This window comes from Apodemus sylvaticus, chromosome 13 (genome assembly GCF_947179515.1).
Source record: "Apodemus sylvaticus chromosome 13, mApoSyl1.1, whole genome shotgun sequence".
Classification (NCBI taxonomy): Eukaryota; Metazoa; Chordata; class Mammalia; order Rodentia; family Muridae; genus Apodemus; species Apodemus sylvaticus.
In genome coordinates this window covers 58090007-58162095 of record NC_067484.1, presented here as the reverse complement: position 1 = coordinate 58162095, position 72089 = coordinate 58090007, and the positions used below count along the sequence as shown (strand labels likewise).

The 72089-nt window shown below is 39.9% G+C and overlaps 1 protein-coding gene across 1 annotated transcript; it reads left to right on the top strand.

Moving 5' to 3' along the window:
• Positions 1-24846: 24846 nt before the first annotated feature.
• Positions 24847-49595, top strand: LOC127664022 (zinc finger protein 431-like). The gene is made up of 5 exons (XM_052155906.1): positions 24847-24987; positions 25484-25642; positions 45547-45673; positions 45884-45944; positions 47003-49595. Exons 2-5 carry the CDS (start codon positions 25640-25642, stop codon positions 48213-48215), a joined length of 1404 nt encoding a protein of 467 aa, XP_052011866.1. The 5' UTR covers positions 24847-24987; positions 25484-25639; the 3' UTR covers positions 48216-49595.
• The last annotated feature ends 22494 nt before the right edge of the window (positions 49596-72089 follow it).

Here is a 72089-nt window from a genome sequence, read left to right as displayed (position 1 = left end):
TGAGGAGGAATAGGTGGCTGAGCATTGGGTGCTAGGGTGGAGGGTCCTATCAGGGGTTGGATGGAAAACATCAGGTAGATATGACTATGTATGAGGTTTCTAGTGGTTTTTATTACTTGCTAAATCAGTCAGTGGCCTCTGAATATCTTCCATATCAAGACTGAATCTTCCCAAATCATTTGATTTGGACCATTGGTTTGCTTGTAGAAATATCATGGCTGCTTTTTTTTTTTTATTCTGCAGCACATTACCAAAACATTTTGCGTTTTACACTACACACTGATAGGGCTTATATGTATCTAATAGGTCTATTTTAACATGTGACTGGTGTTTGTCTTGTTTTATTTTGCTTTACACTATTCCTGTTTCTTTACATGTATAGTGTTTGAATAGTGTGTGGCAAGGGGACATTTTTTGTTCCAATCTGTTTGATATTTTGGATGCATAGTGTACCTTAATAGGAATCTTTGTCTTTAGTTTAGAAATTATTCATTTATGATTTCATTAAAACTATTTTCTTAACCTTTGATCTGATATTCTTCTATTATTGTCAATTGTAGTATTTGCTTTTGATTTTTTGCAGTGTTCCTGGTTATTTAATGCCAGGAAACTTCTAGACTCCAAATAATTTTTGACCAATAAGTACAGTTATTCTATTTATCTTACTTTCCTGTTTGGTGTGTGAACCTTGCCTCTGTAGTTGTCCATGTGCTAGCAATTTCAATGGCCTGCACTCAGGGACTTAGCACCTGCTTAAATCATTACCTGCCTCCATTAACTGCTGCAGTTTTCAGGTGTGCTTTATATACATGGAGCACTAGCTTCAGCTGCTCTCTATATTCCCTGTTTCTGTTCTGTACACAAGCCCCCTCTCTAGTCTTTCTCTACTCTCATCCCACTCTCCTTGCTCCCTATATGTGTTCCAGTCTACATGTCCTCTTGTGTACCTCTATCCCTTTCTCAGGTTTTCACTCCTGTCCTTTCCACAAAACAACTTCTATTGTATCAGATCTCTGGCATGTTTTGATTTTTGAAGACCTGCTGTGACCAGAAAAATTGGATTTCTTGGTGACATAATTCCCTGACTTATCTTTGTCATATTCCCATGCTGATATGTAGGCATCTGTATTGTGGTGATAATAGGTCGAGATACTGTTCTCTGTGTTTTTTTCTTGTTAGGATGGTAATTTTATTCCTGAATTACTGTTTGCTGTCTGAATTTTTAATGAATATTTGCTGAGTGTGGCCCCTTTTACTGACCTGTTTGGTGGGTATGTTCAAGAGGGAATACTTGCGAATGTTGAAAGCTGGAAGAAGTGGCAGGCCAGAAGATATCATCTTAGTAGTCTACAAGGAGACATAGCCAGGAGAGAGGTTAAACTGTCTCTTGTGTTTGTACAGTGTTAGGGACAGCTGTGTAAATTGCATGTGGGATAACAAATAATGTGGTAAATCTTATGGAAAGCCTACATTGTCTCCTTGAAGGCATGGCATGTGGTTGAAAAGGGAGTAAACATTCCTGTCTGCTGGAAGAGGAAGGGATGCTCTGTACCAGCATATGTTGGAAAGATATTCCTTGCCTTATGATTTTAAAAGATTTGACTTTCAAGATATTACCTTGAGTGTCAGAACACACTTTAGAGATTTGAACCGTGTTGGAGCTCTAGCAGACTATTAGGATCACTGTAGACTGAATGCATTTTCATCACAGGCTAAACATGAGCCTATAGCATCCAGGGTCAGAATGGAGTTGATTGGGTCCCCTGGGTATCCACAAACCATGTAACTTCAAGTTTCTGCTGGGTTTAGTGCATCCTCTCCCACTGAGGCCAGATATTGGAGTATAGTTAAAGGAGAGGCAGCAGCTTTAGGGACAGAACCTGTTTCAGTTGTTGGAGGACCCTCATGGAGACTAACCTGAACTTCTGCTGCTTATATGCCAGGGGCCTTAGTCTAGCCTATGTCTGCTATTTGGTTGGTGGCTCACTCTCTCCGTCTCCCCAAGCTTAAAGGTTCCTTGACTTTGTTAGTGTTCCTCTGCTACATGTGGAGTTCCTACCATCTTAAGGGCCTTCAGTCTTTCCCCAACTCTTCCTTAAGCGTCTCCAAGGTCCAGCCCATGTTCCACTGTGGTTCTTTGCATCTATTTCAGCCAGCTGCTGGGTGAAGCCTCTCATTGGACACTTATGAAATACTCCTGCCTGGGAGCATAACATTGTATCCATAATAATGTTAAGGATTGGAGATTGTCCATAAGGAGGGTCTCCAGCTGGGCAAGTTTTCATTGGGCATTTCCTCATTATGTGCTCCAGGTGTGCCCCTGCTTTTCTTTTAGATGGGACAAGTTTTGTTCTGTGTGTCTACTGTGCTGTAGTTGAAACTGATCCTTCAGGTTTCTTCTCATGCTCCCATACAGTCAATATTTGGACTCTCTCCCTAAATTACATAAGATTCTTTAAACCAATTTGCATTTAATGCTAAGTTATTTTGCAAGCCCAGTAGCTTAATTTTTTAAATTTTATTCCTATGTTTTTGTTTTTCAAGACAAAATCTCTCTGTGAAATCCTTCCTGTCCTGATAGTCGATATGGGAACCATATAAGCCACCTGACGTGGTTTTGCACAATAAGGATATGCTTTTGTGAAATTTTTAATCCTCATGTTTCACTTTGAAATTTGGCTAAATATATAGGTTATATTCTATTTCTCAAGTTGATATATGTTCATTACATCAATACTACCTGAGACTTCACAGTCCTTTGATTCCAGGTGTATGATGTATTTCCTCACACTTGTGATTATTCTTAAATGTTTGAATAAATAGTATTTTGCCTATGTGTATGAATATGAATATCATATGTCTCTTCTTTACTGTTATCATAAGATGGCCTCAGAACTCTTGATCTTGAAGTAATTAGGAGTTGTTGGTCCCCATGTGTATGTGAGAAATTGACAACCACAATGTGGAAGACCAGCTAGAGCTTTCCACTGCTGAGCTTTCTCTCCTGCCCTACATTGCTTATTTATGATCAACATTTATATTACTGTATTTTCATCTGTTCATTTGTAACTGGTTAAGCAGTAAAAGTTTATTAATGTTATAGTTTAAACTGTTGCACTTCATGCTTCTACAAGATGAATATGGATCTGAAGTGAATGTATAATTCATTGTGGGAAGTTTTACTAAAGAACTCTGAGTTCTCTATATTTTTATTCCCTTGGTTGATTTTTGTAGGGATTGAGGGTCTTAATATATAACCTTTGATCTCCTAGAACATGATACATATGACATGCTGCCATCCAACTTACTGACATACACCTGTTTGTACGTCTGTGATTGAAGTCATGGGCAAATACATCCAGACTGCCCATCACTCTTGTAGTTAGTAAATGTTCATACAATTTTTCAGATGTGTGCTCAATGTTGTGGAAATGTTTCCCCTGCATCTCCCTCTTAATTGGCATTTCTCTGGCAAGGCTGTATCCTATACAAAGTGTTCATAGCAACACAGGTAAATCTTATAATTAACACTTCTTCTAAAATGACACAGTGATTGTAAATTCTGAGTCAGAATATAAGTGGAGCAAGTGCCAAAATTATATGAATATGTTTTTGAAAAAGCATGTATTTCCTTTACATTGATGTTAGTATCATGCTTTGTGTTGTACACATGTATGGGAAATTTAGGATGCAGTGACATTTGATTATGTGCATGTGAACTTCACTGAGGAAGAGTGGAATTTGCTGGATCCTTCCCAGAAGAATCTCTACAAAGATGTGATGTTGGAAACCTACCAGAACCTCAAAGCTATTGGTAAGACTTATTTTTTTCTTAAGGAAACAAATGTTTATTGTTTATTGATGGTCTTTTACTATTTTAATTGTGAATAATGAAGATTGAGCTGAAAAATTTAGTTTCACAAATTTTCACTGTAACATTCATGGTACAGTGAAAATTCACAGTACCTTGAATTTTTCCTAATTTCCAATAGAATATCATTTAATTTTTTTTTATATTGTGTTTTAGGCTATAATGGGGAAGACCATCACCTTGAAGAACATTTTCAAAGTAGTACAAGACATGAAAGGTAATTTTCATGTGGAAGATGATACAAATTTGCCTCTGAGGAATTTTTCATATCTTTTGGAATCTCCAACGAAAAGCAAGAGTGTGAAATAACAGTCCTTTAAGTGTAGCTATGATTATAAGATCCAATATCTGATTTGTATATCCCTTTGATAAGTAGCTATGGTAGAGCTGTGCAGTGGACCTGGCAATCTATATAGTCCCATAGTACTTAGATATTGCACATTGAATATTGATAAATTTATATCCCAAACATTCTAGTAAGCAAATAGTTAATAGTAAAATTGGTGATGCTCATATTCTTTTTTTTTTTTTTTTTTTTTTGTGGGGAGGAAAGGGTTTATTCAACTTACAGTTCCAAATTGCTTTTGATCACCAAAGGAAGTCAGGACTGGAACTCAAGCAGGTCAGGAAGAGCTGATACAGAAGCCATGGAGGGATGTTTCTTACTGGCTTGCTTCCCCTGGCTTGCTCAGCCTGCTCTCTCTCTCTCTTTTTTTTTTTTTAATTTTTTTATTCGATATAATTTATTTACATTTCAAATGATTTCCCCTTTTCTAGCCCCCCACTCCCCGAAAGTCCCATAAGCCCCCTTCTCTTCCCCTGTCCTCCCACCCACCCCTTCCCACTTCCCCGTTCTGGTTTTGCCGAATACTACTTTACTGAGTCTTTCCAGAACCAGGGGCCACACCTCCTTTCTTCTTGTACCTCAATGATGTGTGGATTATGTTTTGGGTATTCCAGTTTTCTAGGTTAATATGCACTTATTAGTGAGTGCATACCATGATTCATCTTTTGAGTCTGGGTTACCTCACTTAGTATGATGTTCTCTAGCTCCATCCATTTGCCTAAGAATTTCATGAATTCATTGTTTCTAATGGCTGAATAGTACTCCATTGTGTAGATATACCACATTTTTTGCATCCACTCTTCTGTTGAGGGATACCTGGGTTCTTTCCAGCATCTGGCAATTATAAATAGGGCTTCTATGAACATAGTAGAGCATGTATCCTTATTACATGGTGGGGAATCCTCTGGGTATATGCCCAGGAGTGGTATAGCAGGATCTTCTGGAAGTGAGGTGCCCAGTTTTCGGAGGAACTGCCAGAATGATTTCCAGAGTGGTTGTACCAATTTGCAACCCCACCAGCAGTGGAGGAGCGTTCCTCTTTCTCCACACCCTCTCCAACACCTGCTGTCTCCTGAAGTTTTAATCTTAGCCATTCTGACTGGTGTAAGATGAAATCTCAGGGTTGTTTTGATTTGCATTTCCCTAATAACTAATGAAGTTGAGCATTTTTTAAGATGCTTCTCCACCATACAAAGTTCTTCAGGTGAGAAATCTTTGTCTAACTCTGTACCCCATTTTTTAATAGGGTTGTTCGGTTTTCTGGAGTCTAACTTCTTGAGTTCTTTATATATATTGGATATTAGCCCTCTATCTGATGTAGGATTGGTGAAGATCTTTTCCCAATGTGTTGGTTGCCGATTTGTCCTCTTGATGGTGTCCTTTGTCTTACAGAAACTTTGTAATTTTATGAGGTCCCATTTGTCAATTCTTGCTCTTAGAGCATACGCTATTGGTGTTCTGTTCAGAAACTTTCTCCCTGTACCGATGTCCTCAAGGGTCTTCCCCAGTTTCTTTTCTATTAGCTTCAGAGTGTCTGGCTTTATGTGGAGGTCCTTGATCCATTTGGATTTGAGCTTAGTACAAAGAGACAAGTATGGATCAATTCGCATTCTTCTGCATGCTGACCTCCAGTTGAACCAGCACCATTTGTTGAAAAGGCTATCTTTTTTTCCATTGGATGTTTTCAGCCTCTTTGTTGAGGATCAAGTGGCTATAGGTGTGTGGGTTCATTTCTGGATCTTCAATCCTGTTCCATTGATCCTCCTGCCTGTCACTGTACCAACACCATGCAGTTTTTAACACTATTGCTCTGTAGTATTGCTTGAGGTCAGGGATACTGATTCCCCCAAATTTTCTTTTGTTGCTGAGAATAGTTTTAGCTATCCTGGGTTTTTTGTTGTTCCCGATGAATTTGATAATTGCTCTTTCTAACTCTGTGAAGAATTGAGTTGGGATTTTGATGGGTATTGCATTGAATCTGTATATTGCTTTTGGCAAAATGGCCATTTTAACTATATTGATTCTACCGATCCATGAGCATGGGAGATTTTCCTATTTTTTTGAGGTCTTTTTCCATTTCCTTCTTCAGAGTCTTTAAGTTCTTGTCATACAGATCTTTCACATGTTTGGTAAGAGTCACCCCAAGATACTTTATACTGTTTGTGGCTATTGTGAAGGGGGTCATTTCCATAATTTCTTTCTCAGCCTGCTTATCCTTTGAGTATGAGGAATACAAAATCAAACAGTGTAAATGCAATGTGCAAACCTTTCATTTGTCATTTTTTTCAATTAGGTATATCATGTGTCCTGATGGATAGAAACCATGTGAGCATAGGGATATTGTGGGAAGCAACATAAAATTTTTTTCCTAAAACAATGAGAAGATATGTAGTATTATTCTTTTGATAGACATTAGGAATATGATAGATATTTGCAATTAATTGTTTTTCTAGTTTTATGGGGAACATCCCCAAACTCATAGTGTAGAAAAAGTCGATGGGCTCTAGGAATTTGGAAATTCTGTGTGTCCTGCTTCACAGTTAAATGTGTTGTATTTCACAGTACAATTAAAACTATGAATACAGTCAGTGTTATAAAAACCAGATTTGTTCAAAGTTTATTCAAAAAGCTGAAACACATCATATAAAAATCCCATATTAAAATAGGATGTTATAAATATGAGCCATGTAATAACCATCACATGTGTCTTGACTAATTCATGATGAGGGAGAACACCATGAACATACAAAGTGCTAAAACCATAAGATCTAATGCTTCCTTACCATTAGACCAAATTGTAATCATAATTCATATTGATTACATGATTGGTCATAGTAATGAACTGGAGAGAAACCTTATGAATGTAACAAATGTGGTAAAGCCTTTGCACAGCACAGTAATCTCCAATGTACTAAAGATTTCACATTTGTTAATTATCGTTGCTGTGTCATAAGAAGTCATAGTGAAGAGAAACCCTATGAGTGTAATCAATGTGGTAAAGCCTTTGCACAGCGCAGTACTTTGCAATATCAGAAAAGAGCAAGTACTGGAGAGAAACCTTAAAAATGTAATCAATGTGGTAAAGCCTTTTCATATCACAGTAATCTCCGAAGACATAAAAGAACAAATACGGGAGAGAAACCTTCTGAATGTAATCAATGTGGTAAAGCCTTTGCAAGACCGAGTGATCTCCTAAGACATAAACTGACACATACTGGAGAGAAACCTTATGAATGTAACCAATGTGGTAAAGCCTTTGTAAGACCCAGTCATCTCCAAAATCATAAAAGAACACATACTGGAGAGAAACTTATGAGTGTAATCAATGTTTTAAAGCCTTTTCATGTCACAGTACTCTCCAAAGACATAAACTGACACATACTGGAGAGAAACCTTATGAATGTAACCAATGTGGTAAAGCCTTTGCAAGACACAGTCATCTCCAAAATCATAAAAGAACACATACTGGAGAGAAACCTTATGAATCTAATCAATGTTTTAAAGCCTTTTCACGTCACAGTGATCTCCAAAGACATAAACTGATACATACTGGAGAGAAACCTTATGAATGTAACAAATGTGGTAAAGCCTTTGCACAGCACAGTAATCTCCAATATCATAAAAGAACACATAGTGGAGAGAAACCTTATGAATGTAACCAATGCGGTAAAGTCTTTGCAAGACCCAGTGATCTCCAAAATCATAAAAGAACACATACTGGAGAGAAACCTTATGAATGTAATCTATGTGGTAAAGCCTTTTCACGTCACAGTAATCTCCAAAGACATAAGAAAACATACACTCGAGAGAAACCTTACAAATATAATCAATGCAGTAAAACCATTGCAACACCCATTCATTTCCACTATGATCAAAGAACACATACCAGACAGAAACTTCATTAATGTAATTAATGTAGTAAAGTATATTCATAAGGGAGATATCTGCAAATTCTCTGTGCTAGAAGGAAACCTACTGAAAATAATCATGAACTAAGTGGGAGTTAGGAGGCTATCATATTAGGAATATGATAGACATTGTGCTTGGGATTATTTCCGCTCTTGAGATGGTCCTTTTGGTGCCTTGGCAAAGAAGATTGCTGCCTTTTACCCTTGTCTAAAGAGTTTCCTTGAGGTTATTTGAAAGAGATTGCTTTGACAAAGTAAGTCATGAAAATCATCACATACAATTTGACCTTACAGTTTTTAAAAAGTATAGAAAACTAAGAAATAAAAAAATACAAAACGTAAAGTTCAAAATGCAAGGCATCATCAGGACATTGAAGTAAGCTAAATCCTGTGATCTAGGATATTCAATGTTGTTAGAGGAATGGTTCCATTAGGGCAATATTCCATCCAGCTAAACATATGGATTTGCAGTTGTATGAATGTGAACTATATCATGTTAGGAATTATTATTACCTGGTTATTGATTTCATGTGGAGATATGACGATAAAAGTATGTGTCAAACTGAGAAGGGAACTTGATTGCTATTATGGGTTTTCAATTTAATATCTGAAAGGAAAAGCTTAGTTCCAGGTATGGTGTTGCATGATTTTTTATCCCAGAGTTCAGGAGACAGAGCCCTGGAGATCTCTGACTTCAACGTTAATCTACTGAGCAAATTCCAGGTCCAACAAGCTTAGGCAGAGAAGTTTTTGAAAAATAGAAAGTGGGTGATAATGTAAAGGAAATGGCCATGTTTCAGCCAAATCAAGTGGCAGAACTCAGCAGCTTTGTTTATGTTGCCCTGGATTTAGTGGCAAGAATAGAAGGGACTAATGATACAATTAATGGTGGATATCTGTAATTTAAGAATTAGAGGCGATGAAGAAGAAAACAGCATCACTGTGGGAAAATCTTCTGGGTAGTGTTTTCAGAGTGAAAAAGAGGATGTGTTCCAACGATAGTCAATGTTGGACTTGTTCATGTATAAGAATCACCCAAGAGTTACTGGTTTTGAATGCATGAAGTTGTCATGCAGAGCAGCTGAGGCTTGGCATCATTGAGCAATCATAGGGAGGCTAAAGGTTAAGCATATTTGCTACAGAAGAATCCATCATCTTGAAGATACAAATACCATGGGATGAGCAGCAAGAACAGCAGGAGCAGGTGAGTGGAGTCAACCAGAGCTTAGAGTGATAGAGAGGCAGAGCTGGAAAGGTGACCCCATCTCTTTAGAGGAAAAGAGATAATAATGTGTGGATCCCAGACATTGAAACAAGAAGTTGTGATATTGAAATTACCTTGGAGACAGATACAAAGATTTTGAGATGTTAGAACTGTGTGTTACCTGCTCAGGAAAACTGCTTTAAGAGAATAAAAGCACTCAAAGTGAAACAATTGTGCTCCAGTACAAAATGAAGAAAGGAGTTATAGATCAGATGAATGCTTTGACATCAGACCTGGACTTGCAGAAATTAGAGATTTCTCAGCTGGCTTTTAATCTTTTTTAGGTACAGGATTTCCTCACAATGACCTTTAGGAATGGTGAAGTGTATCCTGTTTATATGAAGACATAATATATGGTTTTTGTTTTTGAAAATATATGTGATTACTATTACATGATAGGATTAATCTCAGAATGGTCTTTGAACTTTGGACTCTTAACATTTTTGAGACTGCTATAGAGGAAGGGGACTTTGGAAGTAGGAGCTCATGTATTCTACATGGTTAAGTATGATCCCTATAAACTCATGTGTTTGACTTATCATAGGGGGGCCAGGCAGTGGAGTGTGGTAATTTAAATATGCTAAGCTAAGTGAAGGGCATTATGAGTTGGTACGTCCTTGTTGGAGGAAGTGCATCACTGTGGGGTGGGCTTTGAATTTCCCACAAGTGCTGAAGAGACCCTCCTATTAGTTCCCTAGAAGACAGTCTCTTCCTAGCTGCCTTTGGATAAAGATGCAGAACTCTCAGCTTCTTCTCCAGCATCATGACTGTCTGCATTCCTGCTATGATGAAAATGGAATAAACCTCTGAAAATATAAGCCAGCCCCAATTAAATGGTTGTTTTTATAGGAGTTGCCTTGTTCATTATGACTTTTCATAGCAATGGACATGACAAGACAGAAACACCGTGAGTTCTTTTAATGTGGTCAAGACTTTGAACAATTCTGTAGTCTTCATTTTCATGAAAGAATATGTGTTACAGGGAAAATTCATGAATGTGTTTAGTATAATGAATCCTTTGTACACCTCTATAGTCTTCATCATTATGAAACTATTTATAGTGGAGAGAAATTCTATGAATTTTAGCATTGTGGTAAAGCCTTTATGTTATGAGACTCACTGAGTTCCAACACAATTCAAACACCAGGACAATGGAAATGATAAGAATCTTTTGTAGTCAAATCATTACTGATTAATGCATCCTAGAATAATATACTAAGCAGCTTATCTGAATCACCCCATTCAGTCTCCACCGTGAGCCAGAATCTGATATAGATTTCACACCTGAAAATCACAAACATCCATGCTAAGTTACAGCTATATTTCCCACCAATCAGGATTTTCATCTGTTGTTACTCTATGTGAAATGATACAGAATGTGGTTTTTATGGTTTACCTTATCACAACCACTGGTTCTTTTGTTGTTAGGATCAGGCATTTATTTTGAGGAATAAAACATGAATAACAGAAATTAGGATTAGGAACAGTCATTGTGTTTCAGGAAACAAAACAAATCATGAAAGCTTGCCAGATATTGTTAGGTATGCAGGTCCCCTATGACTTGGGACTTGACCTTAGTTTCAACTTATGATTAAATGTACGTTATCAACAAAAAGGTTGTCCTTAGAACAAGATTCTTTTGCTTGTTCCCAACATTTGTACATCATAGCCATCTTTAAATATATAACAGAACATATACTGAAGAGAAATCTTATAATTAAAATCATGTGATACAATATTTTCACAAAAGTTATCTATGAATGCAAAAGAAAGAAAATACATCCCGGACAGAATGCGATGAATATGCCATTTGGTAAAGATGGCCTTTGCATGCAGCAGTAGTCTTAGAAACCATGAGAAAATGTCGTAATGCAGGGAAACCTCATAAACATAGTCAACGTGTTAAAGTTTTGTTCTTTCTAGTATCTTTATACAAGAGTAAACTCTTTAGCATGTAATTAATCTATTAAAGCCTTTGCATATCATAGTATTTTTTTGAGAACCTTCAAGAATACCCAAAGTAAACTGTGCTTAAAAGGATTTTGGTACACCATGATCAAGTAGGCTTTATCCCGGGAATGCAGGGTTGGTTCAATATACGGAAATCCATCAATACAATCCACTACATAAACAAACTCAAAGAAAAAAACCACATGGTCATTTCATTGGATGCTGAAAAAGCATTTGACAAAATTCAGCATCCTTTCATGCTTAAAGTCTTGGAGAGAACAGGAATTCAAGGCCCATACCTAAACATAGTAAAAGCAATATACAGCAAACCGGTAGCCAGCATCAAACTAAATGGAGAGAAACTTGAAGCAATCCCACTGAAATCAGGGACCAGACAAGGCTGCCCCCTTTCTCTTTCTCTTTTCAATATTGTACTTGAGGTACTAGCTCGGGCAATTCGACAACATAAGGAGGTCAAAGGGATACAAACTGGAAAGGAGGAAGTCAAACTATCATTATTTGCAGACGACATGATAGTCTACCTAAGTGGCCCAAAAAACTCCACTAGAGAGCTCCTACAGCTGATAAACAACTTCAGCAAAGTGGCAGGTTATAAAATCAACTCAAGCAAATCAGTGGCCTTCCTATACTCAAAGGATAAGCAGGCTGAGAAAGAAATTAGGGAAATGACCCCCTTCACAATAGCCACAAACAGTATAAAGTATCTTGGGGTGACTCTTACCAAACATGTGAAAGATCTGTATGACAAGAACTTCAAGATACTGAAGAAGGAAATGGAAGAAGACCTCAAAAAATGGGAAAACCTCCCATGCTCATGGATCGGTAGAATCAATATAGTTAAAATGGCCATTTTGCAAAAAGCAATATACAGATTCAATGCAATGCCCATCAAAATCCCAACTCAATTCTTCACAGAGTTAGAAAGAGCAATTATCAAATTCATCTGGAACAACAAAAAACCCAGGATAGCTAAAACTATTCTCAGCAACAAAAGAAAATCTGGGGGAATCAGTATCCCTGACCTCAAGCAATACTACAGAGCAATAGTGTTAAAAACTGCATGGTATTGGTACAGTGACAGGCAGGAGGATCAATGGAGCAGGATTGAAGATCCAGAAATGAACCCACACACCTATGGCCACTTGATCCTCGACAAAGAGGCTGAAAACATCCAATGGAAAAAAGATAGCCTTTTCAACAAATGGTGCTGGTTCAACTGGAGGTCAGCATGCAGAAGAATGCGAATTGATTCATCCTTGTCTCCTTGTACTAAGCTCAAATCCAAATGGATCAAGGACCTCCACATAAAGCCAGACACTCTGAAGCTAATAGAAAAGAAACTGGGGAAGACCCTTGAGGACATCGGTACAGGGAGAAAGTTTCTGAACAGAACACCAATAGCGTATGCTCTAAGAGCAAGAATTGACAAATGGGACCTCATAAGGTTACAGAGTTTCTATAAGGCAAAGGACACCATCAAGAGGACAGATCGGCAACCAACAAATTGGGAAAAGATCTTCACCAATCCTACATCAGATAGAGGGCTAATATCCAATATATATAAAGAACTCAAGAAGTTAGACTCCAGAAAACCGAACAACCCTATTAAAAAATGGGGTACAGAGTTAAACAAAGTATTCTCACCTGAAGAACTTCGGATGGCGGAGAAACATCTTAAAAAATGCTCAACTTCATTAGTCATTAGGGAAATGCAAATCAAAACAACCCTAAGATTTCATCTTACACCAGTCAGAATGGCTAAGATTAAAACTTCAGGAGACAGCAGGTGTTGGAGAGGGTGTGGAGAAAGAGGAACACTCCTCCACTGCTGGTGGGGTTGCAAATTGGTACAACCACTCTGGAAATCATTTTGGCGGTTCCCCCGAAAACTGGGCACCTCACTTCCAGAAGATCCTGCTATACCACTCCTGGGCATATACCCAGAGGATTCCCCACCATGTAATAAGGATACATGCTCTACTATGTTCATAGCAGCCCTATTTATAATTGCCAGATGCTGGAAAGAACCCAGGTATCCCTCAACAGAAGAGTGGATGCAAAAAATGTGGTATATCTACACAATGGAGTACTATTCAGCCATTAGAAACAATGAATTCATGAAATTCTTAGGCAAATTGATGGACCTAGAGAACATCATACTAAGTGAGGTAACCCAGACTCAAAAGGTGAATCATGGTATGCACTCACTAATAAGTGGTTATTAACCTAGAAAACTGGAATACCCAAAACATAATCCACACATCAAATGAGAAACAAGAAGAAAGGAGGAGTGGTCCCTGGTTCTGGAAAGACTCAGTGAAACAGTATTTGGCAAAACCAGAACAGGGAACTGGGAAGGGGTGGGAGGGAGGACAGGGGAAGAGAAGGGGGCTTATGGGACTTTTGGGGAGTGGCGGGGCAAGAAAAGGGGAAATCATTTGAAATGTAAATAAATTATATCAAATAAAAAATTTAAAAAAAAAAGGATTTTGGTAAGTTCTTAGCCAACACGTCTTTATTTAGTTATTCTGGGTTATTTATTATGTAGAAAAAATGTCAACAATCAATTCAAATTTTCTGATATCTCTCTATTTTATTTGCTCTTGCAAATTAATTTTTACATACAAAGGCCACTAATTTTATTTTCATTTTTAGTTAATCATGAATCTAACAACTTTGCTGACAGTGTTCATCAGCTCTAGGAACTGTCTTTGTGAAGTTTTCATTCACTTACACAAACGATCATATCTTCTGCAAAGACAAGTAATTTTAGTTCCACCTTTGTAATTTGTATTACCTTCCTCTCCCTCAGTTTTATTGCTCTAGCTAAACTTTTACATAATATATTGAATAGATAGATATAGAGAGAATGGACTACCTTGTCTAGTTTTGGAATTAGTGGAATTAATTTGAATTTCACTCCAGTTAATTTAATGTTGGCTATAGCCTTAGTGTAAAGTTACATTTTTTATGTTTAGACATATCCCTTGTATCTTTAGTCACATGAAGAATTTTATCATAATGTATTTATATAAGAATATAATAATCTTTCCATGTGTTTTATATTTTATTTTATTTATTTTGTCTATTAAGTAGTTTTGCATCTGTGGTTTTAGGGATAATTGGTCTGTAATACTCTTTTATTGCTCAGTCTTTCCTGACTGGATATATGAGTAATCATGGGTTCAGAAAATAAATTGACTAATATTTCTTTTGTTTCTATATTGTTGAATACACTGAATTATTGTTAAATCCTCTCTGAATGTCTGGTAGGATTCTACCCTAAAACTCATGGACATGGGCTCATAATGGTGGCATATTTGTAACGAATTCAGTTTTCCTAGGTGTCTATGTCTGTTTAAGTTGGTTTTCTTAGTTTCCTTTAATTTTGGTAAGTGGAATCTATTGAGGAAATTTTCCTTCTCTTTTATAATTTCCAGTTTGGTGGAGTTCACCCTTTTAAAACTGTGTCTTCTACCACTCTCTAGATTTCTTCATTGTGTGTTATTTTGTCCCCATTTCATTTTAAGTTTCATTAATTTGGATATCTTTATATTTTAATAAAGGTTCACAAATCTTGTCTAATAAAAGGCTCAAAAAACCACCTCCATGTTTCATTGATTCTTCTTCTATTTTATTGGTTTCAGCTCCCAAAGCTACAATTTCTTGATTTCTCTTCCTTGTTTTCATTGCTTCCTTACTTCTTTCTGTTGTAGCCTTTAATTCGTGCTGGTAATTTACTAGCACAAAAGCTTGTTTTATTTTCATGTAGGTATTTTGTACTGTGAACTTTCTTCTTAGCTCCACTTTCATGTTCTTTATGTTCCATGAGATTGTGCATGTTGCATATTCATTTCCATTTAACTCTAGAAAGTCTCTAATTTCTTCTTTTATTTCTGTGTATAATCATTTTATCTCATATAATTAGTTAGTAGTCAGTTATCTGTCCTCCCTTATCACTTACAACACTGAGACATCAACAGGTTTTTGGCCAAGATCACGTCTTTTGTCAGATCAGAGAGTGTGGGATCTCCTGGGTCTGTTGCAATCAAGGACGTGAAGAGCCCAATTTCTTGGGGCCACCCACTGGGCTGATTTTTCACTCTCTGGGATGGAGTTTAGTCCTTTATCATAAGAAGGCTCCTCTCCTTATAAATGGCCCCATGGATATGAAAGGTAGCAGTGGCTCACCAGCCATCTGTGTCATGTTTTTTCTCAGTTCTAGTGATGTTTTCATAGCTTCTAGTTCAGCTTTCTGGGCTGACATTCCTGACAGGTGTGATTCTGCCCATGTGATCTTGGTGTTTGACACCACCACTACCCCAGCCTACCTCTGTCCATCCGGAATGAGTCTGTGGCCATTTGTGAATACTGTTACCGTTACCCCTGCATCTATCTGAAGAGTCATACAGAGGCTCATCCAGGGAGGTAAAGGTCTAGTATCAGGTCAGCTGAGAAGTTGTCCTGAGGGCATTCAAGGAGAGAGGCTGACAATGAGCCATTCTGCCATCATCTTTAACTAGGAGGCCATTGCTGCACTGAGGTGTAAACAGGGAAGGGATAAGTTCCTGCCAATTGCTGACACATTGGCCATTGTCTAATGCCAGGAACCCTGGTCTGAGTATGCATTTCCCAAGTCTACAAAGGTCACCAAAGTTGACAGAGTAAGGCTTTTTTGCCCCAGAGGCTTAAATAGTCAGGATTTTTAAAGGCATCTAAGAAATCCTGCATTTCTTTGTTTCTGTTACCGCTGGGAATTAATTTATAAACTGATGGAGACTCTATCTGTAGGTTTTAGCAAGACAGTATATTGCACTTTTTCATCAAAAGCTGATGGGTATCCATTTTACTTTTAGGGTAACCCTGGTATTGTGGTGGGCCACTTTTGATTCTTAGGTCTCCCTTCTCTCATTTATTAAGGCTATACTTTTGAGGCATCATTTATGGTCTTCTGATTTGGCCTTGGCTGACAACAGGATTTTTCCCAGGTCTCCAGTCTGTTGCTTCCGTCCTCTCATCTGTGTCTCCTCTGCAGTCTGTCCTACATTAAATACTCTCTTTGCCACTATCCTTAAATCTCTTAGACAACTCTTTCCTAACTACCCCACCCTCTGGGGCTTTGTCTTCATAGCTGGTGTTCCTTGATTGACAAAAGCTCGAGCCACTGCTGCCTTTGCTTCTAGTGATTCAGGGTCCATGAGCGTGTCAAAAATGTCTCCATGATACTCTCTAAAAAATCTGTAGGGCTTTTATTTTCTCTCTGCCTAATATCATACACTCTGGCCAAATTTGTGAGCCATCTTGGGGCCACCTCCAGACCTGCCAACAGAGATGGATGGTGGACAAAAGGCCTCCTCGTACCTTCAGTATTGTTGCAACCCCAGTCTGGGTGAGTTAGGGTAATGCAAGCACATTGGGGCCAGTAACCAGCTCATATACCAAACCCAGACACCATTGTGGTTGTCAACAAGTGCTTACTGACAGGAGCCTGATATAGTTGTCTTCTGAGAGGCTCTGCCAGTGCCTGACAAACACAAAGGGGACACTCTCAGCCAACCATTGAACTGAGCACAGGGTCCATAAAGGAGGAGACAGAGAAAGGACCCAAGGAGTTGAAGAGGTTTGCAGCCCCATAGGAGAAAATATAAGATCCCCAAAAACTGAGGGTGCCCCAGCGCTCCATGCCTCATAAGGCGACACCCAAATCACTTGCAAGAAATGGTCTCGATGCCATAGCATGAGGATTTCTTTATTCCAGTATTCTGGGTTCCACAGCCGTACACCACGCAGGGGTAGAGGACGGTGGACTCCAAGTGCCACATTGCAGCAGCTTTTATAAGTTTACAATAAAGCCCCTGAATCACGAACCAATCATTCCTTAGCATCGAGAGCCCTCGAAATGTGAGCCAATTGATTTGTACCACTCCATAATTTTAGGCCAATCAGTTTAAATTATTGGAGCCCACACTCAGCGGACCAATTAGTTTCCAATTTTCTTGGATGTCTGTAGCTGCATGAACTCCTAGAGAGGGGTAATGGCGTAAGCAGTTTACAGAAGCAAGATAAGCAAGTAATTAGCTCATTTCCAGTTATCTTACAGGGCCAGAATCACCTATTCAAGGCCTTTTTGCCTAGCTCTTAAAGCCCAGGCTCTGGACTGTGATCTTTTACCTAGTTTCTTAGAAAGAGCACAAAGAGCAGGCTCTGGAATGTGAAGTGTTTGGGTCTCCTTAGAAGGCTGGAGTTAGGCTGTATTTTCTATTCTTTCAAAACAACAATATGAACCAACCAGTAAACCCAGAGCTCCAAGGGACTAAACCACCAACCAAATAGTGCACGTAGAAGGAACCATGGTTCCAGCCACATGGGTAGCAGAGGATGGCCTGGTCGGACATCCATGAGAGGAGAGACCCTTGGACCTGTGAAGACTCATTGCCCCAGGGTAAGGAAATACCAGGTCAGGGAAGCAGGAGTGTGTGGGTGAGCACGTGGAGGGAGATGGGATAAAGGGTTTTCAGAGAGGAAATGAAGAAAGGGGACAACATTTGAAATGTAAATAAGAAAATATCTAATAAAAAATTCTTTAAACAAAACACAACATTACCTCTCATTGTGACCACCTTGAATGGGTAAAGGTCAATTCACAAGTATCTTAATCACTGCTGCTGCTTTGATAAAACACTCTGTCAGGAGAACAGGTTTATTCCAGCTCACAGTTCACAGTAAAGTCCCTCATGGTGGGCAATGCCACTCTGAAGTGTGAAGCAGCTGCTCACTCACATCAGGTGTGTAAATAATCAGGACGCCAAGAGCAATGAACACCTGCTGCTGCTCAGCCCCTTTCCACACACTGCCCGGGATCCTAGCCAGGGAATGGCCATCCCTTACAGCCACGCCCCGAGGCACCTCCCCCTTGTTAGGATTCTATCTAAGCTCCACCCCACAGTTACCTGGCAACACCCAGTTATGACCCTCCCCACCGTTACCTGGCAACAGCCAGGTAGGTTTGATGCACTATAAAAGGGGCTGCTTGCCCCTCCCCACTCTCTTATTCCCTCACTCTCAGCTTCTCTCTTGTCCCTTCTTGGGCTCCCCTCCCTTCCTCTCCCCTCCCCCCTATCTCCACATGGTCATGGCCACCTCTGCTTCTCTACTCTCTCCCTCTCTCTGCCTTTCTCTGCCTCTACTACCCTCTTCACTCCCCTCTCCATGCCCCAAATAAACTCTATTCTGTACTATACAGTCTTGTGTCTGGTAACCTCAGGAGGAAGGGATGCCTTGGCATGGGCCCACTGAGGCACTCCCTTCCACCACACTGACCTTAGAACATAGTCTGTCTCTCGCCTCTTTCTCTTTTTATGATCACAGCACCCCTGGCCACTCTAGATCTTATCAAGTAGACAATTGAGGTTGACCATCATGGTGGCTTTGAAGCTCGGTCTATTTATCTAGACACTGGGGTCCTCTGTCTTGCCTTGCAAGAGTATATGAAATCCTTTTCTCAGAAAGTAATAGATTTTTATATTTAATAAAATATTTAATATTTTATATTTCTAAAATCTATTTATTGGAATTTGTGCATGCACTAACTTTCCCACCAGATCTTAAATGTATTGGAGGACTGTGCCTGACAAAATAGACATTCAAAAGTTAAGGGGCTGGGTGGGTACAAACCAGGGCTAGAGACTCCTACATATTCTGCCCCTTGCTCCCCTCTCATTTCCCTCCTTACCAGGGGTAGTGTTTTCCTTTGTTACTGTAATTAATATGGCTGACCAGTGGCTTTGTTCCACATAGATCAAAGCTCTTCATAAGCTTTACCTCAGTTTCTCCCCTTGGTCTGGGAGGGGCAAATTGCTAGTTAGCCTAGGATGGCTGCTCCCACCCCACAGATGAGAACAAGGGCAAGGACTCAAGAACTGACTCGTGGGTGGAGGGAGCGCCTGGTGGCAGCCCTGCCAGGGAAACATGGCTCCCTAAGGACTATGTGGGTGACTTGGATTTCCCAGATGGCATTTCCACTGTGAGCAAAAATGGTCTCAACCTCTACACTGTCCCCCAAAGTGACTCCCACTGTTTACTTCTTCACATCTCTGTGTAGAGTTGTCACTCTTTTGATGACATGCTGATCATCATGTTTGGGGAAATTTAATTTGCAGTTATGATGGGAATTAAGTCTCTGAGTGGCTAAGATAATGTTCATCTACCTGTAGAAAGGAATGTGAGTTGACATCACTTAATAATGGCTTTCCCTGTTGTGCTACCACAGATAGAAGACACAGCAGCTCCCCCAGCATTGCTGATGGAGACCGTGCTGAGAGCAACATGGGCTGAGCTGGCTAACACATGTGTGTTAGGCATTAGGGGTTCCACACAGCACCATTATCCGGTACAGAAATCACTTTGGTAACTTTCATGGATGCTGCTTATGCCTGGCATGGCAGAGATGATGAGAGTTTATTTTTTAAACAAATGAGACAGTGGAGTCGATGTGTTAAGCAGGGAGCCTGACATCTAATCAGTTATCGAGTGCCCAGGGAATGGTTATATGGAAAGCTTAGGCTGAGCCTTATTCAAGTATGCATGCATATATTTTAAAAATAACAGCAGTGCATTTAAAATGTAGACAGACCCCAAAATTAAATTTCTTACAGGAATTAGGCTAGCCTCTCCTCTCAACATTGAGAACTAACATAAAATAATAATAATAATGAGCGAATGTCTCAGATGTCTAGAAAAGACAAAGATGTATAAGTTTTGACTTTTTCCCCCTTAAAGCCCTCCGCAATAGACAAGCAATAAATAGGCTTTGATTTGCAAATTAAACCTTAATTTTTATTAAAAAAACATATTTGGAAGTGGGATTTACCTTGCAATCAAATGCAGAAGTGTGACTCCTGAAGCTCAGTCTTAAGGCATCAGGAAGTGAGCTTGCTGGGAATTAAAGTGCTGTTGACTTGTCAGGGTGAGATGAGACTGTGAGGGAAGATGATATGGATGAGTCCTCCATGGATGGGTAAGGGGATGAACTTGGAGCATGTTTGAGACAGATGGGACATTTTGCATGCTTTCCAAGGGTTTGGGTTGTTTGCTTGGGTTTTTTTTTTTTTTTTTTTTTTTTTTTTTTTTTTTTTTTGAGACAGGGTTTCATCAATAGCCCTAGATGTCCCTAGATATAGTGTTGTAGACCAGTCTGGCCTCGAACTCACAAGATATCTGCTTGTTTCTGCCCCCCCCCAAGTGCTTGGATTAAAGGTGTATTCCACCACTGCTTGGTTGTCCATGTTCTTTTTAAACATGGTAGAATGTAGACCAACAGTGAGAGCCACCTGATACCTGAGAACACATGGCAACTGCTAAGTCCAAAACCTGTTCTTGCTGTCCTACTGTTTTGTTGAAAAGGAAGGGATTCGAGAGGGGTTTAGAAGGGTTGTAACTTCAGCAGCCAAGCCATTAGCTCAGTGGCTAAACTTTTTGCCCATATTTTTTATTGACTGTGTTTGCAGTTATCACTGTAAAGCAGTAATGTCGCCCAGTGTTATTTATTATTCCCTCTGATAAAGGTGTCCAAACCCAGGATCCAGAGGTTGCTGCATTGAAGTAACTTGCTGTAATTTCTAAATGTTGCCTGCAATCTTTGGTCTCAAACTGGAGTCGTTTGAGTAGCATACATGTAGTGTGTGATGTTTATTAACTTGCATGTTTTGAGACAGGATCTTGCTCTGTAGTCTAGGGCTGCCCTAGAACCCACTACGTCTTCTAGGTTGGCTGGAGCTCACTGCAGTCTCCTGGTTTACAAGTGCTCAGTGATGTGTGTGTGGTGGTGGCAGTGTATGTGTGCCTCACCTGGTTAGGCTTATGCTTTTAAAGAAACTCTTCAGAGACTGGGGAGGGATGAGCTGTGTCCTGACCTCAGAGTAGGTAATGAATTGATCAGCAACGACTAACTAATATCAAGGACATTTACTGCCATTCTTTAAAAAAACATAATATTTTTTTAGGTGCAGTGTGTCTGTGAGCTTGGGAAGGCTGATGTTGGGAGTCATATGTACTCTTCTGTTGTATGTGAACTGGGACCCATGATGATGTAATGATATTTCCCATATGAGAATTCAGCCTATGCAGATAACTCACTTTCTACTTTCATTGGGTGCTGGAAAGAAGATTTTCATATTATGAAAAAGAGGACTAGGAAGGCAAATGAGTGAAAAGATAGAACCTGATTTCGCATAGCACAACAAACAATTCCTTTGACACAATCCTGAGACTAACCCTAACTCTGACATTTCTTCTTTGTAAAATAGGGAAACTTTTGATTCAGTGAAACCATGAAGAATATTTTCCATGTCAATCATCGAGTTTATCAGAAAATGTTTACAATTCCAATGTAGTATTCACAATGAGACAGACCTATGCTTTTCACAATCAGAAAAAGGGGACTTCAGGCCCAGCAGACCTTGATGTTGGTGGTGACTCAATACTGACACTTTGAGCAGCTTGTACAAACCTCTTTTTTTTTTTTTTTTTTTTTTTTTGTTATGAGCATGTACCAAGTAGCTGGTTGTACATCACATTTGTCTCTTTTGCTATAGTTTGGAGACAGGTTTCTAAACAAACCTGATGAAGGAACATGGGAATCCTAACATCCTAGTCTCTAACTGGCTTGCTTAGCATCCTATCTGTGGGGTGTTTTTAAGGCTGTCCTCCTTCAGCTAAATGCTACTTACTGTCACTATTTCCTAAGCTTGGTAAGACCTTTCCTTCACCAAATCCCACCTTCTACACTTCAGTTTAATATTGCAGTGCTACCCAACACATGAGAGGCCTTTTAAATATTCTGCAAAATTAACTGCAGGTGGATCTTACACCTTGTTGTTAACTGCTAAGGGCAGAACTTGTAGAAGATTCCAGAGAAACCAGCGCTGTCCAATTTTGGCATCCTGCCCATGACATTACTTCAAGCAAGCCCCTGGTCCAAGTATTTTGAGCAGATTCAGCACTGAGAGCGAAGTCATTCACAGGTCACGGCCTGATCTAGCAAGGTAGGAGCACCACAAGGGACCTCACAGGTGCAAACATCTGGCTACACCTGGCCGACGCTTCCCATGCAGCTCTAAGGAGGACCAACTACCACTGCTCCCACTGCTCATATGTCTGCTCCTTCTTACTATGGGCAGTGACACTGTGGTCAACATACCTCAAAAATGGAGCTTACTTGAGGTTCCCTTACAGCACCTCAATTTTATTAGGATTATTTTCCATGTAAATCTCCAATTTTATCAAAATTTTCTAATTCTCTCATTATTTAATTTTGAAATATTTTTATTTCTATCATTTTAGAAGTATCCCTTTCCTTGTAAATCTTCAACTTTCACACTTTTTTCTATGTACTTCTCCAATTTTATCAGGAATATATTCCATAAAAATCTTCCCTTTCATCCCAAATTTTTCTATGTCCTTGGTCATTCAGTAAAAATAAAATTATCTACATTTTTTCCAACAAATTCTTCAATTTTAACACATTTTTCTATATATTACTTCAATTTTCTCGGAAATGTTTTACATGTAAACCCTCAATTTTATCAGAAAATGTTTCTAGTTTATTTTTCAACCATTTTAGGAATTTTTTATGTCTACTGTTTATTTGTATTATTTTTCAATTAAAACCTTCAGTATTTCAAGTTCTACTTCATTTTTTTCACAAATATTTTCAGTGAATGTTGCTACTACTTTTTCAATTAGTTTACAAATAGTTTATATGTCTAATATTTTATCTGTATTATCTTTTCTCATATCTTCAATTATAGTACATTTCCTGTATATTACTTCAATTGTATTAGAAATATTTTCCACCAAAATCTTCAATTTTATCAAAAATTTTTTCTAGGTTATTGGACAATGTTCTAGGTATATTTTCTATGTATACTATTTTACTATTATTATTTTCCAACTAATTCTTCAATTTGAACACACACATATATCTTCAATATCACTACAGATATTAGTTAAGATAAACTTTAATTTTATCAGAAAATATTTCTATTTAATTTTTCAATTATTTAGAGATGTTTTTATGTACACAAAATTATCTGAATAATTTCCAGTGAAAATCTTCAATTTAACACTACTTTTCCATATATTGTTTCAATTATATCAGAAACAATTTCCTTGAAAATCCTGAATTTTATGAGAAAATGTTTCTAGGTGCTTGATTTAGTAAAGATAATTTATCTTTTTATCATTATTATTTTCCAACATATTTTTCAATTTTAACACATTATTTTTCAATTTATTCCTAAAATTGAATTTGCCTACACATTTAGTTCTCTTTGTCAACTTTTTATGTGTATTTATTTTCAATGCCAAATCTCAATTCAAAATAAATTTTCTGTATATTTCTTCAATTTTATAAGAAGTATTTTCCATGAAAGCCATCAATTTGATTAGAATTTTTTTGCATGGTTTGTCAGTCAGTTTTGATGTATTATCTATGTTTACACTTTCATGTGTATATTGTACATCAAATTCTTCAATTTTAATACACATATTTATATATTTCTTCAAATTCAGTGAAAATGTCACATTGGCTTCACTGTCAGTCACTCAAAGACTGCTGGCCCTGCCCCTGATGTCACGCCAACCCTGCCCCTCGCCCTTCTATCTCAGCCCCCATGTTGGATTCCCTGACTGTCACCCAGCAACCGCTGGCCGCGCCCCCTGATGTCCCCAGCCCTGCCTCCGCCCCATGACGGTGCACCTCAGCCCCTGGCAGGCGCCATGTTGGCGTCCCTGTCCGTCACCCGGCAACCGCTGGCACCACCCCTGATGTCACTGCAGCGCCCGCCCTTGCAGCCAGCCTCCTGGAATGTCGCCATTTCCTGTCTTTAATTTTTCTAAATGAAAGTGTGCTGGGAGTTTGAATGTGCGTGTTGGTCCGAGATCTAGCAGAGGCAGAAGGAGGTGAGTGCGTGCATTTAGCGACTGCTGGGATTGCTGAGCTTCCCTGGCTCTGAGCAGCCTGGCCTGGAATTGTGGAACAGGACCGCATTTGAATGCGCATTCAGATGAAAATGGGGCTCCATGCTGCCGGTGTCTATGAGCTCTGGAGTAACTCCCGCGCTATCCTCCTGTTGTCTCCGCAGATGTGGTCTGTGAGTTTGGAGAGGCCAGGCCAGAAGCGGGCTTCCCGCTCTGGAAAGTTTGCAGCAGGGTGGAGTGCAAAATCTCTCTGTGCTCTGGGCCTGGACAGTGGACGGGCAAGGTGCGGGCTTCCCGCAATGGAAAGTTTGCAGTGGGGGCCGCGTGCAAACCCTCTCTGTGCTCCTCTGGGTGGGGACAATGGCCAGGCAAGGCGCGGGCTTCCGGCTCTGCTCTGGAAAGTTTGCAGGGGGACAGAGTGCAAACTCTCTCTGTGCTCCAGGCTGGGACAGTGGCCGGGAAAGGCGCAGGCTTTCTGCTCTAGAAAGTTTGCAGCGGGGCAGAGTGCAAACCCTCTCTGTGCTCCTCCAGGCGGGCACAGTGGCCTCCTAGCACGACCCTCCTGTGGGAACAGAAGCCAAGCCTGGCTGCCCTGGATCGCTGGGCTGTGTGCCCGGCCCTGGCTTCTGGCTGTGAGCTGCTGAGACAGGTAGGGAATTCACAGTCCAATAAACTGCATCCTGTTCCTTAATGACACAGGCTGGGCTGAGAAAAGACAAAGACCTGGTAGAGTTTACAGAGGTCTGGGCTGATGCTTTCCCAAGGAACATTAATGATCAAGTTGGAGCTGCTGGCTGGGGTCAAGGGCTGTAGGTTGGGCGGGGCTAGGTCCCAGGGTAACTTGGTTTTGGTTTTTTTGGTTTTTGTTTTTTTTTTTTAGTTTTGTTAATTATTACTGTAGTAGTTTTTTTTTTTTTTTTTTTTTTTTTTTTTTTTTTTTTTTTTTTTTTTTATCGCTTTACTTTAGATGCTTAGTGTTTCAATTATTGTGCAGTAAAGGGACTTTTCCCCAATCTGTTTGGTATTTTGCATGCTTTTACATTAACTCTGGCTATATATTTATAATAACTCTGGCTATTCTTACACAGGCACCTTCTTTAGTTTAGGAAATTTTAATTTAGGATTTTATTGGAAATGTTTTCCAGACATTTATGCTGATTGATCTTCTTCACTCTCTCCCTCACCTTCTCCTTCTGAGGTGTTCCCTGTGGGTGTGCAGCGCGAATGCTTCTCTGTGTCCTGCTCTGAGCTCTGCTGTTGTGTGCTGTGAGGGGACCTCACGGAAATGCTGAAATCAAGACATGGTGAGTACAGGATATCTGCCCACAATGGGAAGGAACATGCAGCTGAGCAGTGGGTGCTGGGGTTGTGGATCCTCTATGGGGTTGGATTGGAAGCATCATTAAGATGTGACTTCTTGTGAGGTTTCTATTGCTGCTTCTTACCTGCTAATTCAGGCCATGAAATCTAAATACCTTAAGTTTCGTGGTTGATTGTAATTCTGTCCAGAACATCTGGACTAGTTGCTTTCCTGTAGCAGCATGGGTGGTTTCTGTGACTATGCAGCACCTCGGTCCAAACCTTTTTGTCTTTTATAATATACATTAAGAAGGCAGGGTTAGGCCTGGAGAGATGGCTCAAAGGTTAAGAGCTCTGGCTATTCTTACACAGGCCATGAGTTCAATTCTTACGAACCACATGGTGGCTCATAACTATACGTAATGGGGTCTGGTGGCCTCTTCTGGCCTGCAGGAATACCTGTACTGAGAACTTTGTATAAATAATGAATTCAATCCTTAAAAAAAGAAGATGGATATGAATCTAATAGTTCTGATTTCTTACATTAATAATTTTTGTTTTGTTTAGTTTGTTATTTTTTCCTGTAGTTTTTATATATATATATATATATATATATATATATATATATATATATATATATTTCTTTAAATTATGTTTAGTGTTTTGATTGTTATGTGGCAAAGAGACACTTTCCCAATCTGTTTGGTATTTTCGATGCTTCTTGTACATTAACAGTCATCTTCTTTAGTTTAGGGAAGTTTTCATTTATGATTTCTGTGGAAATATTTTCTAGACCTTTATGTTTATTGATCTTCTTCTTCTTCTTCTTCTTCTTCTTCTTCTTCTTCTTCTTCTTCTTCTTCTTCTTCTTCTTCTTCTTCTTCTTCTTCTCTTCCTCCTTCTCCTCCTCCTCATCTCCTTTCTCCTTCTCTTTCTCCTCCTCCTTCCCTAATATTTCTTGAGAAACTAAACTAAACTAACTGATGCAAAAGAGGTTGTATGAAGAGAGGCAGAGTATTAAAAATCAGAGGATGTTGAATTATTTTCCTGGCTGGAATACCTAATCTTTCTGTGCTGGTGTCTAGGCATCAGCATGTGTGGTTATTTTAGGTTAGGTTAGGTTTCTCAGTTTGTCTAGTTTGGATGGGAAGTTATTTCTGGAAGTTATAGTTTGCTGTCTAGATTATCAGATAGTGTTGACTGAGTGTTGCCCCTTTTACTGCTCTGTTTGTTGGGTATGTTCAAGAGGGAATGCTGGCTAATGTTGAAAGCTAGGATAGGAGGTTGGCAGGAAGACATATTCTTAGCAATACACATGGAGAGGTAATCAAGAGAGAGGTGAAGCTGCCAACATTTCAATATTCCAGAGCTACAGTCATCTGAACAGGCCTCAGTTGAAGGTGTGCCTTTGTCATAATTGCTGGTTGCTCTATCTATGTGAGATAGTGTTGATGATTAATGTGGGAAGACTCTTCCACTGAGGGTGACAATATTCATAAACAAGTGGGTCTGGGATGCATGAGAGAGCTACCTGCGCATGGGACACTGACAAAGCAGGACAGCAAGCCAGGAGACAATGTTTGTCCATGCTTTTACCTTCAGTTTGTACCTTCAGTTTCTACTCTAAACTCCCAAAGTGGTAAACTGTGGTCTGACAGAAGCATTCACAACAACCATTTATTACCTGAGATCCTTTTGCCCAGAGGATTCCAGCATTGAAGCAGAATAGCAAGTTAGAACAGCAACAACAAATGGTATCAATATATGATTTTGCTGTTGGACAGAATCTATGTTCTCTTTTGAAGGAATATGGAATATATCAGAAATTGAGATGGTGAAATTCATAGAAATCTGTAGATGGTATTTATTCATTTTTTCTCATAGGACCTGGAAGATGGAAGTCTTGACAGTATGCAGCCAGAGAAAATTGAGAACATAGCATATTAGAGGAATACAGAAACTGTAAATTTTAGTGAGAGGTCATTTGTGTGATATTTTGCCAAAAATCCTTTTTCCTTGTCTTATACCTGAATATAGAGTGGGGTAAATTTTAAAAATAATGGGCTGATTTCTAAATTTTCATTCTATTTATATGTATTTGTTTGTCACTTCCCCACTTATTTATTTATTTATTTATTTATTATTTATTTATTTATTTGATTTAAATTCCACTTTCTCCCATCTCTCTTTTCCACCTTTCACAATCTGTCATCCCTAACTCCTTTATCTCTTCAAGAAGCATGGGCACCACTGGTGTGTCAAACACCTATGGAATTTCAACTCTCTGCATGGTTAGGCATAGCTCTCTTACTGAATTTAGACAAGGCAGCCAAGTGAGTGAAAGAGTGTGCTGGCTGGTTTTGTGTGTCAACTTGACTCAGATTGGAGTTATTATAGAGAAAGGTGCTTCAGTTGGGGAAGTGCCTCCATGAGATCCAACTGTGGGGCATTTTCTTAAGTAGTGATCATGGGGAGAGGGCCCCTTTTAGGTGGTGCCATCCCTGGACTGGTACTCTTAAGTTACATAAGAGAGCAGACTGAGCAAGCCAGGGGAAGCAAGCCAGTAAGAAGCATCCCTCCATGACCTCTGCATCAGCTCCTGCTTCTTGACCTGCTTGAGTTCCAATCCTGACCTCCCTTAGTAATGAACAGCTGTATGGAAGTATAAGCTCAATAAACCCTTTCCTCCCCAACTTGCTTCTTGGTCATGATGTTTGTGTAGGAATAGAAACCCTGACTAAGAGAAATTTGTACCAGCATAGTGGGGTATCCCTGTGACAACCTGGCCATTGTTTTGGGGAGGACTGTGCAAAGAATTTGGAACTTTGGGTTAGAAGAACCATTGGTTGTTAAGAGCTCTGTGGAATTTTCTGTAGGAGCTTGTATGATAATGTTGAGAACAGTTCAGAAAATGATGACCTGGCTCATGAAATTTCAGAAGGAAAATTTAAGATTCAATTCAGGGCTGGTGCTGTTTTGATTGTGAAGATTCTGTGATTTTGGTTAGCTGGGGCTGAAGAATCAGCTGAGATTAACAAGATACTAGAACTATTAAAGCAAAACCTTTTGCATTACTGGGACTATTGGTGGCTCCTTCGCTGGAGCTAAGAAATTAGCTGTGATTAAGAAGAGTCCAGCACCACTGAGCTGAAATATTCTGGGAAGTGTTTCCTGAGAGTACAGAGGCTGTGTTCCAGAGATAATTACAGTTGTACTTTGTGCTGTGGTTGGAATTGATAATGTGCATATGTGTAATACAGACGGTACTCGTTTTGAAGGTGTGAAGGTGTCAAGAAGAACAGCTGAAGCTCAGCACTGTGAGTGGCCAGCCATGTAAGGCCTTTGATGAAGGTGCAATCTCAGTTGCAATTGATGGCCCAGGACTTAAGGGGGTCATGCATAGGAGCTGAGGCTTGGCACCATGAAAATTGTCTATGAGAGGCTATAAGTGAAGCCTAGTTATGGCAGAAAACAGCAGTGTTTTGGAGATGCCAGTGCCATGAGATGACCACCAAGAACAGCAGCAGCAGTGGAGTACAGGCAGCTGGACCCTAGAAGAAAAGTTGTGTGCTACAAAGGGCAGAGTGGGAGAAATGACCACAGCCCTCAAAGGAGCCTGGAAGTTCTTGAGTTGGATTCCAGACATTGAAGCATTTAAATTTGAGTTTTGCTTTTGATTGTGACTGTGCCCTGAAATTTTTCCCTCTTGAAGGAAGAAAGTATTTTAGTGGAGCCCACAGTTAAGAGAATTTGAATTTTTAAAGTACTTTGAATTTTAAAAGACATTGGACCTTTTAAAGGAATTGAATTTTTAAAATGTAAAGAGTATGGGACTTGTAAAGTTATTTAGATCTTAGGGATGAATAAGAAAGTAAGGGTATAGGATTAATAGTGATATGCTGGTGTGTCACGTGACAAGGGGTCAAATGTACTGGCTGGATTTTTTTTTATAATTTTATTTATTTATTTTTTTTAGTTAGGTATAAAGTTCTTTATTTATGAAATGTAGTTGCATTTTCTTTTTTTTTAATTTTTTTCGGTATATTTTTTATTTACATTTCAAATGATTTCCCCTTTCCTAGCCCCCCCACTCCCAAAAAGTCCCTTAAGCCTGCTTCTCTCCCCCTGTCCTCCCACCCACCCCTTCCCACTTCCCCGTTCTGGTTTTGCTGAATACTGCTTCATTGAGTCTTTCCAGAACAAGGGGCCACTCTTCCTTTCTTCTTGTACCTCATTTGATGTGTAGATTATGTTTTGGGTAATCCAGGTTTCTAGGTTAATATTCACTTATTAGTGAGTGCATACCATGATTCATCTTTTGAGTCTGGGTTACCTCACTTAGTATGATGTTCTCTAGGTCCATCAATTTGCCTAAGAATTTCATGAATTCATTGTTTCTAATGGCTGAATAGTACTCCATTGTGTAGATATACCACATTTTTTGCATCCACTCTTCTGTTGAGGGATACCTGGGTTCTTTCCAGCATCTGGCAATTATAAATAGGGCTGCTATGAACATAGTAGAGCATGTATCCTTATTACATGGTGGGGAATCCTCAGGGTATCTGCCCAGGAGTGGTATAGCAGGATCTTCTGGAAGTGAGATGCCCAGTTTTTGGAGGAACCGCCAGACTGATTTCTAGAGTGGTTGTACCAATTTGCAACCCCACCAGCAGTGGAGGAGTGTTCCTCTTTCTCAGCACCCTCTCCAACACCTGCTATCTCCGGAATTTTTAATCTTAGCCATTCTGACTGGTGTAAGGTGAAATCTCAGGGTTGTTTTGATTTGCATTTCCTAATGACCATTGAAATTGAGCATTTTTTAAGATGCTTCTCCGCCATCCGATGTTCTTCAGGTGAGAATTCTTTGTTTAACTCTGTACCCCATTTTTTAATAGGGTTGCTTGGTTTTCTGGAGTCTAACTTCTTGAGTTCTTTATATATATTGGATATTAGCCCTCTATCTGATGTAGGATTAGTGAAGATCTTTTCCCAATTTGTTGGTTGCCGATTTGTCCTCTTGATGGTGTCCTTTGCCTTACAGAAACTTTGCAATTTTATGAGGTCCCATTTGTCAATTCTTGCTCTTAGAGCATACGCTATTGGTGTTCTGTTCAGAAACTTTCTCCCTGTACCGATGTCCTCAAGGGTCTTCCCCAGTTTCTTTTCTACTAACTTCAGAGTGTCTGGCTTTATGTGGAGGTCCTTGATCCATTTAGATTTGAGCTTAGTACAAAGAGACAAGGATGGATCAATTCGCATTCTTCTGCATGCTGACCTCCAGTTGAACCAGCACCATTTGTTGAAAAAGCTATCTTTTTTCCATTGGATGTTTTCAGCCTCTTTGTCGAGGATCAAGTGGCCATAGGTGTGTGGGTTCATTTCTGGATCTTCAATCCTGTTCCATTGATCCTCCTGCCTGTCACTGTACCAATACCATGCAGTTTTTAACACTATTGCTCTGTAGTATTGCTTGAGGTCAGGGATACTGATTCCCCCAGAATTTCTTTTGTTGCTGAGAATAGTTTTAGCTATCCTGGGTTTTTTGTTATTCCAGATGAATTTGATAATTGCTCTTTCTAAATCTGTGAAGAATGGAGTTGGGATTTTGATGGGTATTGCATTGAATCTGTAGATTACTTTTGGCAAAATGGCCATTTTAACTATATTGATTCTACCAATCCATGAGCGTGGGAGGTTTTCCCATTTTTTGAGGTCTTCTTCCATTTCCTTCTTCAGAGTCTTGAAGTTCTTGTCATACAGATCTTTCACATGTTTGGTAAGAGTCACCCCAAGATACTTTATACTATTAGTGGCTATTGTGAAGGGGGTCATTTCCCTAATTTCTTTCTCAGCCTGCTTATCCTTTGAGTATAGGAAGGCCACTGATTTGCTTGAGTTGATTTTATAACCTGCCACTTTGCTGAAGTTGTTTATCAGCTGTAGGAGCTCTCTAGTGGAGTTTTTTGGGTCACTTAGGTAGACTATCATGTCATCTGCAAATAATGATAGTTTGACTTCTTCCTTTCCAATTTGTATCCCTTTGACCTCCTTCTGTTGTCGAATTGCCTGAGCTAGTACCTCAAGTACAATATTGAAAAGATAAGGAGAAAGGGGGCAGCCCTGTGTAGTCCCTGATTTTAGTGGGATTGCTTCAAGTTTCTCTCCATTTAGTTTGATGCTGGCTACTGGTTTGCTGTATATTGCTTTTACTATGTTTAGGTATGGGCCTTGAATTCCTGTTCTTTCCAAGACTTTAAGCATGAAAGGATGCTGAATTTTGTCACATGCTTTTTCAACATCCAATGAAATGACCCATGTGGTTTTTTTCTTTGAGTTTGTTTATGTAGTGGATTGCATTGATGGATTTCCGTATATTGAACCAACCCTGCATTCCCGGGATAAAGCCTACTTGATCATGGTGGATAATCGTTTTGATGTGCTCTTGGATTCGGTTGGCAAGAATTTTATTGAGTATTTTCGCATCGATGTTCATAAGGGAAATTGGTCTGAAGTTCTCTTTCTTTGTTGGATATTTGTGTGGTTTTGGTATCAGCGTAATTGTTGCTTCATAGAAGGAATTGGGTAGTGTTCCTTCTGTTTATATTTTGTGGAATAATTTGAAGGTATTGGTGTTAACTCTTCTTTGAAGGTCTGATAGAATTCTGCACTGAAACCATCTGGTCCTGTGCTTTATTTGGTTGGAAGACTTTCTATGACTCCTTCAATTTCTTTAGGTATTATGGGACTGTTTAGATGATCTATTTGGTCCTAATTTAATTTTGGTATTTGGTATCTGTCAAGGAAATTGTCCATTTCCTCCAGGTTCCCCAGGTGTGTTGAGTACAGGCTCTTGTAGTAGGATCTGATGATTTTTTGGATTTCCTCATTTTCTTTGTTATATCTCCCTTTTCATTTCTAAGTTTGTTAATTTGGATACTTTCTCTGTGCCCTTTGGTCAGTCTGGCTAAGGGTTTATCTATCTTGTTGATTTTCTCGAAGAACCAGCTCCTGGTTTTGTTGATTCTTTGTATGGTTCTCTTTGTTTCTACTTGATTGATTTCAGCCCTGAGTTTGATGATTTCCTGCCTTCTACTCCTCCTGGGTGAAATAGCTTCTTTTTGTTCCAGGGCTTTCAGGTGTGTCATTAAGCTGGTAATGTATGCTCTCTCCATTTTCTTTTTGGAGGCACTCAGGGCTATGAGTTTTCCTCTTAGCACTGCTTTCATTGTGTCCCATAGATTTGGGTATGTTGTGTCTTCATTTTCATTGTGTTCTAAAAAGTCTTTAATTTCTTTCTTTATTTCTTCCTTGTCCAAGGTATCATTGAGTACAATATTGTTCAATTTCCACGTATATGTGGTTTTTCTGTTGTTTTTGTTGCTATTGAAGACCACTTTTACTCCATAGTGATCTGATAGGAGGCATGGGATTAGTTCGATCTTCTTATATTTGTTGAGGTCTGTCTTGTGACCAATTATATGGTCGATTTTGGAGAAGGTACCATGAGGTGCTGAGAAAAAGGTATATTCTTTTGCTTTAGGATAGAATGTTCTATATATATCTGTTAAATCTAATTGGTCCAAAGCTTCAATTAATTTCATTATGTCCCTGTTTACTTAATGTTTTCCTGATCAGTCCATTGAGGAAAGTGCAGTGTTGAAGTCACCCACAATTATTGTGTTAGGTGCAATGTGTGCTTTGAGCTTTAATAAAGTTTCTTTTACGAATGAGGGTGCCCTTGTATTTGGAGCATAGATGTTCAGGATTGAGAGTTCTTCTTGTTGTATTTTTCCTTTGACCAGCAAGAAGCGTCCCTCATGGTCTCTTTTGATGACTTTGGGTTGAAAGTCAATTTTATCTGATATTAAAATGGCTACTCCAGCTTGTTTCCTGAGACCATTTGCTTGTAAAATTGTCTTCCAGCCTTTTACTCTAAGGTAGTGTTTGTCTTTGACCCTTAGGTGTGTTTCCTGTAAGCAGCAAAATGTAGGGTCCTGTTTACGTATCCAGTCAGTTAGTCTATGTCTTTTTATTGGGGCATTGAGTCCATTGATGTTAAGAGATATTAAGGAATAGTGATTGTTACTTACTGTCATTTTTGACGTTATTTTTTAAATTTGATTGCTTAACTTCTTTTGGGTTTGATGAAAGGTTACTATCTTGCTTTTTCCAGCGTGAAGTTTCCCTCCCTGTATTGGTGTTTTCCTCATTTTATCCTTTGTAGGGCTGGGTTTGTGGATAGATATTGGGTAAACTTGGTTTTGTCATGGAATATCTTAGTTTCTCCATCTACAGTGATTGAGAGTTTTGCTGGATATAGTAGTTTTGGCTGGCATTTGTGTTCTCTTAGAGTCTGCATGAGATCAGCCCAGGATCTTCTAGCCTTCATAGTCTCAGGTGAAAAGTCTGCTGTGATTCTCATAGGTCTTCCTTTATATGTTACTTGGCCTTTTTCTCTTACTGCCTTTAATATTCTTTCTTTGTTTAGTACATTTGGTGTTTTGATTATTATGTGACGGGAAGTATTTCTATTCTGGTCCAGTCTGTTTGGAGTTCTGTAGGCTTCTTGTATATTCATGGGCATCTCTCTCTTTAGGTTAGGGAAGTTTTCTTCCTTAATTTTATTGAAAATATTTGCTGGCCCTTTAAGCTGTAAATCTTCACTCTCATCTATGCCTATAATCCTTAGGTTTGGTCTTCTCATTGTGTCCTGGATTTCCTGGATATTTTGGGTTACAATCTTTTTGCTTTTTGCATTTTCTTTAACTGTTGATTCCATGGTTTCTATGGTATCTTCATCGTCTGAGATTCTTTCTTCTATCTCTTGTATTCTGTTGTTGATATTTGCATCTATGTCCACTGATTTCTTCCCAAGGCTTTCTATCTCCAAAGTTGTCTCCCTTTTAGTTTTCTTAGTTGTTTCTACTTCTGATTTTAGATCCTGGATTGTTTTGCTTAGTTCCTTCACTTGCTTGTTTTTGCTTTCCTGTAATTCTTTAAGAGATTTTTGTGTTTCCTCTTTCATGACCACAGCCTGTTGACCAAAGTTATCCTGTATTTCTTTAAGTGTTTTTTGTGTTTCCTCATTATTGGCTTTTGTATTCTCCTGGATTTCTTTCAATGATTTTTGTGTTTCCCTTGCAAGGGCTTCTAACTTTTGATCCATTTACTCCTGAATTTCTTTAAATATGTCCTTCATGTGTTCCTGTACCAGCATCATGACCAGTGATTTTAAATCCAAATCTTGTTTTACTGGTGTGATGGGGTATCCAGGACATGCTGGTAAAGGAGAATTGGGTTCAGATGTTGCCATATTGCCTTGATTTCTGTTAGTGATGTTCCTGCGTCTGCCTTTTGCCATCTAGTTCTCACTGGTGTTAGTTGGTGTTGTCAATGCTGGACTCACCAGTGCAAGCTGCCCCTTCCCAGGTGGCCTCTGGTGCACAGCTTACCTCCTTCACTGTCTGCAGACAGGGTGTTGTTGTCCAGGCTGTTCATACCCCGAAGCAGACACCTGAAGGCTCCTGCTGGGACCCGCTGGATTCACTGGAGCCCACCGACTTCTCCCCGCTGGCCGCCTGGAAGTCCCACTTGCCTCTTTCAGGACTTGGAGATGTGGTATTGCCGCTCAGGCTGATCTGGATCTGGAAGCGTAGAGGTCAGAGGGCTACTGCCAGAGGCCTCAGGACTGAAGCCTAAGCTCTGTGCCACAGGGAAGGAGCTGTGCTGTGAGCTCCCAGACTGCCTCTGGGCGCACACCAGGTCTCCGCCACTTCCTGGAGACCGAGTGCTGTGGCCCAGGCTGTTCAGATCCTAAAGCAGGTGCCTGAAGGCTCCTGCTGGGGCCCGCTGGATTCACAGGAGCACACCATCCTCTCCTGCCTCTTTCAGGACCTGGAGATGTGCTGCTGCTGCTCAGGCCAATCTGGATCCGGAAGTGGAGAGCCTGGCTGGATTTTTGTGTCAACTTGACACAGGCTGGAGTTATCACAGAGAAATGAGCTTAGCTTGGTGAATTTCCTCCAAGAGATCCAACTGTGGGCCATGTTTTTCAATTAGTGATCAAGAGCGGAGGATCTCTTGTGGATTGGGACCATCCCTGGACTGCTATTCTTAGTTTATATAAGAGAACAGGCTGAGCAAGCCAGGGGAAGCAAGCCAGTAAGAAACATCCCTCCATGGCCTCTGCATCAGCCCCTGCTTCCTGACCTGCTTGAGTTCCAGTCCTGACTTCCTTTAGTTATGATCAGCAGCAAGGAAGTGTAAGCTGAACAAGTGTAAACTTGTTTCTTGGTCAAGATGCAGGAATAGAAACCTTGACTAAGACAAGGCATAATGAAAATGAGTAGCAGTTGAGCCTTGCCAGTATGAGAGGCCAGGAAAGGTTGGTGGAGAGGTGAAGACACAGGGGCAGTTGAAGATTTAGGACTGAAGAGATTTTGAAATGAAGCTGGGTCTTGCAGAGCTGTGTGTGTCTGTGTGTGTGTGTGTGTGTCTGTGTGTGTGTGTGTCTGTGTGTGTGTGTGTCTGTGTGTGTGTTGGGGGGACATGCTAGTCCAGATCTGGATACCCATTTTCTTTTTCTATTTTCTTATCATGGAGGTTCACCATTCTTTATGTCTGAGTGTATTCTTCCTTTCCTTTTGGAGCAACATGGAAACACAGTTTTGCCATTGGGAAGGCAGTGGTGAAACTTATTGGATTGTTGAAGAGCTTCCTTGCCTTCCTTTAAAAACAAAACAAAACTAGAATTGCCCATCTGTTGGCTCTGGATTTCAAAACAGTGAAAAAATATATAACAGCACTTTATCATCACCATCATTTTTATTATTATTGATTTTCAAGACAGTTTGTGTGTGTGTGTGTGTGTGTGTGTGTGTGTGTGTGTGTGTGTGTGTGTAGCCCTGGCTGTTCTGGAACTTACTCTGTAGACCAGGCTGGCCTTGATCTTTCAATAGATCCACCTGCCTCTGCCTACAGAGTACTGGGATTAAAGACTTGCACCACCACCACCAGGCTTAAGAGTTCAGGAGAAAGGCATTTCACTTTTTTGGTGACATGCTGATCATCATGTTTGGGGAAATTTAATTTACAGTTATGATGAGAATTAAATATCTGGGTGCTTAAGATATTGTTCATCTCCCTGTAGAAAGGATTGTAAGTTGACATCACTTAATCATGGCTTTACTGTTTTGCTCACACAGATGGCAGACACTGCAGTTCCCTCAGCATTGCTGATGGAGCCCGTGCTTACAATAACATGGACTGAGTTGGACAACACATTTGTGTTAGGCATTAGTGATTCCATACAGCACCAGTATCCAGATAACACTTTGATAACTTTCATGGCTGCTGCTTTTGCCTAGCGTGGCAGAGATGATGAGAGTTTATTTGTTAAATAAATGAGATAGTGGAGTTGATGTGTTAGGCAGGGAGCCTGGCATATAATATGTGATCGAGTGCTCAGGGAATGGTTATATGGCAAGATTAGGATGAGCCTTATTCAAGTATGCATGCACATATTTTAAAAATAACAGCAGTGCATTTAACATGTTGACAGACCCTAAAATTAAATTTCTTACAGGAAATAGGGCAGCTTTTTCTATTAACTTCGAAAACTAACATAAAATAATGAGTGAATGTCCCAGATGTCTAGAAAAGACAACGATATTTAAGTTTTGACATTTTCCCCCTTAAAGACCTCCATAATAGATGTGCTATGAATATGATTTGACACATAAATTAAATTTTTTATTTAAAAAAGTAAAAACATTTGGAAGTGGTATTTACCTTGCAAGGAAATGCAGACTGAGACTCAGTCTTAAGGCATCAGCCAGTGAGCTTGCTGGGAATTAAAATGCTTTTGATTTGTCAGGGTGAGATGAGGCTGTTGGGGGAAGATGATCTGGATGGGTCCTCAATGGATGGGTAAGGGGATGGCCTTGGAGCATGTTTGAGACAGGTAGGACCTTTGGCATATTTGTCAAGGGTTTTTGTTTGTTTTATGTATGTTTGTATGTTTTCGGGTTTTTTTTTTTTTTTTTTTTTTTGAGACAGGGTTTCATCATTAGCCCTAGCTTTCCCTACATCTTGTTCTGTAGACCTGACTGACCTCAAACTCACAATTGATCCACCTGCCTCTGCCCCCAAGTGCTGGGAATAAAGGTGTGTACCACCACTACTTGGATATGCATGTTCTTTTTTAAATATGGGAGGGCATAGACCAACAGTGAGCACCACCAGAGACCTGAGACCACATGGCAACTGCTAAGTGCAAAACCTGTTCTTGCTGCCCTACTGTGTAGTTGAAGCAGCAGGGATTCAAGAGGGGTTTAGAAGGGTGGTAAGTACAACAGCCAAGCCCATAGCCCATATTTTTTTTTATCGTGTCTGCAGCTATCATTGTAAAGTCACATGTTCGGCCAGTGTTATTTAATATTCCCTGAGAAAGGAGTCCAAGCCCTGTGTCCAGAGGTTGCTACGTAGAAGTAACTTGCTGTAATTTCTAAATGTTGCCTGCAACCTTTGTTCTCAAACTGAAGTCCTCTGAGTAGCATACATGTAGTGTGTGATATGTATTAACTTGACTGTTTTGAGACAGGGTCTTGCTGTTTAGTCTAGGGCTGCCCTACAATTCACTATGTCTTCTAGGTTGGCTGGAGAGCACTGCAGTCTCCTGGTTTACAAGTGCCCAGTGATGTGTATGTGGTGGTGGCAGTGTATGCGTGCCTCACCTGGCTAGGCTTATGCTTTTAAAGAAGTTCTTCAGAGCCTGGGGAGGGATGAGTTGTGTCCTGACCTCAGAGTAGGTAATAAATTGATCAGCAAGTACTAACTAATAACAAGGGCATTTTACTGCCATTCTTTAATAAACTTAATAATTTCTTTAGGTAATAATAATGTAAAGATAGTTCCCATCTGGAACTAGCTGGAACTCACTTTCCATTTTCATTGAGCCAGGAAAGAAGATTTTATACTTCTTTTGTTTGTTTGTCATATGCTTTTTTCAAGAAAATATTTCTCTGTATAGCCCTGACTGTCCTGGAACTCACTAGACCAGGCTGGCCTTGAAATCAGTAATCCACCTGCCTCTGCCTCCCAAGTGCTCGGATTAAAGGCGTGCACCATCATTGCCTGGTGGGGAAAGAATATTTTGATATTATGAAAGAATATAAAAAGGACTAGGAAGGCAGAAGAGCAAAAAGATAGAACCTGATTCCACTCAGCACAACAAACAAATGCTTTGACCTGAGATTAACCCTAACCCTGACATTTCTTCTTTGTGTAATAGGGATACTATTGATCAATAATAATGGTGGTCAACTTAACTATAACCCTTAGCCTAACCCTGGGTTTTACCCTACATTTCTAATCCTATCTTAACCCCTTATGTTCCTAAGCATCCTAACCCTAATAATGATTGTCCTGATCCTAACTATAACCCTCTAATCCCCTAACCCTAACTCTAACCATGCTTACTGTGGGGGATGTTTCTTAATTATATCTTTTGAAGTGAAAAAACCTTTCTTAATCTTAATCTTTTGAGATGTTCTGATCCCCCTTTGATCGAGGCTGTAGATACTTTCTACAACCTTGTGGAAAGGTCATTTTTGTTTTTTGTATTTGTACTCCTTTATTTTACAAAACAAAGGTGGTTTGTTTGATTATTTTATTTTAAAACTCACATTAGAAGTACTTATTTCTTAAGTATTCTGGTATATAATGAAGAACTACTGTAATATCCTGCAGCATGAAATAAAAAAAATCCTAATTTTTCCAACTTCCCTTGGCTGACAGCCTTTATTGGAACTTTCTATTAACTACCCTTTCTATGCATAGATAGATTCATTTCCTCTATGATTTGAGGTAGGCTTATCTAGAAAATCTGAGCTAGTCCAACTGTGTTTTTTTTCTTTGCTTTGTCACTGATGAAAATGTGCTGACTATTAATTGTGCTCAACAGTGATTCCCTTAAGGAACTTTAGTTTCCCTGAGCCAAGCATTTAGCAAAACAAACAAACAAACAAACACACAAACAAACAATCAAAAAACAACAACAAAACTCTTGGTTAATTTGTTTTTGTTAGATTGTTTATTTATTTTTTGAGACAGAGATTCTCTGTATAACCCTGACTGTTCTGGAAATCACTCTGTAGCACAGGTGGGCCTCGAACTCCAAAATCCACCTGCCTCTGCTATGTAAGTGCTGTGATTACAGGTGTGTACCACCACTTCCCAGCTACAACTCTTGCTATTAAAAATCCATCTTTAATGTTAATTGGGTCATCCACTCCTGGGTCACATTGATACCTGCAATTCACCTTGAGTAATAGTCAACAAAAGTTATTAATCTTGATTATGTGAAGAAGAAAAGTGCTTTGAGAAAAATCTTAGGCCAATTCAAAAATCAGGTCAGGTTCTGGTATGCCCACAGAGGGAAAGAACAGGCAGCTGACAAGCCAGAGCTAGAAGGGTGGAACCTCCCCCAGGAATGGGTGGGGTGACATTCATCTTGGAATTTTTGTTCAACTGCTAATGGGGTGCAACCCTCTCCTGAGAACTCTGGCCCTAGACTGGAAGCCCACATTAACCTGAGGAGGGGTAAGACTCACTAGTCAATCAAGACTGCCAGACAGACCTGCCAGTCAAACAAAGAGGCGGGATCTTCCGATGGTTCTCCGAGTCCTGCTCTGAGCTCTGCTGTTGGATGCTGTGAGGGGACCTCAGGGAAACGCTGAAATCAAGGCATGCTGAGCACAGGATATCTACCCACAATGGGGAGGAACATGTGGTTGAGCAGTAGGTGCCTGGGTGATGGTTACTATCTGGGAATGGATGGGAAGCATCAGCCAGATGTGACCACTTGTGACCACTTCTAATGGTGCTTCTTACTTGCTAGTTCAGGCGGTGACCTCTAAATAATTTCACCATCATGGCAGATTCTGAATCTGCCCAACACATCTGGACTAGTTTCTTTTTTGTAGAAACATGGGAGGTTTCTGTGACAGTGCAGCACCTGTGTCCAAACCTTTTTGTCTTTAAGGCAGGAATAGGCTTGGAGAGATGGCTCAGGGGTTAAGAGCTCTGCTTTAGTCTTACACAGGTCATGAATTCAATTCTTAGCAACCACATGGTGGCTCACAACCTTCTGTAATGGGATCTGTTGTCCTCTTCTGGCCTGCAGGAATACATGCAGGGAGAACATTGCATAAGTAATGAATTAATTCCTTAAAACTAAGAAGAGGGATATGAATCTAATACTTCTGGTGTCATACATTTCTAGTTTTTGTTTTGTTTAGTTTGTTACTTTTTTCTGCTGTAGTTATTTTATATTTCTCTTATATGTTCAGTGTTTTGATTATCATGTGGCAAAGGGACTCTTTCCCAACCTGTTTGATATTCTTGATGCATTTTGTACATTAACTGGGACATTCTTTAGTTTTGGAAAGTTTTCATTTATGATTTCATTTGAAATATTTTCCAGATCTTAATGCTGATTTCCTTCTTCTTCTTCTTCTTCTTCTTCTTCTTCTTCTTCTTCTTCTTCTTCTTCTTCTTCTTCTTCTTCTTCTTCTTCTTCTTCTTCTTCTTCTTCTTCTTCTTCTTCTTCTTGCTCCTCCTCCTCCTCTCCCCTCCTCCTCCTTCTTTCTTCTTCCTTCTTCCTTCTTCTTCCTTCCTCCTTCCTCCTTCCTCCTTCCTCCTTCCTCCTTCCTCCTTCCTCCTTCTTCTCCTTCTCCTTCTCCTTCTCCTTCTTCTTCTCCAATCATTTATAGATTTGCCTCCTCATATGTTGCAGAACTCTGTTGTTTAGTGACAGGAAAATTTTAGAATCCACATTTTTTGAACAATATCCATTTTGTCTATGCATTTTAATACTTTTCTTTCTTCCATTCTTGGTCTGTGGGTGAGCCTTGCCTCAATAGTTCTCAGTGTACAGGAAATTTTAATGACCTGCTGTTAGCGACTTAGGAAATGCATAAGTCATTACCTGCCTTCATCACCTGCTGCTGTTGCCATTTTGTGCAATATGCACATGGAAAACCTGGTATTTTTGTTTTCTGGCTTTGTAATCTACACACGCTACCTCGGTTTTCTCTTTCTCTAACTTCATGACTCTTTCCTTGCTCCCCATCTGTCTGCCTGTCTGCTGCCCTCTTGTGTACTTCTATCCCATTCCCAGGTTCTCACTCCTCTGACTTCTCCCATATGATCCCTTGCATATTTTAGTTTCTCAGGACCTGCAGTAAAGCATAGCTTGGCTTTCTTGGTGACACATTTTCATGGCTGTTAGTCATTATCTTCTTATATGGGTGCCCAGGCATCTGGGTTTGTGGTGAAAATAGGTCTAGGTACTGGTTTCCCAGTTTGTCTTGTATAGATGTGAGTTAATTCTGGGGTTACAGTTTGCTGTCTAGATTTTCAGAGTGTTGGTGGAGTGTTGCTTCTTTTACTGATCTGTTTGGTGTGTATGTTCAATAGGGAATGCTTGAGAATATTGAATATTAGGATATCAGGTGGGAAGGAAGAAATAATCTTATCAATGCACAAGGAGAGAGAGTCGTGAGAGAAGTGAAGTTGCCAGCATTTCAATATTTCAGAGTTACAGTCATCTGAAGGAGCCTCAGCTGAGGTTGTGCTCTCATCAGAATTTCTGGTTGCTATGTCTGTGCGAGATAGTGTGAATGATTGATGTGGGAAGGGTCTTCCACTGAGGGTGACAATATTCATTAGCAAGTGGGCCTGGGCTGGATGAGAGAGCTACCTGAGCATGGGACACTGACTAAGCAGGAGAGCAAGCCAGGAGACAATGTTTGTCCATGATTTTATCTTCAGTTTGTAGCTTCAGTCTCTACTCTAAGCTCTCAAAGTGATGAAATGTGATCTGACAGTACCATCCACAGCAACAGTTTATTAGCTGAGATGCTTTTTTCTCAGAGGATTCCATCATAGTAGTAGATTAGCAAGTTAGAAACAACAACAACAACAACAACAACAGCAATAACAAAAGTTGTATGAACAAGTGATTTTCCTGATGGACAGAACCTAAGTTCTCTTTTGAAGGAATGTGGAAATTATCAGAATTTGACACGGCAAAAGTCATAGAAAGGTCTTCATGGAGCCCAATAATAGGTCTTGGAAGACTGGAGTGTTGACAGTATACAGTCAGAGGAAATTGAGTTAGCATTTGAGTGGAAAATAAACTGCAAGTTTTACTGACAGGTCATTTGTGTGATATTTTGGCCCAAATTCCTTTCTCCTTGGCTTACACCCTGAAATATTACGTGGTGGTAAAATTTAAAAATAATGTACGGATTTCTTTATTTTCATTCTATCTATATGTATTTGTTCATTTTCCACATTCATGCTTCATTTATTCATTTAATTTAAATTCTAGTTGTTACAATCTCTCCATTCCACCTTACACAGTCCTTCACTCCTAACTCCTTTTATCTCTCCAAGGAGCACAGGGATCACTTGAGTATCCACCAACCATGCCATTTCATGTCTCTGCATGGTTAGGCATATCTGTCTTACTGAGCTCAGACAAGGCATCCAAGTTAGGGGAACAGTTTGGACAGACCCTCATTAGCATAAAGGACATCTCCTGCTCCATTTCCTGGGAACCACATAAAAATTGAGTAGCCTATGTACTCAGTCATTCTGTGCATGCTCTTTAGTTGATGACACAGTCTCCAAGAGTCTCCTATCGTCCAGGTTAGTTGACACTGAGGGTCTTCTTGTGGAATTACTGTTCTTTCTGAGGCCCTCAACCTTTTCCCCAAGTCTTCCAAAAAAACACCTGGTCTCTGTCCAATGTTAGGCTGTGGGTGTTTGGATCTGTTTCACTCATGTGCTGGATGGACACTATCAGAGGACAATTATGCTAATCTGCTCTCTGGAAGTATAACAAAGTATCTACTCAGTATTGCCAGGGATTGGTGCTTGCCCATGGGGTGTGTATCAAGTTGGGCAGGGCATAGTCTGGCCATTCCCTCCTTCTCTGTTCCTTCTTTTTGCCTGCATTTCTTGTAGACAGGACAAATTTTGGGTAGAAAAGTTTTTGGTTAAGTTGGTATAATTAACTCTCCACTAGGGGTCCTGGGTGGCTTTAGGATGTGGCCTCTTCAGTGTCCGATTCTCACTGCTATGCATCTCAGCTATGACCACTCCCATAGACTCCCTGTTGCCCTCCCTTTCATCATCTGAGGTCAGACATGGCAGCCCAGTTAAGGAAATAGATAGCCCCCCGCAGGTATAGGGAAATCCACTGCTACAGTTGTTAGATGACTTTCTGATCCTCTGAGCTGCACATCTGCTATATATGTGCCAGGGGCCTTAGTCCATCCTGTGTATGCTATTTGGTTTGTGGTTTAGTCTCTGAGTGTCCCCAGGGGTGCGTCTTACTTGACTCGCTTGGTCTTCCTGTGGAGTTCCTATCCTCCTCAGGGATCTCAATCATTCCACAAACTCTTTCATAATAGTCTCCAAGGTCCATGCAAGGTTTGACTCTGGATCTTTGCAGCTTTTTCAGTCAGCTGGGGGGTGGATCCACTCAGTGGACAATTACTCAAGGCTTTGGTGTGGGAGCAAAACAGAGTGTTGTTAATAATGTCATAGATTGGTGCTTGTCCATAGGATGGTACTCTCAAGTGGAGCAAATTTTCATTGGCCATGCCCTCAGTCTCTGCTCCAGATTTTACCCAGCATTTCTTTTAGAGGGGAAACATTGTGTCCTTGGTGTGTACTGTGTTGTGGTTGAAACTGACCCTTCAACTTTCTTTTCATGCTCCCATATATTCACTATAATCTCTTTCTTTAAATCATATAAAATCCAATAGATACAGTTGCTAATCAGTGATAATCTATTTTACAAGTCTAGTTGTTTTATATTTTTATATTTATTTTATTTTTTGTTTTTCTTTTCCAAAAAAAAATTCGCTGTGTAGCTTTGTCTGTCCTTAAAGTAGTAGAGAAACCACAAAAGACACATGTCTTGTATTTGTAATATAAGCATAGTTTTGTGTGGTTTTTCTTTTCTTTTTTTTTTTTTTTTTTTTTTTTTGGTTTGGTTTGGTTTTTTTTTGTTTTGTTTTGTTTTGTTTTTTTTTTTGTTTTGTTTTGTTTTGTTTTTGTTTTTTTCGAGACAGGGTTTCTCTGTGTAGCCCTGGCTGTCCTGGAACTCACTTTGTAGACCAGGTTGGCCTCGAACTCAGAAATCCACCTGCCTTTGCCTCCCAGAGTGCTGGGATTACAGGTGTGCGCCACCATCGCCCGGCTTCATGTTTTTTCATCCATATCTTTAGTATTGAAATTTGACCAAATATTATAGATTAAACTTCATATTTCTACCAGCTGAATACAGATGTGCTGTGAATTTATAATACTTTGTAGGAAATTTCATAAAGAACTTTGAATTCAGCATCATTTTTTTCCCATGGTTATTTTTTGTAGGGATTGAGGGTCTTAAAATATACATTTTAGTCTCCTAGAACACATTACAAAGGCCATGCCAGTGTCTAGGTAAATGACATACAGCTGCCTGTGCCTCTGTGATTAAAGACATGAGAAAATACACCCAGATTGCCCATCATGTTTGTAGTTAGTAATTGTTCATACATTTTTTCTGATGTGTGCTCAGTATTGTGGATCTGTTTCCTCAGCATCTCCCTCTCAATTTGCATTTCTCTGGCAAAGCTGTATCCTATTCAAAGTGTTCAAAAGTGACAGAGTTGTATCTTATAATTAAAGCTCCTTCTAAAATGACACAATAATTATAAATTCTGAGTCAGAAAATAAGCAGAGCAAGCACGAGAATTATGTGAGTATATATTTGAGAAAGCATATATTTGTTTTCTGGTGATGTTAGTATCATGCTTTTTGTTGTACATTTGTATGGGATATTTAGGATGCAGTGACTTTTGATGATGTGCATGTGAAATTCACTGAGGAAGAATGGAATTTGCTGGATCCTTCCCAGAAGAGTCTCTACAAAAATGTGATGCTTGAAACCTACCTGAACTTCAAAGCTATAGGTAAGACTGTTATTTTTTTTTCAGAAGGAAACAAATGCTTGTTGGTTATTGATGATCTTCTATTATTTTAATTGTATGAAAATTGAGCTGAATAATTCATTTTCACTGAATTTTCACTGTAACTTTCACAGTACAGTTAAAATTCACAGTATCTTTAATGTTGCCCATTTTCCAATAGTATATCATTCATTTTCTTGTACTGTGTTTTAGGCTATAATTGGGAAAACTATCATCTTGAAGAACATTGTCAAAGTTGTAGAAAACATGAAAGGTAATTTTCATGTGCAAGCTTATACAAAATTGTCTCTGAGGAAATTTTAATATCTTATGGAATCTCCAGTTAAAAGCAAGACTATAAAATAGCAGTCCTTTAAGTGTAGCTATGATTATAATATTCTTACAAAACCATGTACCTCAAGATCCAATATCTGGATTGTGTATCCATTTGATAAATAGCTCCATTAGAGCTATGCTGTGGACCTGACATTCTGTATATCCTCAAAGTATTTAGAAATTGCATAATGAATAATAATAAATCTATATCCAAAACATTCTAATCAGCAGTTAGTCCATAGAAAGTTTGGTGATACTCATATTCTTGTAGTAATATGGTTAAGTTTGGTGAGAGAGCATTTTATGAGTATCAAGAATGTTGTTGTGGAGAAACATTAGACTATATTGCACATGGTATGAGAAACAACAATTCAAACATTGTGAATGCAATGTGTAAAACTTTCCTTTATCATTCTTTTTCATTAGGTATATCATGTGTCACAATGGATAAAAATGATGTGAGCATAGGGATATTGAAAGAGGAAACATAATTTTTTTTTTTCTAAAACAAGAAGATACATAGTATTCTGACTTTGATAGAAATTAGGAATGTGAAAGATATTTGCAATTAGTTGGTTTTCTATTTTTACAGGGAATATCCCAAAATTCATAGTTTAGAAAACCTTTATGGGCATTAAGAATTTGAAAATTCTTCTGTGTATCCTGGTTAATAGTCAAAAGTGTTGTAATTCACACGAGAGGAGAAAATATGAATACAATCAGTGTTATAAAGATCAGAGTTGTTCTTTCTTCAGATAGCTAAAATACATCATATAAAAAGAGGGTGTTATAAATATGAGCCATGTAATAACTATCACACGGGTCTTGAACTACTCATGATGAGGGAGAATACCATGAACATATAAATTGCTAAAACCTTAAGATCTGCTGCTTCTTTACCATTAGACAAATTGTAAACATAATTCATATTGATTACATGATTGATCAGAGTTATGAATGTGGTAAAGATTTCACATGTGCTAATTATCATTGCAGGCATGTAAGAAGATATACTGGAGTGAAACTCTATGAGTGTAATATATGTGGTAAAGCCTTTACAAGATCAAGTCATCTCCAATATCATAAAATACCACATACTGGAGAGAAACCTGATGAATATAATCAATGTGGTAAAGCCTTTGCAAGACCCAGTGATTTCCAAAAACATAAAATGACACATACTGGAGAGAAACTTTATGAATGTAATCAATGTGGCAAAGCCTTTGCAGATCCCAGTCATCTACCAAGACATAAAAGATCACATACAGGAGAGAAACCTTATAAATGTAATCAATGCGGTAAAACATTTGCACAGCGCATTCATCTCCAAAGACATAAAAGAACACATACTGGAGAGAAACCTTATGAATGTAATCAATGTGGTAAAGCTTTTGCCTATTACAGTAATCTCCGATATCATAAAAGAACACATACTGGAGAGAAACCATATGAATGTAATCAATGTGGTAAAGCCTTTGCACAGCGCATTCATCTCCAAAGACATAAAAGAACACATACTGGAGAGAAACCTTATGAATGTAATCAATGTGGTAAAGCCTTTTCAAGACCCAGTGATTTCCAAAAACATAAAATGACACATATTGGAGAGAAACTTTATGAATGTAATCAATGTGGTAAAGCCTTTGCAGCTCACAGTTATCTACAAAGACATAAAAGATCACATACAGGAGAGAAACCTTATAAATGTAATCAATGCGGTAAAACGTTTGCACAGCGCATTCATCTCCAAAGACATAAAAGAACACATACTGGAGAGAAACCTTATGAATGTAATCAATGTGGTAAAGCCTTTGCACTTCACCGTTATCTCCAAAGACATAAAATGACACATACTGGAGAGAAACCTTATGAGTGCAATCAATGTGGTAAAGCCTTTGCACAGCGCATTCATCTCCAAAGACATAAAAGAACACACACTGGAGAGAAACCTTATGAATGCAATCAATGTGGTAAAGTTTTTACCTATTACAATAATCTCCGATATCATAAAAGAACACATACTGGAGAGAAACCATATGAATGTAATCAATGTGGTAAAGCCTTTGCACAGCGCAGTCATCTCCAATATCATAAAAGAACCCATACCGGAGAGAAACCTTATGAATGTAAACAATGTGGTAAAGCCTTTACAAGACCCAGTCATCTCCGGTATCATAAAAGAACACACACTGGACAGAAAACTTATTAATGTAATCAATGCGGTAAAGTGTTTTCACCAGGGATAAGTCTCCAAATTCTGTGTGCTGGAGAGAAACATAATGAATATGATCATGAATTAAGTGGGAGTTAGGAGGGTATCATAGTAGGATATGATAGATAGACATGGGTGCTTGGGATTATTTCCATTCTGGAGATTTTTTTTTTTTATGCTTTTGCAAAGAAGTTTGCTGCCCTTGTCTGAAGAGTTTCCTTGAGGTTAAGGTAAAGCTGTTTACACTAATTGTATTGACAAATTAAGTCATGAAAATCACTGCATAGAATTTGGCCTGAAAGTTTTTAACAAGCATAGAAACTAAGAAAGGAAAAATTAAAAAAAAAGAAAGGTTCAAAATACAAGGCATCATCAGGAAGTTGAATGACGTTTAATCTTCTGATCAAGGATATTCAATGGCATTAAAGGAATGGTTACATTAGGACAAAATTACATTCAGCTAAAAATATGGATTTGCAGTTGTATGAAAGTGAACTGTATCATGTTAGGAATTATTATTACCTGGATACGATTTTGATGTAGATACATGAAGATACAATTATGTGTCAAATTGCCAAGAGATAGATTTGGATTCTGAGTTCTGAATTTAAAATATAAGCAGAAAGGCTTAGTTCCAGGCATGGTGTTACATGCTTTTTAACCAACCATTCACGAGACAGAGTCATGCAGATCTTTGAGGTCAAGGTAGATCTCTACGCAAGTTCCAGGAATGTCAAGATTAGGCAGTGATATATTTGAAATATTGAAAGCTGCTGATAATGGAATAGAAGGAGTCATGTTCCAGCCAAGGTAAGCACCAGAACTCCGAGAATTTTATCCTGAAGTGGTGTTGAATATTGTCAGAGAATTTTACATTACCTCATGAGATGATCGATTCTTGGTTTTTCTTACACTTTAATCCCATTTTGTTGAACCATCACTGCTTCTAGAATGAAGCCTTCCTCATTGTTAATGGTGGACGATCTTTTGTTGTGTTTTATATTTTATTTTATTTGTTTTATCTTTTAAGTATTTTTGAATCTGTGGTTTTAGGGATAATTTGTCTGTAATTCCCTTTAATGGCTCAGTCTTTCCTGACTGGATATATGAGTAATCAGGGGTTCAGAAAATAAATTGACTAATATTTATTTTGTTTCTATATTTTTGAATACACTGAATTCTTGTTAAATCCTCTTTGAAAGTCTGGTAGGACGCTACCCTAAAACTCATAGACGTGGGTTCATATTGGGGACATATTTTTAATGAATTCTGTTTTCCTTCATGTTTATGTCAGTTTAAGTTGTTTTTCTCTAGTTTAATTTTGGGGTGTGGAATCTATTGAGGAAGTTAGCTATTTCTTTTAGAATTTCCAAGTTGGTGGAATGCACCCTTTTTAAACTATGTGTTTACGATTCTCTGGATTTCTTCATTACCTGTTATTTAATTCCCCTATTTCATTTTAGATTTCATTAATTTGTATATTCTTTATCTTTTAATAGGGGTTTGGTTTTCTTGTCTAATAAAAGGATCAAAAGACTAACTCCATGTTTCATTAATTCTTCGAATTGTTCTCTATTTTATCAATTTCATCCCCCAACTTGAAAATTTCTTTATGTCTCCTCCTCGTTTTCTTTGCTCGCTCATTTCTTTCTGTTGTATCCTTTAAAACATGCTGTTAAATTGCCAGCATGGGAGTTCTCCAATTTTTTCACGTAGGCATTTTGTGCTGTGAACTTTCTTTTAACTCCTCTTTCATTTTCTTTGTGTTCCATGAGATTGTGCATGTTGCATATTCGTTTCCAATGAACTCTAGAAAGTCTCTGATTTCTTCCTTTTTTCTGTGTAGACCCATTTTCTCTCAAACATTAGTTTGTAGTCAGTTAGCTGTCCTCCCTCATCTCTTACAACACTGAGACATCAACAGGTTTTTGGCCCAGATCATATATATTTGTCTCATCAGAGAGTGTGGGGACTCCTGGGTCCTGTTCAGTCAAGGACATGAGGAACCCAATTTCTAGGGGCCACCCACTGGGCTGTCTTGTTGTTCTCTGGGATGGAGTTTAGTCCTTCCCCTTTAGAAGGGTCCTCTCCTTACAAATGTCCCCATGGATATGAGAGGTAGCAATGGCACACCTGCCCTCTGTGTCTTGCCTTTTCTCAGCTCTAATGATATTTTCAGAGCTGCAAGTTCAGCTTCCTGGACTGACATTCCTGCCAGGTGTGGTCTTCCTCATGTGTTCTCGGTATTTGACACCACCGCTGCCCCAGCACACCTCTGTCTGTCCTGAATGAGGCAGTTGCCATTGGTGAACCCTGTTACCCCTACATCTATTTGAGCAGTCATGCAGAGGCCCATCTAGTGAGGTCAGGGTCCAGCAGAAGGGCAGCTGAGTAGTTACACTGGGATGATTTAAGAAGAAAGACTGGCAATGAGTCATTCTGGTATCATTTTTAACCCGGAAGCCATTGTGCACTGAGGTGTAAATAGAGTGGTGGTCAGCTTGTGCCAATTGGTGACACATTGGCCATTGGGTAATGCCAGGACCCCTGGTCTGAGTATGCAATCCACAGGTCTACAAAGGTCCCCTGAAGTTGGCAGAGTAAGGCTTTTACTTTTTAGCAGAGTCTTAAATAGTCTGAATTTTTTAAGACATCTAAGAAGTCCTCCATGTTTGTTTTGTTTCTGTAGCCATTGGCAAGTCATTTGAAAAGCTGGTGAAGAGACTCTATCTGTATGTTTTAGCACAATGGAATGTTGAACGTTATCAACAAATACTGGTGGGTTTCCATTTCACTTTTAGGGTTACCCTGTTCTTGTAGTGGGGGGAAGTTTTGATTCTGAGGGTCCCCTATACTTTTTAGGCATCATTTATGTTCTTCTGATTTGGCCTTGGCTGCCAACAGGGTCTTTCCCAGGTCTCCAGTCTGTTGCTTCTGTCCTCTCATCTGCAGTCTCCTCTGCAGTCTGTCCTCCATTAAATACTCTCTTTGCCACTGTCCTTAAATCTCTTAGACAACTCTTTCCTAACTACTCCACCCTCTGGGGCTTTGTCTTCATAGCTGATGTTCCCTGATTGACAAAATCTCAAGCCACTGCTGCCTTTGCTTCTGGTGATTCAGGTTCCATGGGCATGTATTTTCAAAAATGTCTCCATGACACAATCTAAAAAAGCTGTAGGGCTTTTATTTTCTCTCTTTTATTTTTTCATACACTATGGCCAAATTTGTGAGCCATCTTGTGGCTACCTCGAGACCTGCCAGCATAGCTGGATGGTGGACAAAGGGCCTCCTCTTACCTTCAGTGTTGTTGCAATAACAGTTTGGGTGAGTTAGGGTAATGCAAGCATATTGGGGCCAGTAACCAGTTCATATACCAAACCTAGACACTATTGTGGATGCCAACAAGTGTTTGCTGACAGGAGCCTGATATAGCTGACTCCTGAGAGTCTCTGCCAATGCCTGACAAACACAGAAGGGTACACTTTCAGCCAGGCATTGAACTGAGCACAGGGTCCCCAATGGAGGAGCTAGAGAAAGGACCCTAAGAAATGAAGGTGTTTGCAACCCATAGGAGGAACAACAATATGAACCAACCAGTACCCCCAGAGCTCCCAGAGACTAAACCACCAAGCAAAGAGTACACATGGAGGGACCCATGGCTCCAGCCTCATGGGTAGCAGAGGATGGCCTGGTCGGACATCCATGAGAGGAGAGGCCATTAGACCCATGAAGGCTCATTGCCCCAGGGTAGGGGAATACCAGGTCAGGGAAGCAGGAATGGGTGTGTTAGTGAGCATGGGGGGGGGGGGAGGGAATAAAGGGATTTCAGAGGGGAAATGTGGAAAGGGGACAACATTTGAAATGTAAATAAAATATAAATATAAACATATGAATATATAATATAAAATATATAAAAATATAAATAAATTTAAAAATAAAAAAAAATTTAAAAAAGCGCTTGGGAAGCAGAGGCAGGCGGATTTCTGAGTTTGAGGCCAGCCTGATCTACAGAGTGAGTTCCAGGACAGCCAGGACTACACAGAGAACCCCTATCTCAAAAAAAAAAAAATGTAAATAAGAAAATATCTAATAAAAAGTTCTTTAAACAAAACACAACATTACCTCTCATTGTGACCACCTTGAATGGATAAAGGTCAATTCACAAGTATCTTAACCACTGCTGCTGCTTTGATAAAATACTCTGTCAGGAGAACAGGTTTATTCCAGCCCACGGTTCACAGTAAAGTCCCTCATGGTGGGCAATGCCACTCTGAAGTGTGAAGCAGCTGCTCACTCACATCAGGTATGTAAATAATCAGGACGCCAAGAGCAATGAACGCCTGCTGCTGCTCAGCCCCTTTCCACACACTGCCCGGGATCCTAGCCAGGGAATGGTGCGGCCCATAGTGGGTGGGTCTTCCCACACCAGTTAAGATAACCAAGGCCATCCCTTACAGCCACGCCCCGAAGAACCTCCCCCTTGTTAGGATTCTGTCTAAGCTCCACCCCACCGTTACCTGGCAACAGCCAGATATGCCCCGCCCCACTGTTACCTGGCAACAGCCACCTATGCCCCTCCCCACTGTTACCTGGCAACAGCCAGATATGCCCTTCCCTACTGTTACCTGGCAACAGTCAGCTAGGTCTGCCTCACTATAAAAGGGGCTGATTGCCCCTCTTATTTTCTCACTCTCAGCTTCTCTCTTGTCCCTTCTTGGGCTCCCCTCCCTTCCTCTCCCCTCCCCCTCTCTCCACATGGTCATGGCCACCTCTGCTTCTCTACTCTCTCCTTCTCTCTGCTTTTTTCTGCCTCTACTACCCTCTTAACTCCCCTCTCCATGCCTTGAATAAACTCTATTCTGTACTATACTATCTTGTGTCTGGTAACCTCAGGAAGAAGGGATGCCTTGGCATGGGCCCACTGAGGCACGGCCTTCCCCCACACCGCCATTAGAACATATTCTCTCACCTCTTTCTCTTTTTATGATCACAACACCCCTGGCCACTCTAGATCTTATCAAGTAGACAATTGAGGTTAACCATCATGGTGTCTGTGACGCTGGGTCTATTTATCTAGACACTGGGGTCCTCTATCTTGCTTGCAAGAGTATTACTCAGAAAGTAATAGATTTTTATATTTAAAAATATTTTATATTTTTATATTATATTATAATTGTATTATATTATATTTTAATTTATATTATATTGTATTTTATATTATATATTTATATTTCTAAAATCTATTTATTGGAATTTGTGCATGTACTAGCTTTCCCACCAGATCTTAAATGTATTGGGGGACTGTGCCTGACCAAATAGACGTTCAAAAGTTAAGGGGCTGGGTAGGTACAAACCAGGGATAGAGACTCCTACATATTCTGCTCCTCATTTCCCTCCTTATCAGGGGTAGTATTTTCCTTCATTACTGTAATTAATAAGGCTGTGCAGTGGTTTGTTCCACAGAGATCAAAGCTCTTCATAAGCTTCACCTCAGTTTCTCCCCTTGGTCTGGGAGGGGCAGTTAGCCTAGGATGACCGCTCCCACCCCACAGATGAGTGCAAGGGCTCAAGGACTGACTTGTGGGTGGAGTGCACTCGTGTCCTGGCAGTCAGGCAGGGAAGCATGGCTCCCTAAGGACAATGTAGGTGACTTAGATTCCACAGATGGTGTTTCCACCATGAGTAAAAATGGTCCCAACCTCCACTCTTTCCCCCAAAGTGATTCCCACTGTTGACTTTATTACATATCAGAGTAGGGTTGCTACCCAGGGTTCTCCTCCAGGACCAAGCATTTGGCTTTCGGCATCCAGGAAAGAAGAGATGCAGTGAAGTCACTCTGTGCTCTGCCAGGATGTATTTCCCAGAGCATTCCCTACACCAGCCTGGGGAGAGCTTCATCCAAGAGAAGCACACAGAGGAAATCTCTTCTGAGACCAGATAGGAAGGCATAGGCCAAAGGCGGTTTGATATCTATATCTCTCTGCCTCTCTCTCTCTCTCTCTCTCTCTCTCTCTCTCTCTCTCTCTCTCTCTCTCTCTCTCTCTGTATATATATATATATATATATATATATATATATATATATATATATATATATATATATCCACCCACCCACCCACCCATTTATCTGTCTATCTATCTATCTATCTATCTATCTATCTATCTATCTATCTATCTATCTCTACCTATTGCCTTTGTTGGTATAAACAGTACAGACACCTGGAAGAGCCTTGTTTGTCATCCCCTAGAGTGATTTATCTGTTTCAAATTTCCAGAATTACACAGTTGAGGAAATCAGAGTCTGCTCAGCAGCTTGGGTGTCATGAGGCACAGCCTGGCCAGACAGACAGACAGCTCTGCTTTTTTTTACTACTCTATCTAGGGGAGAGAGATCTGAACCCTGGTGCTTATGGGCAACTGCTGGTTTACCTATCCCACAAAAAGATGGGAAAAGGAAAGAAGTGGGGACCAAACACTCTAAGAAAGCACAGAGAAAACTTGGGTGGGTTGTTGTCTCTATTGGTCCACTGGGGTTCCTTTCTGGATACAGGACACAGGCGCTTCAAGTTCCATATTCCCAATGTAGTGAGTCACAGCTAAGGTCACCCCCATTGATTCTTGAGCACCTCCCTTGTCCCTGACCAGGTATCATCCTGGAGATTGTCGCCACCACCTCACCCCTATCAGCTACAGATTTCCACTCATTTTCATGGCTATCTAGGCATTTCTCCTGTCCTTCCCCACACCTGATCCCTCCCCCCTTCCAAGTTCCCTCTCTCCATCTGCCTACTTCCTCTTCTAAGTGATATTGAATCTTCCTTACTTGAGCTTTTATTCATATTTAGCTTCTTTGTGTCTGTGGAGTGTAATGTGATACCTCCATTTTATGCTATTATCCATTTACAAGTGCATGTCTTTTTGAGACTGGGTTACCTTACTCAGGATGATATTCTCAACTTCCATTCATTGCCTTCCAAATTCATGTTGCTTTTTAATAGCTGGATAGTATTCCATTGTATAGTTGAACCACGCTTTCCTTATCTATTTTTCATCTGAGGGATATCTAAATTGTGTCCAGTTTTAGCTATCATGAATAAAGCTGATATGAACACAATTGAGCAAGGGTCTTTGTGAGATGCTGGAACATCTTTTGGATATTTATCCAGGAGCAATGTAGCTGAGTCTTGAGGTTGAACAATTCCAATTTTCTGTGAAAATGCTGAATTGACTTGCAAATTGGACGTAGAAGTTTGCATTCTCACCAGCAATGGAGCAATGTCCCCCTTGCTCCATATCCTCACCAGTATTTGGTATCACTTGAGTTTATGATCTTAAGTATTCTAATGGGTATAAAATGGAACCTCAGTTTTGATTTGCATTTCCCTGATGACTAAGGAATTTAAACATTTCTTTAAATGATTCTGGCCATTCAAATTTCCTCAGGTGAAAATTCTCTGTATAGTTCTGAAGTCCATTTTTTATATACTTGGGTTGACTTTCATTTTGTTTTGTTTTATCAGGTTGTGTGTGTGTGTGTGTGTGTGTGTGTGTGTGTGTGTGTGTGTGTGTGGTGGATTATTTCAGTTGTCAGTGTCTAAATTTTTAAGTTCTTTGTAAATTTTTAATATTAGCCCTCTGACAGATGTATTGTTATTGAAGATCCTTTCCCAATCTGTGGGCTACCGATTTGTTCTATTGATAGTATCCTTTGCCTTAAAAAAGGTTTTCAATTTCATGAAGTCCCATTTATCAATTGCTGATCTTAGAGCCTCAGTCATTAGTGTTCTGTTCAGGAACTTGTCACTTGTTCCAATGTGTTCAATTTGTAAGCGTATATATATATATATATATATATATATATATACACACACACACACACACACACACACACATATGTGTGTGTGTATGTATATGATATATATATGTGTATATGTATACATATATACGTGTGTGTATGTATATGAATATATATGTGTATATGTATACATATACATAAATGTATATATGAAGTTGAGAATTGCTATTTCAGGATCTATAAACAATTGTGTTGAAATATTGATGGGGGATGACATTGAATCTGTAGATTGCTTTTGGTACAATATTCATTTTAAATATGCCAATCCCTTGAGCATAAGAGTCTTTCCTTCTTCTGATATCTTCCTCATATTCTTTCTTCAGGGACTTGAAGTTTTTGTCATACAGATCTTTTACTTGCTTGGGAAGAGCTACAACAAGATATTTTATATTATTCACAGCTATTGTGTGTGTGTTGTTTCTCTAATTTCCTTCTCTGCAACTTATCTGGAGGGTTACTGAATTCTTTGAGTTAATTTTGTATCCAGACACTTTGCTGAAGGTATGATCACCCATAGGAGTTCTCTAGCCAAATTTTGTGGTCACTCATGTATACAATCCATATAATGCACAAAAATCAATACTTTGACTTCTTCCTTTCCAGTTTTAATCTTCTTGATCTCCTTTTGTTGTATTATTTCTCTAGCAAAAACTTCAAGTCTACATTGAATAGATAGAGACTGAGTGGGCAGCCTTATTTGTCCCCAATTTTAGGGGAAATGCTTTAAGTTTCTCTCCATTTAGTTTGACATTGGCTTGATGTATTTTCTTTGATTGAATTTAGGTATGAGTCTTATATCCCTGATTTGTCTAACATCTTTAGAATGAAGTAGTGTTGATTTTATCAAGGGCTTATTCACCACGTAGTGAGAAAATCACATAATTTTTACAAATTCACTTGGTTTATATGGTGGATTTCATTGATGGATTTTCTTATATTGAATCATAACTGAATCTCTGCTGTGAAGCATACTTGATCTTTTTGGATGATTTCATAGTTGTGTTCCTGGATTCAGTTTGTGAGAATTCTATTCTGTATTTATGAATCAATATTCTTAAGAGATATCAGTCTGACATTTTTTTCTTTGTCGAGTCCTTGTATCAGTGTCACTGTGGCCTCATGTAATGAGTTTGGTAGTGTCCCTTCTGGTTTTTTTTTTTTTTTTTTTTTTTTTTGGAATAATTTGAGGCGTATTGCAAATAATTCTTCTTAGAAAGTTTGGTAGAATTCTGCACCAAAACCATCTGGTCCTAGGATTTTTTTAGTTGGGAGATTTAAATGACTGCTTCTATTTCTTTCGAGGCTTTGGGGCTGATTAAATAATTAACCTGACATTGATTTAATTTTGGTAAGTGGAATCTGTCTAAAACGTTCTCCATTATACTAAGGTTTACCAATACTGTGGAGTACAGGTTTTTGAAATGGGAACTAATGATTTTTGATCTTCCTCACTGTCAGTTCTTAGCCCTCCCTTTTTATTACTGGTTTTCTTGATTTGGATGCTGCCTCTGTCTCATGCATAGTTTGGCTAACAGTTTATTTTGTTGATTTTTCTCAAAGAAAAATCATTGAGCTACATGCACAGTCACTAACATGGCATTCTGTTTTTGAATACAGGCTAAGTACAGAAAGCATCTATCATAAAACTTATGTCAGTTGAAAGTATTTGATGTATTTATCTATATAATTGTCCGCACCTGTTTATACATGTCATAAATGAACTATATCTCCTACCACTCCTTGTGTAAATATATTAAATGAATATTAAAAGAAGAAATAAACAGCATATAAGGTAAGAGATAAATTTATATTAATTATTTTTTCCATTTGTCTCAGATTATAATGTAATTTGGAAACATTGCTTGCTAAACTCTGCACCTTGATAAGGAAACAGAAGTCATGGCTTCTATTGCAACACCCTTGGAAGAGGTGCCTGGAAGGAAGGACCACCCAGAGCCCCACATTCCTCCAGATATGACCCACGCACAGGTATGGGCCTGGGCAATGGATAATTTTGAGGCCCTAAGCTGTCCCTCCTGCCAGCACCCTTGGTGCTGTGTGCCTGGGAACCCTAGCATAGCCACAAGGCTGGATGAAGATGCATTTGAAGATGAGAGGGGGCAGAAACGCTGTAGAGAGCCACATGGAGAGGAGCCAATGGCTGAAAATGCAGAGATACTTTGGGGTCCTCAAGAAGTAGGAGCTACATCCAGGAGAAGGATTCAATGGGCTCTGAACCAGCCAGAAGATGACATCTCAGACAGCAGTGGAGACATGCTTGCCCCAGGTGAATTCTGGAGCCAAGGCACCTCCCCAAAACGACTAAAAACAGAGGGTTACATGAGAGAGGAACCTGGAAAGGAAAGACACCCAAGCATTGTGGAGAGCATACACCTTGAAATCTTTCAATACATTCACTGGGAGGAGCCAGAGCAAAACTGAGCAAGAGCCTCAGGCTGCCTCTGTGGACTTCTGAGCTGGGATTGTGCCCTACATGCCCAGGAGCCTTGAACTCTCTTTATTTTGTCCTCCTGTTCAATTGGTATGTTGAGGAATTTTACCTTAAATCTATGTAGAATCATTGCATTCTAATGGAAAGTATACATAATTAAAATATTTCCTAACACCTGTTAATTGTACTTAAGGGGCATTTTCATGATTTGAATATGGGGTAGGCAAGAAGACGGAAGGAGAGGGCCCTGGTGCTAGAAGGGCTTGATGCAGCACTGTAGGGGATTACCAAGACAGAGAAGTAGGAGGGGGTAGATTGGGGAATGGGCATAGGGAAGAGGGCTTGTGGGACTTATGGGGATGGAGGCACTGGGAAAGGGAAAATCATGTGGAATGTAAACAAAAATATTGAAAAATAATTAAAGAAAAACGAATATGGGGTAGGAAGTGATCACTAATCAATTCAGAGGAATTTCTTTGAGGGTAGAGTTTCATTAGGATTGGGATATGGAAACTAACAGGCTTGTTAGGGACAAAAGAGTGGCCCATCCACTAGGAAGAGGGCAGAGTGCAGGTGTGGATAAGGGAGGTGGTGTGTGGGGATCATGGTAAGTGACCCACAGCTTATAATGACAAGAAAGGAGCAATCTGATTGTAGATCCTCCATGGCAATCAAGAGTTGATGGGCTACCAGGTTCATGCAAGCACAAAACACTTATGTATAATCCATGACTTCAATGTGTAAGTTTGACTGCCACATCTAACAAATTGAGTTCATGGAGGTGGTCCAAGGAACAGCAAAGTCCTTTAAGACTTATATTCAAATAACAAGGATTTCCAGAGCCAGGCACGGTTGTGCACACATTTCATCCTAGCATGCTAGAGGCAGACAGGTCTCTGAGTTCAAGGACAGTCTGGTCCACAGAGTAAATTCCAGGTCAGGAAGTATTGCATAGTGAGACCCTGTCTCAAATGAGATGGATTCTTTTCATGTTGGGTAGACAGATTCTCAGATAAGAATTTCTGTTGGTCAGGTTTTTATTTTTAGTTTTGTTTTTTGTTTTTTGGGTTTTTTTTTTGTATTTTGTTTTTAGTTGTTGTTGTTGTTTTTAATAATACAAGCATCTGCATGGCTGGAGGGAGGGGGAATTCTGTGTGCAGAGAGAAGGTAAAGGTAAGTAGCAACACTCACAACAAGGAAATGAATCCCTTAGAGGAAACATCTCTGAACTGGGCATATTGGTGAAGGAATTGGTTACAATGTAAATCAGCAAATGAGACAGCCAATCATCCTGTCCCACACTAGGATACCCTTGAGTTCCACATCCATAGGAGTGAAACAGCTTAGGATAGTTGTGAGAAAGCATGTAGACATGGCTAATCCATCAACAGCAGCAGCCTCTGGGGTTTGACAGTTCAGAGATGCCTGATTTAGAGGGTGTACTGGCTGGTTTTGTGTCTAATTGTCAAGGCTGGAGTTATCACAGAGAAAAGAGCTTCAGCTAGGAACGTGCCTCCATAAGATCCAGTTGTGGGGCATTTTCTCAATTAGTGATGAGGGGGGTGTTGTGGATGGTACCAACTCTGGACTGGTATTCTTAAGTTCAATAAGAGATCAAGCTGAACAAGCCAGGTGAAGAAAGTCAGTAAGAAACATCCCTCCAGGGCCTCTGCATCAGCTCCTGCTTCATGACCTGCTTGAGTTCCAGTCCTGACCTCCTTTTGTGAAAAGCAGCAATTATATATATATATATATATATATATATATATATATATATATATATATATATATATATATATATACACACACACTCCTGTCTTAGCCCGGAGACAGAGCACAGTTATGGCAAGTTAAAATGTACTCCTTGTGGTCTGGATTTAGGCACAGCTGTGGCCATCCTTGGAACCATCCTCCTTAGAGTCAAAACTGAACATATAACAGAACTTATGAACCAAATGTATCTGGCATATATTTGTAGATATTTCATCCTAAAGCAAAAGAATATACCTTATTCTCATCAGCACATGGTGCCTTCTCTAAATTAGATCACATGATCAGTAGCAAAACAGGACTCAACAAATACAAGAAGATTGAAGATAACCCAATGCATCCTATCACATCACCAAAGACTTAGGCTGGGTTTGAAAAAAACAACAGAAATGCTGCATAAACATGAAAATTGAACAACATCCTACTCAATGATATCTGGATCAAGGAAGAAATAAAGAAAGAAATTAAAGACTTTTTAGAATTTAATGAAAATGAAGGCACAACATACCCAAAATTTGGCACACAATGAAAGCAGTGCTAAGAAGACTCATAGCTCTGAGGTTTTGGGATTCCCACAAAAAACCATAGAGATTAGGGGACACTCATTCACTAATATTTTTCCATTCACACTGAGCAGTAGGGCCCAGCCTTAGAGGAGGTTTGTGGTATCTTGAAGGCACATTGCAGCAGAGGCAGGATTCAGTCTTCAAAGCAAGTCTTAATTTCAAATAATAAGCCAAGTCTCAGCTACAGAAGACATTGCTCTAAGCAGAAACAAATATTAAATACCAAAGCTTCTGAGCAAAAAGAATGAAATTCTTAAATATGAGGAAACTATGGAGAATAGAAACAAATATGTGATTAGAGCATTTACACATAGAGAAAATGAAATTCAAAAAGCAATAGGAACCACTGACTTTTTAAAGTGATAAACATGTTTGAAAAAGACACATAGGTATATTAACATTTAAAAAGAGCAGGCATTTGTTGGTAGAGGGCATGTCAGTAAAAAGATAGTTTTTTACTTTGTCCCTATGGGCAATGTTACTGGGGCCAATCACAGCACAGGGAATGTTTTGTCTCACAAATTTATTTGCCGACTTATCTATATCATTGAACATTCCACATATCTCTACAGGAGAATCCCCTAATTGGTAATTACATATTCACTGGCTCAAGCTAATCTACCCAAATTTTATATCCCCACAATCTGGTGTGTTTTCTTTCACATATATGCATTAATACATGCTGGGAATTTACTGGGATTAAAGGCGTGCACCACCATGGCTCAGCAAAAATATCTTTAATGACAGCATGCATTCAGCTCTGGCTAATGCTCTTTTAGTTTCACGCCCCACATTATACTTTAGACAATTAAATAGGGACAGGAGACTGGAATTCTCATCTATTAGGTAGATGGAAGTTTTACACAGCAGATATTCCTTAAATTATTTCTTAAGTACATCAGTGCCCTCATATAAAGGGTCATTCTTCAGTGACAGGGTGGTAAGTCGGAAGTCTCAAAGGATGAAAATGGAGGTAAATATACATACATTTCTGGTGGAAAAGTCTTACAGAAGCCATTCCTTATGCCTTATGATAAGTAGATCTCTTAATAATAGCAATTTGTCTTTCAGTGGGGATGAATTGGTCAGTCTGTTGACCATGTTCTCCCCAGCATAGAATTTTAATTTACTCATAGGTATAGAGTGACCAGGATGGAGATATGGGCATCTCCACAGCACCTGAGTTGATGTGAACTGTGACATTGTTCTCCTGACTTTGGAAACCATGGGCTGGAGACCTCTAAGGAGAAGGTCTCCCTTTCTATGTAGTAGGGAATACTGTACGTTTTACTCAAAAGAGCTGACTCTTGTAACAATGAACCTACTTAAGAAGATCACCTATCATTTACTTAAAGAACTGACTTTACTTAAAGAGTTACTCTGAGCCATGTGTGGGAAATCAAACCTTATATCCCAGCACTCAGGATGCAGAGTCAGGCAGATCAATGTGAATTCAAGGCCAGATTGGTCAGAGAGTGTGGCAAGGGAGGAGGGGCTGGTGAAAGAGAGGAAACCTAACGGAAACACAGACATAGACACACAGACACACACAGACACACAGACACACACACACACATACACACACACACAACGATTTACTCTGAATTTAAAAGATTGAGTTTTTAAATCTTGGCATTTTTAATTGAAATGGAATTACATTGTTTTTGCTCCTCTTCTTCTGCCTTCCAGGCCTTTCCACGTAACCCAATGGTCACGACCTCACGGCCTCTCCAGCAATGGCTCTCCATTGCTTTCTTTAGAACCACCATTGCCATTGTGACTGGGACAAGAAGGAATCTCAGAGTAGTGTCAGCACCTTCCTCCGCTGGCCAAGGAGGATGAACAAACTCCTCCCCCAAGCAGACTGGTATTTGTACTTCAGCCTCTCAGAGTCTAAGGTTTTCAGTTTCATGATGTTCCACTTGCCACTTGGTGGCTCTGTTTCCTTAGCGACCAGTGTCCTATCTAGCAAATGAAGGGATCCTGAAGTGTTTTGTCTTTTTTCTCCTATCAGCCCTATAAGTTCCTTCTGGTATCACAGGAAGGTCTTGGGTATTTCTCAGTTGCTGTCCCTTATAGGGTGACAGAGAGGAAGCTAGGAGCATTATACTTGTTGCCATCCAGATTTCCAAAGATCATTTATTGAAGGTACTGTCCTTTCCCAAAGGAATATTTTTGGCCCCTTAGTAAATAAAATAAAATAAAATAAAATAAAATAAAATAAAATAAAATAAAATAAAATAAAATAAAATAAAATAAAATAAATAATCAAGTGCTGCTTCTGGCGAGAGATTGTTATGGAAGCTCAGGTCTGATGTCTAATTCATGTATCCAAGCACACCAAGACTGTTTCCACTAGGATGTCCCTACTAGTATGGATGTTTCTCCAAGTATGGATGTTTCTACTAGGACTCCCAGAATTCACATCTTGCATTGTTTCTTTTAGGAACAGCTTTGCTATGGTGGATATGTTGTGATTCCACATGAATCAATTCCAATTACAATGTTTAAGAAAATTATCAGAGTCTGCCTGGGTGGCTCTACCATGCTTGATAGAGACTGCACTGAATAGAACATGTTGAAATGCAAAATAAAATGCTGGCCAGGACACCAGCGGCTGTTGTCAGTGTGTTTCTTTTTGATATGAAGGTGTTTGAGCAGCAACCCAAAGGTGCCTGCTGTTCTCTAAGACTCCCTGGTGCCAAACACTGAAGAGCAGCAGTCAGTTGGCAGAAAAGCACTGGTCAAATAGGAGGCCTGACAAAAACAGACATCTTCTCCACAACTTGCAGGAGCGAGCCACTTGCATTAGCTTTGGCGTCTCAAGTATGAGTTGTTTGAGTACTGACTGAGGCACCCTGCTTGGGGACCCTGCCTTGTAAGAGGGAATTGCTGCAGCACAAGCCTATATGGTGCTAACCAGGGTTCTGTTCTCCTCTGCAACCAAGCCTTTGGCATTTGGTATCCATGAAATAAAGCAGGCAGTGAGATCACTCTGTGCTCTACCAGGATGTATTTCCCAGAGCAAGCCCTCCACCAGCCTGGGGAGAGCTTCATCCAAGAGAAGCACAAAGAGAACTCTTCTGAGACCAGATAGCAAGACATAGGCCAAAGGCTGTTTGATATCTATATCTCTGTCTCTGTCTCTGTCTATCTATATATCTATCATCTATCTATCTATCTATCTATCTATCTATCTATCTACCTACCTAATGACTTCGTTGTTAATTTACCCAAGGTATTTACAGCCTCTTTCACTCTCACAGACTACAAATTTGATTCTTTGGTATAAAATGTACAGGCACCAGGAAGAGCCTTGTTTGTCGTCCCCTGGAGTGATTTATCTGTTTCAGATTTCCCCAGTTACATAGTTGAGGAAAGCAGAGCCTGCTCAGCAGCTTGGGTGTCATGAGGCACAGCCTGGTCAGATAGACAGACAGCTCTGCTTTTCTTTTAATACTCTATCTAGGGGAGAGAGGTATAAACCCTGGTGACTATGGGGCAACTGCTGGTTTACCTAGCCCACAAAAAAAAGATGGGGAAGAGAAAGAAGTGGCAACCAAAAACTCTAAGAAAGTCCTGAGAAAACATAGATGGGTTGGTGTCTCTATTGGTCCACTGGGGTTCCTGTCTGGATACAGGAAGTGGTCACTTCATGTTCCATATTACCAATGTGGTGAGTCTCAGCTAAGGTCACCCCCATTGATTTTTGAGCACCTCCCTTGCCGCAGGCCAGGTATCATCCTGGAGATAGCCACCACTACCTCACCCCTATCAGCTTCAGATTTCCATTCATTTTCAGGGCCATCTGGGCATTTCTCCTGTCCTTCCCCACACCTGATCCCTCCTCTCTTCCAAGTTACCTCTCTCCATCTGCCTTCTATGTCTATTTTATTCCCACTTCTAAGTGATATTGAAGGTTCCTTACTTGGGCCTTTTTTTCTTATTTAGCTTCTTTGTGTTTGTGGAGTGTAATGTGATACCTCCATTTTCTGCTACTATCCACCTACAAGTGGATACATACCATTCGTGTCTTTTTGAGACTGGATTACCTCACTCAGGATGATATTCTCAACTTCCATTCATTGCCTTCAAAATTCATGATACCTTGCTTTTTAATAGCTTACTAGTATTCCAATGTGTAGTTGTACCACATTTAACTTATCTATTTTTCATCTGAGAGACATTTAAGTTGTTTTCAGTTTCCAGCTATCATAAATAAAGCTGCTATGAACACAATTGAGCAAGGGTCTTTGTGAGATGTTGGAACATCTTTGGGGTATTTATCCAGGAGAAATGTAGCTGGGTCTTGAGGTTGAACTATTCCCAATTTTCTGAGAAAATTCTAAATTGATTTGCAAATTGGATGTAGAAGTTTGCATTCCCACCAGCAATGTTCCCATTGCTCCATATCCTCACCAGCATTTGCTGTCACTTGAATTTATGATCTTAGGTATTCTAATGGATATAAAATGGAGCCCAGAGTGTTTTGATTTGCATTTCTCTGATGACTATAGAATTTAAACATTTCTTTAAGTGCTTCTGGCCATTCAAGATTCCTCAGGTGAGAATTCTCCATTTAGTTTGAAACCCATTTTGTATTTAATTGGGTTGTGTTTTTGTTTTGATACGTTTTTTGAGGGTTTTAAGGGGGGTTCATGGATTATTTGGGTTGTCAGTGTCTGAATTCTTGAATACTTTGTAAATTTAGAAATTGTACAGAGCCATATTGGGGTGTCATGCCACTTGGTAGGAACTCGACTTTGATCAAGGTGAACTTCCTCTCCTAACCTTTCTTGAGCAGGGATTCCTGTGCTATTCAGGATCCTGCTCCACGTAGGGCTGAGCGCTCAGAGTGAAGGTGAAGTGCATTGTTCCTCCAGGCCTAAGAATTCCTGAATTAATCATTTGACCCACCTAGCTGCCTGAGCAGTGTAGCCAAGAACAACCAGACCACTTCCTTCCTGTACTCCTGAGTTGGGAAGGGAAAGGCATGCTGTGCTTGGTGCTTTGAGACAGGTCCATGATCACCAGGGTCCCCTTCTGATTCCCACCTTGGTTTGTTTACTTTTAAACTTCATTAAACAGGATAACGTAAGGCCATTTTCATTCAAGGGCAAAATGTATGTCAGTGTATCGTAGAACACACAATCATGATTAGTTGCAAACAAAGTAAATACAATGTACATTTCTGAATTAAATAACCTTCCCAAAACTCAGACTCCATTCCCTGGGAGATTTGGGAGATCACTCTATGAACTATCCATTTGATTCCTCATGTCCACGGTACTAATTTAAATTGGGATATTTGTTTGAATTCTTTTCAGGATGTGTTTAACTTCACCTAGTGGTCTGTACTGACTAGGTTTGTTTGTCAACATGACACAAGCTGCAGTTATCTCACACAAAAAAGGAGCCTCCCTTGATGAAATGCCTTCATGAGGCCCAGCTGTAAGTCATTTTCTCAATTAGTGATCAAGAGGAGAGGGACCAGTCCATTTTGGGTGGTGCCATCCTTAGACTGGTACTTGTGGATTCCCTAAGAAAGCAAGCTGAGCACCCCAGTGGAAGCCACCCACTAAACAGCACCCATCATGGCCTCTGCGTTAGCTACAGTCTCCGAGTTCTTGTCCAGCTTGAGTTCCTGTCTGGCCTTCCTTTGACTAAGAACATCAATGTGAAAGTACAAGTTGAATAAACCTTGTCCTCCTCAGCTTGCTCCTTGGTCATGATGATTTGTTCAGGAATGCAATCACTGACTTAGACAGGTTCAAGGCAGGTCAAGCTAGGGCATCTTACTCCCCTTGGCACCTTCTCTTTATCCCCACAATCCTACTAGAATTCCACAAGGACAATGTAGCAGGTCTTATCTTAGCATGGGCATGGCTCAGTGACCAGGCTGGAAGAGTCCTGAGTTTAACTGTTTTGGATCAAACCAATCAGTCCTGCTCACTATATTGGCTGTCCTTCTGACCTGAATATTCTCTAGCAATACCTAAGCCAAACACCTTCTCCAAACCCAGCTCAAAAACAACATTATTACTGGTCAGAGATTCACAAGGAAATATAGTGCATGTTTGTTTATTATCTAGTCCAGCTTCATGGGATTCAAAATGAGAAAAAGCTTTTCCACCTTTACAGTTATACATACCAATATATGACAATGTCTAGAAAATAATGAAGGCCAGCATGGGGAGTGCTGAATTCTGAGATTCATGATCACCCTTCACCATTCACCTTTGATACTGAATTATTTTTTGTCATTTTTTTCTGTAGTAAAACAGAAGTTTTGCAAGAATGCCTTGAATTTTCTATTGTTGATCAATTGAGCAACTCTTCCTCCAGAGCTGCTCTTTATGGAAAACATTATGGAAGACTGTCATTCTCTCAGTGAATCCAAGATGTATTACCTGAGTCCTCCAATCTCTGTTGAATGTTCCAGGTGATGTGAATTAAAGAAAATGTTGAAAATTCCAAGGAAAACATGCTGATCAGTATTTCTCTACAGTGGGTATTTCTTTTCTATATACATATTCTGAAAAAATGAAATCAGAGAACAGAGTGTTACCAATGATGCTCAAGTGCCTTCTTCACAATGACAACTTTGTGACTACTCTCTAGGCTGAAACAGGGTGTGTATTACTAGTGAAAATATCTCTTAAAATTTCAGGGTATACTGAAAAAGAAAAATGTAACCAATAGTCTAACCAAGTACAAAAATAGTGTTTTGGAATCACACCAGATGTAGACCATAGTTGAGTACTAGTACCCAAATTTTCAACAGGCTGGACAGACTCAGTTGGCAATGAAGGGAATGTTTGGGCTGCAGAGTGAGAGATTCTAACTTCCCAGGCATTGTCTTGTCAGGTAAAATCCCATGAGAAAGATCATAGCTGACTCTCCCAGTTCCTTAACACTATTTTACACAGCTGCTTCCTTTTTTTCTCCAAAAGTGCAATAAGGCCTGTCAATCAGACCCTCCATCACTCAGTCTTCCAACACTCCCTCTCTGCTTCCTTTCTTCCTTCCTTCCTTCCTTCCTTCCTTCCTTCCTTCCTTCCTTCCTTCCTTCCTTCCTTCCTTCCTTCCTTCCTTTATTTGTTCTTCTCTCTATATAAACCTGTCTGTCCTAAAATTCTCTATGTACATCAGGCTGGCCTGGGACTTGCAGGGATCCACCTACCTGAGTGAACATGCCTACCTCATATCCATTTCCTATTGAGAGGTTAAACATTGTGGATGACCAAAAACTAAATGAAAGCTCTAAAATGAGAAGTTCTTCCAAGAAGGGAAGAACATGAAGGACACCATCTCAAGGCCAGGTGGCTGTTTTTTCTGTGTCAAGACAACCACTGCCCTGATCTGCATCCTTAGCCAGTCCTGCTTCTGCAAGTGTGTTTCCTTGTGATGCAGAAATTTGCTTTGTAAATTGCTAAAATTAGTAAGATTCTCCTGTACAGAAATAGTAGCACAAACCTCTAATCCCCATAATAGAGAAGCAAGGGAAAGTAACTATGAGTTTAGGGCTAGCCTATTGTACACAGAAGGAAGAAGGTGGAAGTTGGGAGTTGCAGGTGGCCCCTAGATTAACTTGGATGGGAAGCATCTGGGTAGATCAGTCTTCCTCCATGTTAATTCAGCAAAAGGGTTTCTCAAAGTTCTCAAGGTTGCTCCGTGTGTGCTGGTTATCTTATGGCCCAGCACAGCTGACAACAAGGATTCCTAATGCCCCCTATGGACTTCCTTTAACACAAACCACCAGTTACTCCTGTAACCAAAAGTAGGAAAGAGTAGAGTGTCCTCATCTGTGTCCACTCAACCTTCCATCTTTTCTCTTGGACCACAACAAGAAGAACACAAATTTCCTGCTTCTTAACACTTTTATTAAGAAAGCTGTAAACAACAACAAAAAACAAACAAAAAAAACAATCAAAAAACAATCAAACAATCAAACAAAGGAAAAACCACAACATATGACTCCAAAGATATAACTGCCTTGTATGTGCCTTTTCTGTAACAGAGGAGCTGAAAGAAGATTCCCTAAGTGCAAGTCTTAGCAGGCATCATGGCTCCTGGCATTGAAATAGAGTTCTGCGGGGCTTCTTTATTTAATCTTCAGGTCAAAGGTCCTTTGAAGCCATGCCCAGCATCCTAGGTTCCTGGGACAGTCAGAAGCAGGATCCCGGTCAGGGCAGTCTACACCATCACAGGTCTCAAGGTCCAGCCCTTCCTCCCTGAGCAGGCTAGGTGAGGCTTGGTTTGGCTCCTCCCTATCTATGTCTTTGTCCACATCTACTGGGGACTCTTGTAGCTCCCTCTGACTCTCACCCTGTAAGACCTCTGTACCCTTCTTCATGGTATGATTCAATGTGCCATAGTATCTCCGGTAGTCCAATTATAGATCCCAATCATAGTCCAAATATAGATCCCAATTAATGATCCTGCCTTCCTCAGAGCATTAGCTTGGTTCTCTGCTAAAACAAACTGGGTCAGTCTTTCAATATCGTGGTCTCAGGCCTGGTAATACTTGTGTAGTCAACAGTGCATGCATTGCAGAATCTGATGTATCCTTGACACGACTGACAGGGAACTGCTTCATTGTCTTGGCTTTCTCCATGGACCACTGATGGTAAGCCATTGTCCTTCTGCTACAGAGAAATCTCCAGTTAGTTAATTATCCTCTATAGTTCTTGGCCCCTCCAAACCATTGCACTGTGGGAATCTGGATTTTAAACCAACAGACCTAGCATGTTTTTGAACCCCCTAAGATGGTAAGGTCTACCCAGTCTGCTGGCAATATTCTTTCATCCCAGAACCTGAAGGAAAGGAGCTCAGGAAGAGGCAGGTTGATCTCTGAGCTCAATACCACCCTGGTAGTCAGAACTATTTTCAGGACAGTCTGGGCTACACAGCAAAACGAAGCCCAAAAAACACAAAACAAGCAAACCAAAAAAAATCTTCTCAAATGAAAAGAGACTATATTCTGGATGCAATTTTCTAGCATTAAACATAGACAACTGATGAGACAGGTAATGGGGAAAGTGCTCCTGGAACAGCAAATCAATTTGGGTTGCCGGGTTCAGAGAATAAAAAATCAAATAGAATGCTCTGATACTCACTCTCTCTTTCCTGAAAGGGGATATATTAGAATGATTTACAGTATGCAGTCTGCTTTATCCCACAATAGCTGGATAGGAAACAAAGTCCAAGAATCCAGACGAGTCCCCGAAGCTGGCCTTCAGTAGAAGATGGAATCACGGACAAGTAAGCTGTTGTGCCAGGGACGTAATATGACTTGCTAGTCAGGAAAGAGCAAGCAGGCAATGTGGAATCTTTCTTCCTCTGTGTTCTTATATAGGCCTCAGAATGAAGGTGTGGCCCAAACTAAAGGTGTGTGTTCCAGATGCAATCTCTGTGTTAAAGCCTGTATTATAGCCTGGATTAAAGCCTCTGGATGAGTGTCTTCTGCTGGGTGTGGCAACCCATGCCTTTAATCCAAGCACTATAGGACTGAAGCCTGCAGGTGAATCTCTGTGTGTAGCCTAGTCTACAAAGTGAGTTTCAGTACAGCCAGTGGTATTTCAGACAAACCCTGGCTCATAGCAACAACAAAAATCATAATGGCACAGTTACGGCTTTCTTGCTCCACATCCAGATTAAAGGACTAGGTCTTTCAAGCTCAAAGAGATCTGAATTTAATTGGCATGTTCCTATTTCAAAGACCCTGATTACCTTCTATCAATTAAACAACAAATCCCTTGAAGGTGTGTCCTTAAGTTTTGGATTTTGCATAATTTGAGATGTAATCAAGTTGACAACACAGAATAGAGAACCCAGAGACTACTTCTTTGATCGTCACCTCTGCTATTTGATTTTTCTATTAAGAAAATCATGCTGATGTTGTAGTTGGTAAAGGCAAGCTTTGAGCCAGGCAGGGGTACCAAAACATCAGCCCCACCCCACCACCACCCAATAGTGGAGCTCTACAAACTTAGTATTTGCTTGAATCTCGGTTGAAGCTGCATTTGCTTTGGTGTACCTTAGGTAAATGACCTTTTCAGCCATACAGGTTTGCCAAGACTTGGGACACTACCCCCTTCTCCAGGAACATGACAAACTTGGTGCAAACAAAAATCTCATTGCAGCTGCTTTCATTTCTGTTCGCCTAAGGTTTCCGGGATGGCATGGATTAGGGTTCTACTGCTCTTACCTCTCATCTGGTCTTTTCCATATCACTGAACTTTGCCCTGTTGCCTTGGAGACAAGACCCAAGAATACACTTGACTGACAGGAAAAACAGAAGATGACCCCTTATGACTCACTTGCATACCCCGAGCTTTAGGTAAATCACGCAATCCTGGGCAAGTCCATCGTTAGCCCCCCTGTCCACTTGTCCAGACCTATAGGAGCCACAGCTGGAGCAGGGACCATGGAAGGAGCCAGAAGCTCCAAAGCCCCCTAGATCCATAGCTCTGACTCTGAACTCCATGAACTTCCACTGCTTCACAGCAGGGATCGCTGTGGGGCAGCTCTTCCCCCAAGAGAGGAATGCCAATGGTGAGTGCCCACCCTTTGCAGTCTCAGGGTGCAAATAACTATGACTTTCCCACAGAATCAAGTTCTTCTTGGCTGTCAGAAGACCCTGGCTGAAAGTCTGAAGGTCATTTCCAAATGTGTGGGGGATTTTGTTTTGGTGCTTTTGTCTTGTTAACCAGATCAGATTCTTCCTGGCAGGATGAGGTGGGATTGGATTAGAACCCAGGATGCATTACTAAATGCTGACAGAAAAGCCTGGTGCTCAGCTATGAATATGCAGTAGATGTGCTGCAGACCCCATGTTTTCTGATTGTTTCTGTCCACGCAGTTCCCCCTCATTTCTAAACGCTGAAAATCCATCCAGTTTCTTTCCATTTATAAGAAGAATGGTGAAGCGAGCAGCGGCGGCGGCGGCGGCGGCAGCGGCAGCAGTGGCTGCTCCAGCTGAAGGGCCATCAGCAGTGGAACCAAGGCGTCACAGGGACCAGTTAGGCCCTGCGCCCACGACCACTGACCTTCGCTGACCAGCCGGGCAGCAAGCAGCTGCAGTTGTGCGGCGCCTTTCCTGCATGGAGGCCACTTCAGAAATCGGCCTCCCACCAGTCAGGAGAGGTGCATCCATCTTGGTTCCGTACTCCAGGGATCGGACAGACTGAGGTACACAAACATAATCCGAGGCCAACACCGCGGTGG

What these genes read in the sequence shown, in the direction of transcription:
- LOC127664022 (XM_052155906.1), top strand. An exon ending in CCTGAACTTCAAAGCTATAG is followed by an intron (nt 45,674 to 45,883) that starts GTAAGACTGTTA and finishes ACTGTGTTTTAG; the next exon opens with GCTATAATTGGGAAAACTAT. An exon ending in AGTTGTAGAAAACATGAAAG is followed by an intron (nt 45,945 to 47,002) that starts GTAATTTTCATG and finishes TTATCATTGCAG; the next exon opens with GCATGTAAGAAGATATACTG.